The 72,089-nt window shown below is 38.2% G+C and overlaps 3 protein-coding genes and 1 long non-coding RNA gene across 6 annotated transcripts; all 4 read left to right on the forward strand.

The window, feature by feature from the left end:
• The first annotated feature begins 16,778 nt into the window (after positions 1-16,778).
• Positions 16,779-24,817, forward strand: LOC116209665 (synaptotagmin-4-like). 3 transcript variants are annotated; one of them, XM_031543394.1, is made up of 12 exons: positions 16,779-17,068; positions 17,344-17,551; positions 18,175-18,276; positions 19,055-19,105; positions 19,850-19,970; positions 20,810-20,931; positions 21,096-21,194; positions 21,479-21,559; positions 21,687-21,772; positions 22,213-22,438; positions 23,234-23,398; positions 23,960-24,817. In XM_031543394.1, exons 2-12 carry the CDS (start codon positions 17,447-17,449, stop codon positions 24,380-24,382), a joined length of 1,581 nt encoding a protein of 526 aa, XP_031399254.1. In that variant the 5' UTR covers positions 16,779-17,068; positions 17,344-17,446; the 3' UTR covers positions 24,383-24,817. The 3 variants fall into 3 exon arrangements, with proteins under 3 accessions (XP_031399254.1, XP_031399246.1, XP_031399262.1); XM_031543386.1 differs by having other exon boundaries at positions 16,780-17,068; positions 17,438-17,551; XM_031543402.1 differs by lacking the exons at positions 16,779-17,068; positions 17,344-17,551; positions 18,175-18,276 and adding an exon at positions 18,327-18,424.
• An 8,214-nt stretch (positions 24,818-33,031) lies between these two features.
• On the forward strand, positions 33,032-38,253 carry LOC116193095 (probable carboxylesterase 8). Its single transcript, XM_031521850.1, has 2 exons — positions 33,032-33,631; positions 37,494-38,253. Exons 1-2 carry the CDS (start codon positions 33,141-33,143, stop codon positions 38,002-38,004), a joined length of 1,002 nt encoding a protein of 333 aa, XP_031377710.1. The 5' UTR covers positions 33,032-33,140; the 3' UTR covers positions 38,005-38,253.
• Positions 38,254-52,280: 14,027 nt separating this feature from the next.
• Positions 52,281-56,132, forward strand: LOC116205589. Its single transcript, XR_004156541.1, has 2 exons — positions 52,281-53,525; positions 55,613-56,132. It is a non-coding gene; the product is annotated as an uncharacterized LOC116205589 (long non-coding RNA).
• A 7,021-nt stretch (positions 56,133-63,153) lies between these two features.
• LOC116212178 (UTP:RNA uridylyltransferase 1) lies at positions 63,154-68,882 on the forward strand. The gene is made up of 6 exons (XM_031546750.1): positions 63,154-64,319; positions 64,731-65,099; positions 66,128-66,351; positions 66,614-66,677; positions 67,356-67,552; positions 68,403-68,882. The coding sequence occupies exons 1-6, from the start codon at positions 63,225-63,227 to the stop codon at positions 68,611-68,613; spliced, it is 2,160 nt and encodes a 719-aa protein (XP_031402610.1). The 5' UTR covers positions 63,154-63,224; the 3' UTR covers positions 68,614-68,882.
• Positions 68,883-72,089: the final 3,207 nt, after the last annotated feature.

Below are 72,089 nucleotides of genomic sequence, written 5' to 3' on the forward strand. Positions count from 1 at the left end.
CAATTGTTAAGCTCCTCATTCTCCTGCGCGAGGTGAATGTAGACCCTAGAAAGAGTCTCCTCGGTGATGGTGTATATGGCTGGTAGAGCGACATGAGCGTCATCCAAATCCGAAGAGAGGCCATCAAAGGTGCCCCCAATGATGTGTGATGGGCCGGGAAAGAAGTGGGAGAGAGGGGGAACAGAAATGCCCATGTTGAGCCACCCATAGTATGCGGCCAGGCGGTGGAAGTGTCTGCCCATGGGGGCTTGGATAATCTCATGGCAAGAGGGGCGAAAATCGAGTCCCCTCCTGTTCTTGTACCCAATCTCGATGGGGCAGCTGATCTCCTATCCACGTGTCCCGAGCCCGGTATCGGGGATGTAGTTGTGCCGTAGCGAGACCTTCCCAACCAAGCGGTCAGCATGGGACGGATCGACTTCTCTGTAGTCTCGGATGACAGAGATGGTGTGAAATGAATGGGAGGGGAGGCTCTGATCGTCCCCGATGCTGATGTAGGGGACAACCGTCCCCTTGTAGATCGCGTAGTCCTCCTCACCTTTGACCATGATGAGCCGGTCTTCGAAGATGAACTTGAGCTTCTGGTGCAGGGAGGAGGGGAAGGCGTCGACCGAATGGATCCACGATCTCCCGAGCAACAAGCTGAAGACGTTCAGGATTTTGAGGACCTGGAACATGACGCTGAATGAACACGGGCCTACATCGATCAAAAGGTCGATCTCTCCATTCATTTCCCTCCATGAGCCGTCGAAGGCTCGAACCTCTGTCTTGCTCGTAAGGATGTGGTCAGGTCTACATTCATTTGCTTCAACGTGGAGACGGGGCACACATTGAGAGCTGAGCCATTGTTGATCATGACCCAGCCGACTATGAAGTTGTTGCACTTGCAAACGATGTGAAACGCCCGCGAATGCGCGTACCCCTCAGAGGGAAGCTCGTCATATAAAAACGAAATGTTATTGGAGAAGATCGAGCTGATGGTTTCTTCAATGCGGTCCGGGACTGTTTCCTTGGGGACCTGTGTCGCAATCAGGACCTTCAGAAGTGCTTCTCAATGTGGCTTCGAACTCAAGAGAAGGGCAAGTAGTAAAATGTGGGCAGGAGACTTGCCCATTTACTTGACTACCTTGTACTCATTTGCCTCGATTATCTTCATGAAAGCCTCGGCTTCTTTCTCGGTCACCTTCTACGGGATCGGTGTAGCTTCTAGGGTGGCTCCTAGTGCTGCAGCAGGGGGCCTATCGTTTATTCACGCCATATGGGTTCTCATATAAGCGGGTCACACCCATCACGCTCAGCTGCTGCTCGAGACTTTCGACGTTTCCCTTGTAGGTCCATGGGACCCTGCCATCTTGGCACGGCTCCCGAACGGGGACTTTGATCATGAACGGGGTAGGCGCAGCTCCGGACCCCATGAACCCGACTGTGGCTTCTACAGGGACGTACTAAATTCAGAATGGGACAGGGCCCTCTTGCTTGCTCTCGTCCTCCCCTATGGCGCAAATACTGATCATGTTAATGGTGGGTCCCCAACTCGACCCATGATCAGGGAGGGGGTTGGCCTACGTGTTCGGTGGTTTGATCGCGTTGAATGAGAGCTCCTTGTCGTCAATCATCTGCTGGACCTTTTCCCTTAGTCTCCAGCAGTAGTCGAGAGTGTGGCGGGGAGCACCATGGTGAAACTCGAAGCACAGGCTCTGATTTTGATTTGCCGGATTGAAGTTAGGGCCCGACGCCTTCGACCTAATTTTGCCGCCCCCAAGGAGCTACCGATATATGTGGGAGAGTGGGACAAGCAAAGGTGTGAATTGCTTGCGCTGTCGAGGTTGCGTCGCACTACCCTGCTGACTCTGTAAGGCAGGGGCCTGCTGTGCCAGTAGAGGAGCTCTTGAAGTCGGGGGTCTGTATTGCTGAGCTTAAGGAGGAGCAGGGGTGTAGTGATGGACGATTTGTTGCCGGGTCGGTAGTGGAGTGGAGTCGATGGGGTCGATGGGGTCGAGTAATAGACTGGCTATGCGAGGTGCTGAGGCTGGTAGTGCATGGGCAGCAAGGCGTATGCAGGTGCATCAGGTGGAGCAGATGTGAAATTCATCGAGTATTGTTGGGGCCCCAAGTGTCCCGGGTTGATGCCATTGACGGCAGTCTCCTTGCCCTTCTTACCGTCGATAGGGGCCGCCATAACAGTGGTCTCTCTCGAGGACTCCCCTTCTTTCTTCTTTACCGAACCCTCAACTCTCCCGAGCTTGATGCTTAGGTCCACTTGCTTCCCGGCCATGATCATTTCTGAGAAGGAGGACATGTAGCCCATAAGGTGCGAGTAGTAGGCCCCCTTGAGTGTCGCGTGGAACATCTAAATCTGCTACGTCTCACAAATAGGGGGAAATGTTTTGCTGCTTTTAAACACCAATTTGTGGCTTAGTCCTCGAACCTCTGTCCCTCTGTCATCTCCATTGTGCTTAGCTCAAGGAAGGGTAGAAGCGTCTCCATATTGTACTAGTATTGTTCAACGAACTTCTTGGACAACTCGATCCAGGAAGGAATGTCCTCCGCTCGAAGTAACATGAACCAGTTCAGGGCTGGTCCGAACAAACTCTCCTGAAACGTGGTGATAACGAACTACTCATAGTCCCAGTATTCGAGCATCTTCCCCTAACAGTGTCGGAAGATGGTGCCATGGGTCCTTTGTCCAGTTGAACTTCTGGAAATCGAGAACTTTGACCTCGGGGGTAGCCGTATCCCCGGGAAAAGATTCAGGTCTAGGTAGCATGAGTCATGGTGGGAGTTATCGGCCTGAAGGGCCTTGATTGTTTCTTCCATTTTATTAATCCTCTGCTCCTGCTCGGTCTCCGCTTCATGGAGAAAATTTGTGGGTGGAGCTATGGGGGTTGCATGAGTCGGCGTGCCCTGTTCAGAGAAATGAATATTTAGGGGCGGTTGAACTTGGTAGGGGTGGCTAATATGGGGTTGTAGAGTCGGGAAATGAAAAGGCTCTGTAGTTTGAACAGGAGTAGAGGCGCTCGACGCCGGGAAGACCATTAGTGGAGGGATTGTATAGATCATGGTTGGGACCGGCATAGACATGAGAGGCGATGCGAACATAGTTGGGTCCAATGATAGAATCATCATTGGTGAAAGCGGGATTGCTGTTAGAATGGTGGATGATGGTTAGAGGATATCGACTAGGTGGATCGTCGACACATGTGTCAAGGGAGGAATGGGCATCGGGATGGCCGTCGACGCGGGGGCGACTGCAAAGTCGCTCTGTGGCACATGGGTCAGCGGGACCCAAGGAGCAGGGTCAACCATTGACCCGTGTGCAAGAGGCGGGGTAGAGCTCGAAGACACGCAGTTCGGGCCCCCAAGCAAGGTCATGAGCTCAGCCATGTTGGCGACCATTTGGTTGATCGTGCTTTGGAGTGTTGTGATGTTGCCCTCGAGTGCAGCCACATGATTGGCGTCATGTGCAGGCGGTGGTGCTTGAGTTGTCAGTGCCAGTGATGCGTATACTGGAGGCGGCGGCGAAACCCTTGACTATGCGAGAAGTGCACCCGCTAAAGTCGGTGATGGGAGATAGGCCGAGGACGCCCTTGGATAAGCTGGCTGTATTCCTGTAAGGATCGGTGGTGGCAGCACTTGGGTTGTCGGCAGTTGAGAATGAATCGGCGCTAGTCGATTAATTTCCTCGGGAATTCCGGGCTAGTTTTCTTCAGCCATTCTTATGCGCGAACGAGTGGGGTAGCGGTGTGGAGTAGCTAGTTGTGAATACCTATATTCCATAAATATGTAAGTGCCGGAATGTTATAGGTCCGTTTAGAAATGAAAGTGCGAAGCAATAATTTGAAAGAATGGAATGCATGAGATGCATGAGATTTCAAAATGCTAATACCATTGCTTGATTCAATTCAATTCCTGAGTTTACAAAAGACAACATGCTCGATTTTAAAAGGAAGCTAGACATTGAATCGATAATCTTCCACGCTCGGTAGCCGAGTGAGCGTTATGTAGGCTTGAGTGGGGCGAAGGCCCTGCTGGCAAAATAGACCTAGGGATGGGAGACCTTCCGCGCCTTTGCCCGTGCTCGGTTCAGCGTGGTGCTCAAACGCGCTATCTCTCTGTCCAGGTTCTCCACGCATGCGCGTGCCTGAGCTAGCTCCTGCTGTAGCTCCCTCCGATCTTTGAGCTTTTTTTGAGCCTCGGCGAACTCTCGGGGGAGTCGGTCTCGCTCTTTTCTAATAGCCTGCAGCTTCCTACGCATGGCCGCCTGAGCGGTGCTCTCGGACTCCGGAGCGGTTGATTGTGAAGCCCGCGGGGCTAGGGCTGCTCGAGGCTGAGGAGTGGGCCCGAGGCCTTGCGGTTGGAATTGGGCCACATATGCTGAAATGGTGGAGAAGGCTCGCTCTTTGTCGATGGGGTGCTCTGGGAAGTAGAGGTCCTACATGAGGCGAGTAACCCACAGGCGTTGAACCTCTCTGACTCGCAGGAACCTCTCTGTGACTTAAGGTGCGAAGTCTGCCCATGTGAGCTGATAAGCGGTGCCGTCTCCCTCGGAGGGAATGTCTTGCAGGCCACCGAGTTGTCTGATCACTCGGGTAGAAAAGATAAACATGCTCTACAAGTGGTTGATGAGGGGAAGCCCTATGATTGTTGGACACCCAATGGCCATGAGGCCGTCGAGGCTCCAGCGAGCTTTAGAGAAACTGCTCCGGTGTCAAGTCCTCCATGATCTTCTTCCAGTCGAAAATGTTGCGCTCAGAGGGTCCGAACACGAGGAATAGGTGTCTGACAAGGGAGCGATTGTTGATGATGCAGGAGGCGTATATGCAGTTCGGCTGGATGTGTGGGAGAAGCCATATATGCAGGAGGCGCGAGGACCCCCTCATCCTGTCGCGTTGACTCGCCTTTACATAGTCGAGGGACCTCACGATCTCAGCCACGAGGGCTTCCACGTAACTACAGCCTCCTACCGCTTTGGAGGACGATGTGGCAAGTACCCCGTCTATGAGGGTCGAGGCGCTAGGGAACAGAAGGGTCTCAATGACGAGAAGGAGAAACTCGTGGTAGGCATCACGTCGGTGGGTGTCTTCTGTGGCGCGGAGTGTACGGATATAGGTCCAGTTGACGAGCCATGTAGTCCTGACGCTGTGCTCCCATCCGTTGCGGAGCTCTTGGTGGGCCTCCTCGACGCTGATGCCTAGGAGGATGGAAAGTCATCCTAGTATCGTGGCGAATTAGTTAGACACCACGATGTCTTAAGTAGCTGCCGGTCTCTGGATGAGGGTTGTGTACTCCTTGATAATGGGGGTCAGTTCTGTCCCTTAAAAGTTGAACACAGCGTGTTGGGGGTCCTAGACCTCGATGGTAGTCCTGAGAAAGGTCCAGTTGATGGGGCGATCGACGAGCAACGGTATGTCCCCTGTGATTTTGCGGATGTAAGCCTGGTTGATTAGGCGAAACGTATCCCAAATGCGGGTGATTTGCCGATCGGGTGATGTGATGCAGTCGATCCTTGGGCAGACAATCGGGCCGGCCATCCTTATCTAGATGGAAAAGACTATTGATTCAACGTCTAAAATCAAACCGAAACAATGTCTTAGTTTTCACAAACATGCATCCAGGTGCAGAAAATAAAACCATAATCAGGCTTTTACAATGTACAGCTCTCTCTCTTTAAAACAGAAAAGGCTCGCCTAAAAAAATGACTAAGGACCAACTCAAAGACTCGACTTTGGAGTCGGTTGACGGCATGGAGGTTAATTTGATCCAGCATAACGGCCCATGTTTACGTAGTGTTTTGGTGCTGTCGGGAAAAACTAACTAGGGATGGGGGCTCCCAATCAAGGGGTAACCACTTCCCCAAAACCGAGCAAGGATCTTTGGGGGCCGGTTCGGTAGCAGAGCCACTCGATCCATTCTCCTACTCGGAACCTTTTTTAACCTAACACCTATTGGTGCACATCGGATTTCGAGCGTGGTACCTAAATACCGCTAGGAATGATGCTAATGCATGCGCGTATGTAAATGCAGAAGTAAAGTGCATAAATTAAACGAAAGTGGTAAATAAAAGCAATAAGCAAGCAAACAAGCAAACGGATCGAGCTCAAACCCTCTAAATGTTCCCAGTGGAATCCCCAAGCTATGTGGACTCGAATTTCGATCTCATCGAGGCCCGCAAGCGCACGCTATGTCGTGGCTTGGGAGTGTCCACCTTCCTGGGGATGTGTGACGGACACACGTGAGAAAAAGTCGTCACTTGCCTATTTAAGACCTGAAGGTCGAGAGCCGGTAAATTGTCCAAGTCTAGGGTTATAGGATACACCTAATTTGCTAAGGCAATGGTCATGCAGAACCAAAGATTCCGGATTCGGGGGTTCAATTACGTGCCAGCCTATATCCCGCATGCCCTTTCGGTACTCTGTTTGCCTAGGGCTTGCCGTATTTTATTTATTTACCGCATGAATTAAGTTGCACTCTCCTCGTCCGTTTTAACACCGTATTCGATGAAACGATCGATTCGGGTCAAGAACCCGAGAGAAGAGTAAGCTCGCGCGTCGAGGAATTGGTTCGCTATCCTTACGCTATGGTTCACTGAACTATGGTGGTCGACTCCCCACGCGAACCAAAAGTCCTCGGGTATCTAAATTGATTCGATCGGCTCGGCACTCGGACCGTTCACTCACCGACCGGGGATCCTTACATTAAATGAATGAATATACAAATAAAATGTCCCTACAACGTGCTCTCGAATAATTACATAATACAAAAGAATATAGTACTTGGATCACGGTCGGTTCGCGTTAGGCCAAGTATTCCTCTCAAACTCATCGTGAGATTTTGAACGATGACAAATAAATTAAAGCAACGCGGGGCTCAAAGAGCCGGGGGTCGGGTCCAACCGGACCGACATATAGCAAAAGAGTCGATCGACTCTCAAGATAGCCGCGGGACCAGTAGCACTCCCAGGCGAATGTCTAATCGTGATTCACGCACCCATTCCAAGTCATCTTCCACAAAGACATTACTCAGAGCAAGGCAGTGACTCGGTGTCAGACCCCATTCCGCACTCGGGTTGCATGTGCTCGATGTGTATAGGGGCGTTGAACCCCTTGATTGATGTTTTGGAGTGTTGGACCCCATGCAAAGCGTAACCTATGGTCTCGGACTTGAATAGCAACAAATCAACAAGTAACAGAGGAAAACAAACAAAAACTGATAGAAACAGATAAAAATAAATAAAAACAGATGAATACAGACAAGTTGTATATTATGTATCTTGTTTACGTGATTAATCAATTATGAACCGGGGTAACTTGGCAAGCAATTTTCTAGCCTAAACAAGCAAGAGAACATGCTAGAGTGCGGTGCTAATTCAGTTACGCGTGTGTCGTTTTGTTTTAAATTTGTTATGTATAATGACAATGCAATCTTTATGGATTATGCTAAGAATACGTGTTTTGACCCGAGATTTGGAACCTAAAGTTCTGCCTAATCATTTTCTAATGTTTAATTAAGTCGAATGAATTGTTAGTAAGATTTTGCACATTTTATGACAGAGATACCATGTCTACCCGAATCTACGCTAGTATGACAAAAACACCTAAATCGGATGAATGGCTATGCAAATGAAACTTGCACCCAAACGGGCTGCCCATATTTGCTCGTGGCTTGAAGTGTTTCGATCATCCTGACGCCTAGGGTGTCGACAATTCACGAAACGAGTTATACCCTTGAACTCTAAAATGTGTAAAGTGCTCGTGTAAAATTGAAATCACATGACACGGACTATCGAAAGTCGATAGCCGGTGTCGACCGATCTCTTGGACCCATCGGGATCGTATCGACCCTAAAAAGACCAAGAAAATGGTCGTTTCGCCTAGGAGTGGTCTAAGGAAGGCTCATACACCCCGACTTGAGCCGCCTCAAATCGGGCCCTGGCTCGAGTCAAGATGCACGAGCGTTTCCTAGATGCCCATGCTACGTGTGTTATGTGTCTCGGTGCTTTTGAAATTGTGGGTTTTGAAAGGGCATTTCCGACAGTTCGTGATCCGTCGACGCGATTACAAATTAATAACCGGTTCACGCGATTTATTTAAACCGAGTGGTTTACTTAGCCGAATGACACGTCTCGTTTTCCCGTATGTGAAATTATTAATGATTATGACCTTGAGCCTTGAACATTACGAGTTAATAGAATCGATTCGTGACATGGGGACCAAAACGGCCCCTTGAAAGCCAAGAACACTTGGTTGATGATGATCGATGTGCTCACGGATCCTCAAGGGCTCGAAATAATCACCGATACCCAAATCCATGCATATTACTTAAACTAATGCATTTAACATGCTATTTATCGCGTAATTAACGACAAAATGAAAAATGCAATTACAATCAATCCAAGAACCGACTTTAAACCGGGAAAAGGAGGCCACCCTTGACTCGAGAGGGGCCAAGAGCTCTCAGCCACCTTATCAAGAGAGGGTCGTGAGCTAGCTTGACCTAGCTTAGGCCTTGAGCGGTCTCCTCACCCGATTCCAAACTGTTTCTTGCATGCATAAGACGCCAAACACGATGAATAACACATATTTTGCAAAGTCGGTGCCGTCATGCTCTCAGAAATGCAAATAAACGCACAAACATGATAATTTAACGGAATCGATAAAATGACACCGGTTCATGAAACAGGAAAATACAAAAGCACGGGAACCGACTTATTTCAAGGTGGAAGAGGCCTCCATGAACCCAAGTGATCCAAGGGAGCTCTCGGCCACCTCCCATGAGAAGTGGCCGTGAGCTCCCATGGCTCACATGGGCCAAGACGGCCTCTTCTACCTCGATCTTAGTCGTCTCTCGTCATGCTAGCATACACCACGACATTATACATGCATAATAATGAAGTTGAAACTCATTAAATGATTACATGCATATAACCGGTCATGGACCGCCTTATCGCCCCATAAGCCTAAGAATCTAAGGGACCTAGCTTCTCTAAGTTGTAAGAGAGTTATACCTAACCTCGAGGCTTGAAGGGGAGTCAGTGAAGAGGATAGAAGAGCTGCTGGAAGCTCGAGTGCTTGTCTGGACAAAGCTGACCCGAGAGGAGCAAGGAAGGCACCCAGGTAAAACTCAATTGGATTGCAAGGCTCGAGATGGCTTCTCCAAGTCGGCATGAGCCTTCTCGGCTCCTAAGAGGCTACTGGAGGTAGCTGTGGGTGGCTCACCGCATGTGTGCAGCTGTGCTACCCTGGAATCAAGGAAGAAAACCGGTGAGATGAAATGAAACTCGGGAAAAAAGAAATAAAGGAAAGAGCGGTTGTGCAAGGTCGAATGACTCTCAAACCGCGACCTCCTCGTCACAGGGAGAGTGAGGGTCATGGGTGGCCCGTCCAAGGGTGTTAGCACGACTCACCTTAGTCGTAGGAGGGAGGAATTTGTCTAGAAACCGAAAAATGCTTGAGAGGGCCCATTCTGGACAGTGATGGTTTAGACTGTTGGAGGCTTCAAACGGGAAAACTAAGGCTAGAAATGGACTTGGGAAGGTGGAAATATGGAGAGTGTGTAGTTTGTTTGGTGTTTGGTTGAGTCGGGTGGGCGGTCGTCGGAAAATAGTTGGTTTTCCAGCAAAAATGGCCTAGTTTATGGACAATGCTTGGGTTGCGCGAATACTGAATCTAAGGGGGAGTTCGAGAGAGAATGGCTTGAGAGAGAATGCAAGAGGTGAAGTGATTAAATGCTCTTGTGCTTAGGTTTATATATGGATGCTTAATGAGACAAATTAAGTGAAACTAAGCACGATTAAGAGGATGATGATGAAGAACCAATGTGGTTGAGAGGATTAGGGAGGGAGAATGTCAAGTTGAGTGTAGGGGAAGTTAGAAGAAAGGTGATGGGAGTTGATGGATGAGAATGTGTCTAAGAGATATCTTGAACTTATGGTGGGAAAGGGAGGAGCCGGCTAAAGGAGAGGCTTGCAGCTGGTTGCAGCTTCGCTTGGCTGGCCGTGGGTCCCACTTGGCTTTGGGGAGAGTCGGGGGAAGCTCGGGTTTCAATCGGTCGCGCGTTCGAGCTCCGTGGCTCGCATGAACAGCGAATTGTCAATGCGCGCACAAAGATGATTCCAATAAGCCCAATATTACTATGTTTTGCATAAGAAAATGAATGGATGGCCTAGAGGCTCAGAAGCCGGTTTTGCTCGACTTGGATGATCGGAGCGAAGTTAACTGTTTTTGTCGCCTATTCGTGTGTCTGCACGCTGTACTGCTTGCATTGGCATGCTTTGTGCTTTAGGCGAAACAGTTAACTCGTCGACCTCTGTTGGAGATCGGGAACCGGAGACATCCCAAGAATCTGCAATCGGAGTTCTCTCAGTATTTCCCGAGTATTCTGATGTGTCCGGAGACCACTGTATTCGTCATTTTTCAAAAACAAACCTCGAAGATTTGCCAGGGGACGTTTGAGACCACTTTAAAGCTACTTGGGCGACCTTGATAAGTTGTGCAGTTTGAGCCGAAATGATTTCTCGGGCCCTAGGGGTTGTTGGGAATGGGTGAACATTTCTCAGAACAAGCTCTGAGCACGAGATTCCGCTTGAAATCACCATAAATTATTTGGACAAGCATAACACAACAGAAGTAATTGTCATAAATTTAAAAAATTTATGCACGATTACTCGCATACAAAAGGTTATAATATCCACTTTGATTAAACTTACAAAATAAGTACTTACCTAATGTACTTAATATAAATAACGTAACAATTAGATGAGACAAATCTTCATAAAACACAATCCTAACAGGTACACTTTTTAAATCAGAGCAATTGTAATTCTTTCTTCTTCTTTTTTTAATTTTCGGTCAACAAAGAAAGTCCATAGATAAAGTATGAAAAAATAAGAAGTTAAATGAAAGAATTCATGTAGTCCCATTAGCAAAAAGAGAAATTAATACCTTTCAGTTCTTAGCGAAGAATTTGTGCCACTGCACGATATTTTTTTTTTCTCGGAAAGTAATGAGGATATATTCATTAAGGAAAAAGTACACAACAAAATACCCATGAAAATGAAAATTAGAAGATCGAAACAATCGAAGGAATCCTCCTGGCAACTACATAGGAAAGGTAGGTGAAAAAACACCAAGCAAATAACTACAAAACTATACAGTAGCAATCTGATTGCCCCATCAAAATCCCCTGCCATCCCACATGGATCCTGGTATAATCCAAGGAAGAGGGTCCTCAAGCCCTATCAGAGCCACTGCATGATACTTTCTTCTTGGCAATATAGGTGGCATTTGGGTCGTAGGAAAGTTCAAATTTTCCCAGGAATCCTAACTTTTCCACCCATTTTTAGATGTTTGGGCGAAAGGTTTTAATCCAGGAAAGTGTCGTATGGTTAAAACTTTCCAGCCATAAGTGGAAAGTTTTTCCTTCGGAGACACATCTATGTATTACTCAAATTCATTTGGGTGTATAAGATGGGTGCATAACAAATAGAATAAAAATGGGTGCACAATAAATGCTATAAAGAAACTGACTGCGATTAACATGAATGTTTACGAAATGTAGCACTCTTACTTTAACTTGGGTGTATAAAATAGGTGCATAATAAATGCAGTAAAATGGGTGCATGAGAAATGTACCTCTCTTACCAACTACAATTCGAATAACTTTGAAATAAAAGAAGCTTTAATTAACAAACAAATACCAATATGCCTTCTTTTGATGGATATAAATAAATGACTGCCTTATAGAAAATAAAGAAATGAAAAAATAAATGTTTGCCTTCCAAATTGAACAATTTTGAAAATAAAAGAAAAATAATATCTGATCTATTACAAATAGTAAAAAAATAATAATTTCATCATTAAATGTCAAAGTGTTGTTAATAAAGAAATAAAATCAACCAATTACAAACTGTCCATTTCATAAAATATAAGAAAGAAATTTTATAGAAAATAAAAGCATGTTTTACTCTTTCAAGGGAAACAATAATTGAATGTCTTATAAAAAACAAATGAAACGAAGAAAATAAATGCTCGTCTTCCAAATTGGATAAATTTGAAATTAAAAGGAAAATAATTTCCGATCGGATAGAAAAAAATAAATAGTAAGTAATTAATCATTAAATAAGAAAATACTATTATTTAAGAAAGACAAACTATGGACAATTTTTTTTTTGATGGATAGCAAAGAAACAAAGAATAAATTGCCGCCTTCAGATTTGAATAATTGGAAAATAGAAAAGGAAAAAGTTTTATAATCGATTAGAAAACACGAACAATAAAAGTACGAATAATAAATGCCCACCTTATAATAGAAAACTCAACTAAAAAAATAAAAGGAAATAGTAACTAATAAAGAAATGAAAAAAGTAGTAAGTCCGATCGAATAAAAGGAAATAATAAGTAATTAAAATAAGTCCTTATAAAAGGAAATAAAAGTCCTTTGAAATTCAATATATTTGAAAATAAAAGGAAAATAATTTCTAGTCAAATACAAAAGGTAAATAGTAAGTAATTAATCAATAAATAACAAAGTATTATTAACTAAGAAAAAAACTATGGACGGAAATTTTTTGGAGGAATAACAAAGAAACAAAATATAAATTGTCACCTTCCGATTTGAATAAATTGGAAAATAAATAAGGAAAAATTATGATCAATTAGAAAAACCGAACAATAAATGCACGAATAATAAATGCCCACCTTATAATTGGCAACCGTATATATAGAGGCTCATACTATTAACAAACCCGTATTATATCTAAAATTTTGACTCATATTTGGATTACATCTAAAATTCGGGTTAAATCTAATTTTATGATCAATGGCTTCCGCTATGAAGTACCTAAATAAGTGCATTCTTACTAATTTCAACAAATTTTCAAATTCGACCATTTAGTTTATGTAAGTGTAGTTAATCATTAATTAAAATAAATTTGTTTTGCTCTTTTTTATGATTCTACAGGAGAAAGGCATCAAGTGATAGCCAATATTCCTATCTTGACGAGCTATCTCTAGATAGAGAGGATTGTAAAATTAAATTACGTGTTTCTAGACTATTTGATACCTTAAATCTATATATTACTAAAATTCACTTAGGTGTATAAAATGGGTGCATAATAAATGAAGTAACATGGGTACATAAGAAATGTACCTCCCTTACTAACTACAATTTGAATAAATATGAAATAAAAGGAAAATAAATTACTACATTATAAAAAATAAAGAAACGAAAAAAATACTAAGTTCAGTCGAATAAAAGGAAATAGTAAGTATTTAAAATAAATTCATTATAAAAGGAAATAAAAGTCCTTCCAAATTGAATAAATTTGAAAATAAAAGGAAAATAATTTTCGTTCGAATACTAAAGGCAAATCATAAGTAATTAATCATTAATTAACAAACCAATTCCAATCTGCCTTCTTTCAAAAGAAATAATAAATGACTACCTTATAGAAAATAAAGAAACAAAAAAATAAATGTTCACCTTTTAAATTGAACAAATTTAAAAATAAAAGGAAAATAATTTCCGCTCAAATAAAAATAGTAAACAATAATTATTTAATCATTAAATGTCAAAGTGTTATTAGTTTAGAAAGAAAATCAACCAACTCTAATATGCCCATTTCATAAAATATGAAAAAGGATCTTTAAAGAAAATAAAAGCATGTTTTATTCTTTCAAGGGAAATAATAATTGACTGCCTTATAAAAAACTAAATAAACGAAAAAATAAATGCTCACCTTCCAAATTAAATAAATTTGAAAATAAAAGGAAAATAATTTCTGGTTAAATACAAAAAGTAAATAATAAGTGATTAGTCATTGAATGACAAAGTGTTAGTAATTAATAAAGAAAAACTATGGACGAAATTTTTTTGGACGAATGTAAAAAAAATATAAATTGGCACCTTTTGATTTGAATAAATTGGAAAATAAAAAAGGAAAAACATTTTATGATTGATTAGAAAAAACAAACAATAAATGCACGTATAATAAACGCCCACCTTATAATCGAAAACTCAACTATACATATAGAGACGCACACTATAACAACCTGTATTATATCTAAATTTCGGACTCAGATTCAGATTACATATAAAATTCGACTTATATCTAATTTTCTAATCAATGGCTTCTGCTATGAAATGCCTAAATAAGTGAGTTCTCACTAATTTCAACAAATTTTCAAATTTGATCATTTGGTTTATGTAAGTGTAGTTTAATCATTGATTAAATTAAATTTGATTTGTTCTTTTTGATGATTCTGTAGAGAAAGGCATCAAGTTATAACCAATATTCATTTCTTGAGGAGCTAGTTCTAGATAGAGAGGATTGTAAAATTAAAGTATATGTGTCTAGATTATAGGATACCTTAAATAAAAATAAAAATAAACAATTTATCAGCGTAAATGTGGTTTTAATTGATGAAAAGGTGCGCGAGTCTCTTCCTATAATTTTTACTATAATTTGTAAATAACTAAAATTTAATCGGGTGCATAATAAGTGAGATTGAGTGCATAATAAATGCTAAAAGAAAATTTTAAAACAAAGATAATAATTAAAAAACTTTTAATAAATGCAATTAATGTATCTAAATCTCCCACTCACTATATAATAATTTAAAGAAAAGAAAAAGAATATGGAAAAAAAAAACAAAGAATAATAATTAAAAATGTTTAATAAATGCAATTAAATGTACTCAAATTTCTTACTAAATACAAATAAGAGAAAATTTTTGATGTAATTACTTAATTATATATAAGTGATAAATGTATAGAAACAATTCAATTAACGCGACATTATAAAAATTGAGCCTAGTTTATAGAAATTGAAATAAAATTTTTGATATTCTTACGAAAATTAGTGAAGTATATATATAATTCATCATAAAAACTAAACATATAGACGTACAGGCATATTGAAAAGTACTAAAATTTAACGTGTTAAAAATAAGAATCATGAATTATAAAAATAATTACCTTTTAATAAATTCTAAAATAATAAGAAATATATATAAAAAAAAGTATGTATATAAACTAGAGTTAATATACATATATATAATATATATAAAGGGTTTTTACCTAAAATGGCCCATAGTTTGTCCGTTTTGTCAAATCTATCATATGCTTTTTTTTTGTCAAATCTATCCCATGGTTTACTTTTTGTATCAAATCTATCACAGCGTTATCTTTTCCGTTAACATCTAACGGCCGTGCTGACGTGGCACGTGGAGAGATAGTGGGCCACACTTGCCACGTAGGCGCCACGTCAGTACGGCCGTTAGATGTCGACGGAAAAATAACACCGGGATAGATTTGATGCAAAAAGTAAACCATGTGATAAATTTGACCAAAAAAAAGCATAGAATAGATTTGACAAAACGGACAAACCATGGGTCATTTTAGGTAAATACTCCTATATATAATGTCTCATTATATAGAATAATAACAAACCTTACCCACAAAAGAAGATTATATAAACTGAAAAAATAATAATATATAGAATAATAAAAATCTTTATCCATAAGGAAGATTCCTTAAATATGAAAAACTATAAAAGAATAAAAATATTTAAAATAATATAATTATATTTAACACAAACTAAAATTGTGAAAGAAAATAAATAAATTTACTAGACATAATACGAACGTTGATTATAAAATTATAATTGAATTATTCAAAAGCATTCATGCAACTCTATTGAAAATTATTTTTGAAAATTGATTGTTCAAAACTTTTATTTTCAATAATAAAAATAATAATACTAATAAGTAAATTCATATCTTAAACTGTGATAATTATTATTCGTACAACATATAACCCCTGCAATGTATGGGATTGAACACTAGTTGTATTCTTAGAATATTATTGTGGGTTTCACGTGTTGACTCACATAAATAAATTAAATATTATATTATTACTCACTTTTCCAATTATGCACGAGGGTTATCAAACACAACAGTCTCATATTTTCTTCCTATATTCCTAGATAATGATTCCATGGTTAAAATTTTGAGAGATTTTTTGGTAATCCTATCTCGTCATGTGGCGTAAGGAAGTACTAATTAAATTGTAATAAACTAAATAATAAGTGTTAATTATTTGATTAATTGCAATAATTTTTTTAATTGAAGCAATCTTATTAGTTTTTTCACATCACATCATTATGAGATAGGATTATTTAAAATTTTCTCTAAAATTTTCCTTACAATCTTAAATTCTCATAACCATGGGAGAAATGTTCATCTATTTTTTTTCCTTTTTCTTTTTTCTGACTTTTGATATAGAATGTGACGTGAAAAAAGAAGAACAAATAATTGCGAAATCCTGTTAATGAGAATTGAGCATAGCTGCTATAATATTTATTTCACTCTATCAAGTAGTTTGAAATTAGAAGAATATATAAGAACATATATAGATATATTATATTTTGCTGAAAGAAGCATTATAAGATCACTGAGCATCGAATGTAGCTGTAACAAAACTTATAATAGTTATTTCGCTCTATTAAGTTATGTGAAATTAGAAGCATACTATAATATATATATATATTGTACTTTGCTGAAAGAAGCATTATAAGAAGCTGAATAAAAAAAAAAGATGAGAATATATAAATGGGAAAAGGAAAGGATAATCCACATGTCGGCATTAATCATCGTGCCGGAGTGACGAAAACACCCTCGGTTAAGCGCGGGAGACGAGATATTTTGCGGTAGCTGCTAGTGTCAGTTTGGTAAAATTGCAGGCAGGAGAAGGAATGATCAAGCAAGAGTGAATACGGAAGAAATGTTCTGCTGCTGCGAGAGTGAAGGAAGAAACCGACCGCCATGGCCTACCCTTCTTCAACTTCAATGCTCGCTTTCCCATCCCATCCCCATGTTGGAGAGTGGAAATGAAATCATAGCCATATAACCCCATCGACCCTTCTTCCCTCTCTCTCTCCCTCTCTCTCGTTTCTCCATTCCCGTCCGTATGGTCTGAACGTTCCGTTTCTTCATCGCCATCGATCCAATCTCTCTCTGTGTGCTTGATCGAATCTCTGATTCCACTATAGCTTTTGTCCTTTGATTCTACTGTAAGTATCTCCCTCTCTCTCCCCTTTTCTCCGGTCACTTTCTGTACACAGTCGGGCGTGATGATTTGTGCGGGTCTGCGTCGATGCATTGCTTTCTCGTGATTGCCATTTCTTTCTTCTTTCTTCTTTCTTTGTTTTTTTTTTGATAAGTCGCGATTTTCATTTCGCGCTGGCCTATGCCTTCAGCTTAAGTGTGTTTTACGATGCTCTGTTTGTATGAAAATGCATGAAAATCCTTTTTACTGTAGCTTAATTCCTCGTGTATGTTGGCATAGCGGGCGTTTGTCGGGTTGACCTTAGTTCGGGGAAGTTTTCTGTGGCGTTTATTTGCTGATTCGTTTGAGATCTCGGGTGAATTCGCATTGGAAGGTAGGGAAGATGGGCCTGATTTCGGGTATTTTCATGGGGACGCTCTTCGGGGTGGCGCTGATGGCGGGGTGGCGCCACATGATGAGATACCGCAGCAACAAGCGCATCGCCAAGGTACTTAATTCTCAAATGTATTTTCTGCTTCTTTTTTTTGGCGATGTTCTGGACTGTGGTTCTGCCTTTGGGATTTGAAAAGATATCCATATGAATTTAACCATCTAATCCTTGCAATTTCGGGCTGAGGTTTTGGGCTTCTCTGTGGTTTATAATTGATAGATTAATTACCGTCGGAAGGAAGCCGATGAAATTCTGCAGTAGTAGCATAAATTACGGTGCATTCTGCTGTACTAGTGCTACTTATTGGTTAAGGTGTCCATTTTCAGCAAAGTTTGAATTCTGATATATCTTGGATTAAGCAGCAGGCGGTGCTGTAATTGGTAACGTGGCCAAGTGCCAGGACTAATATCATTTATGAGGGACGTCTTCTGGCTACATAGAGTATAATGGGGGTGGGCAATTGTCTGCAGGCAACTTGTTTCAATTAAGCTTAAAAAGTTTTTAGTTGAAATTTGTAAAGTGGAAAACTTTGTTTTAGCAGGGTGTACTTATTATAGGAGATAATACTGTGGAGTTGCTTGGTAATAATTGTAGTCAAGTTATTTTTCAGCATGTACGTTGAAATTCAATTGTCAATATTAGTTACGTTCATTGTGCTGGTTGGATTCACTGTCGTACAGGCAGCTGATGTCAAATTGCTTGGATCTCTGACGAGAGACGATCTAAAGAAGATTTGTGGTGATAACTATCCTGAATGGATATCTTTTCCTGTTTTTGAGCAGGTCAGGTTTATTTCCAACTATCATCACATGAGGAAAGTTTTTTACTGCTTTAATTTATTCCCTGCAGAATCTTTCCCTTCATGAAGAGCATGGGAATCCTTCCAGTTGAAAATTCTTTTCATTTAAAACTTAATTGGTGTTGTTAAAGGTATGAGCATGTGGTGATCAATGGAGCATGATGGTTCAGAACTGTTAATGTAGTTTACTCTACTTCAATGAGATTTTTCCCCAATAAACGTGTTTTTTTTCCCCTTTTTCTGTTAGACAGTCATGCTTGTGTCTTGAATGCATGCGTAGATAGGATCACTAGGCATTTTTAGAGCAAGGGTGATGATAAGGTGATAGAACATGGCAATAAATAAAATATCAATGTGATTATCCTCCATGTAATGAAAACTATGCCATTTTCTGTCCCATCTAAATTATCGTTTCTATTAGGGAAGGAAGAAGGTAGGTTGGGATATAATGTTTCGAACTATGTCTACAAATTTAACAACAAAATAAATATAGGCTTGATTAGTCTCTCACTTTATGAACCTTATTCTTGAAATAAAGAAGTTGCTTTGAAAGTTTTAAATAGTGAACCTTTTACCCCATCCTTTTTAGGTATCCACCTTATCTTGGTAACATTGCATATATGTTTCCCATTCTGCGCACTGAGTTACCACAATGGCTCTTATTTATTTATTTATTTTTCTATATAATCTTGTTTTTGACTTCATATAGATTATATTTTAGATATTATGACTTGACTTGGTTTATATTCCTGCTGTAACAGGTGAAATGGATGAACAAGCAACTCAGCAAGTTGTGGCCTTATGTTGCAGATGTAATCTACTTCCTTTGATAATCATATCTATCATCAAGTTAATTCACTATATTCTTTTGAAAAAAGGTTTGATGGTTATTCTGATCTAGAAAGACTAAGCTAGGGTGAGTATGAAGATCTAGAAAGACAAGGTTTTGCTGTATAGGGAAAAGGTCTTCATTTCTGATTCTGAAAGAGTAGTAGTCGAAGAACCACTCTTGCGGCATATGTTCATCAGTTAAGGCTGTTCTTTCCCTTGGTTTTCCATCCACTCAGAACTTTTACTTTTATCACACTACCAGAAAAACCTTCTCTAGATGTTCTTACTTTTAGGCTTGGTGTTGAAGATAATTTGTTTAACTCTCCTATGGGCATGATAGCAGGTTTCATGATTTGATAATTGTGAGCACTACATCGAAGAAAGGCTTATGTTAAAGCAACATTGGTACCTGCAGATGTTAATAAATCGAAGATGAGAAAGTGTGAAAAGAATTAACCGTTTTGTCAACAAAGATTTGACTTGGGTTCTTAAAAATTTCAATATTTTCATGTGTCATGTTTTATTAGTATTCCATGAGATGAGTACAATTGGAAATTGTGTAAATAACTCCCAAAGTGACAAATTTCACGAGGTCAGTGAAGTAAATAACTCCCAAAGTGACTAATTTCATGAGGTCAGTGAAATACAGTCCCGGCAGAGGAATTGATTTCAGATATGATTCTTACTTTTCCGTTTTTCTAAAATTTGCCTGTATTTGTTCTTAGGCAGCCACACTGGTTATCAGAGAATCTGTTGAACCCCTGCTAGAAGAGTATCGCCCTCCTGGAATTACTTCATTGAAGTTTAGCAAGTTGTCTCTTGGAACAGTGGCGCCAAAAATTGAAGGTATCGATATGAAGGGGCCTTTTCCATGCCCACTGTCCCCTTTTCACTCTTCATCTTGCTAATTCTTTTTTTGCGTAGTCAGCTTAGTGGCTGTTGCTTGGAGTTCCTTGTACTTGGATAACTCTTTTAGCCTGGTGGGTGCAATGTCCTTGGCTTCTGGCACAATAGCGCTTCATGGCCCATGATAATCTCTACCTTTGGTCTTTGTCAATGTTAACTAGATCTAAACTCTTAATAGGAGAAAATGGTATGATTGTTTGTAAATTTTTAAGGATTGACACATGTTTTATCTGGCAAAAAATTATCCACATTAGAATTTGGATTAAAAAATTGGTTTAAACTTCTAGTGATCAGTGCCCTGTGATGACTCTTACCAATCACACTACTCCAGATATTGAAGTAGTGTGATTCTGTGCGAGCTTTTCTGATGCTTTTCTCGTTTTAACATGTATGGTTATGGGGAATTCACTTCTTTAACGTTGAAGATCCCTATCATGCTACTCCCGCGTGTATATTATTTACTTATTTATTTTTTTGGGTTGAATTGGTGCCCTTAGAATCAGTTGCAGTTCGAGGAACTTTGACTTCACTTAATGTCTTTTTATTTTTCTTTCGGTGAAACAATTTAGTCGCTTAAGTGTGCATCTTCTTCTCTAAAACCTTCTCATGGTTCTAATGAGGATATTAAGTAAAACCTATTAATTCTGTTGCGGTGATCGATTCCATCACAACTTGGTGATGCTTCAGTCACTTAATTGTATTGCTATGTACACTGTTTTTCTTTTTGTATAGAGGTATTGCGTTTTCTATGAGCAACTCTGCTTCCTCTAATTACCCAGGCATTCGCGTTCAGAGTCTTAAGAAAGGTCAAATTACAATGGACATCGATTTTCGCTGGGGAGGTGATCCAAGCATTATTTTAGGAGTTGAAGCTGCCATGGTTGCTTCAATACCCATCCAGGTTGGTGTGAAGCAGCATTACTTGGTTATTGCATTTCAATGGTGTAATAGTTTATTTAAATTTCCTTCTTTTTTATTTTTCCCTATTTATCTGGTTTCACAGGAATTGCAAGTCTCTTTTGGAAACATTATTTTACTTCTGAAATGGTTTCCTCTTTCCAACAGTTGAAGGATCTCCAAGTTTTTACTGTCATCCGTGTTATTTTTCAACTTGCGGAAGAAATCCCTTGTATCTCAGCTGTTGTTGTTGCGCTGCTTGCTGAGGTAAGTCTGGTCAAATTTGATACAATCCTGCTTCTCATTATTATGCTAATCGAAGTGATATTACATTGTAATGACTACTGTAAGTCTTCGTCCATTCTTCTGTTTGATTTGTGTTAAATCTGTCAATTGTATCACCTGTGATTCAGAGAGTTGTTTTTTTATGCTGGGACATTGCAGTGCCTAGTTCTTTTCTTAGGGTTCACTGGTGGTAGTCCCTAGAGACAGAGTTGGCTACAACTATAGTGATTCTTTTACTGATTTGTTTTTGTAAATTTATTTCTCAGCCCAAGCCTAGAATTGATTACACTCTTAAAGCTGTTGGTGGAAGCCTTACTGCCATTCCAGGTCTTTCAGACATGATTGATGTAAGTTCATCATTATTTCGTTCTTTACTTCTCTTTATCTTTTGTTAAATAACATTTTTTTTTTTGCAGATCCATTCATTTTCTGACGTAATCTTAACTAATCATCTGCATTACTTGAATTTTGTAGGATACTGTCCATTCCATTGTTACAGACATGCTTCAGTGGCCTCACCGAATTGTTGTTCCAATTGGTGGTATACCTGTGGACACAAGGTTAGTATTTTACTCCAATTAGCATATGACTGTTATGGCTGTTGGACTTTTGGTTCCTGTAATAGTATTTACTAGCATGTTGATAATTTAAAAGTCAATCCTTTTGGCTAGTTTCAGGGTATTCATAATTAGTGAGGAAAATACTTTTTTTTCAAAAAAAATCTTTTCCATTGGTTCCTGTCATATCATCTACTAGCACGTTGACCATTTATCACATTGATCCATTTTGCTAGCTTCAAGTTATTCACCGTAGTGTGGAAGGTACTATGTTTTCGATCATATACGTTATTTGATTGATGGCACAACTGCACATGTAATATGCTTTTCCTTCTTCTTTTTTTTTTTGTTGAGTAAGTACAAGTGATCTCTGCTATATAATTTCTTTTTTGGTTTATAGATATTAATGGCATATCTGATGAGTTGTTTTGACTGTGATTCAGTGACTTAGAGCTTAAGCCTCAGGGGAAACTGACAGTGACGGTGGTAAAGGCAAATGACCTCAAAAACATGGAAATGATTGGAAAGTCTGATCCTTATGTGGTTGTGTACATCCGCCCTCTATTTAAAGTTAAGACAAAGGTTGTAGAAAACAACCTGAATCCTGTTTGGGATCAGACGTTTGAATTGATTGCAGAAGATAAAGAGACACAGTCACTTGTTGTTGAGGTTAGGGATACCACTTCATCTTTCATGCTAATTTAAAGATATTTGTTCTTTTTCTTGGTCGACCTAGTGAGCATCTTTAGTGTGATGTTTCCACAATTGTACCCTCCCACATATGCTTGCGACCGGTTGCTTCGTTGATATTCTTCATGGTTCTCCTTTGAAAGAGAAATATTTAGCAATAGGAATAGGGCATTCATTTTGTTGCACATCACACCATTAATACATCCTTGAGTTTCTACTAGTTTGATTAATAGTTATAGGGATAGTGAAATTTGCAGTATAAGTTTCAGAAAATAGAATTTTGCTGGAGAAGTTTCAAGGAATGTTGAGGAGGTCCGGATTTGCTTGGTTGGAATCACAGGATGTACATTGCGCAGTGATTGTCTAACTTCCACGGACAGGAATCCAATTGTACTCCATGTGTAGTCGCTTCCCCTGCTGGATGTTGACACGGTTAAATATGAATTGGTCTTGGTCTTCTTATGTTCTTTTTGACTGTTAAGTCAAATATTTAGGATAAAGTCCTTTTTTGATGTAACTCTGATCTCTCCCACCCTTGACTCTTTTAGAGCTGGCTGTTTGGGATGATCAGCGGCTTATCTCTTTCTTATGCTTGACATTGAGGTATTCCATGAATAGGTCTTTGACAAGGACATTGGGCAAGACCAGCGGTTGGGAATTTTCAAATGGCCTTTGATTAATCCTCCTTTGGGACGATTAGCGGCTTATGTCTTTCTTATGCTTATCTCTTTCATATTTAGAGCTGGCCCTGACATTGAGGTATTCCACGTATAGGTCTTTGACAAGGACATTGGGCAAGACAAGCGGCTGGGCATTGCCAAATGGCCTTTGATTGAGCTGGAAGCTGACGCTTTGCAAGAGAAGGAGCTGAGATTGCTTCCATCACTTGACATGCTGAAGATAAAAGACAAGAAGGACAGAGGCACTGTCACCATTAAGGTATTTGCCAATTGGTTAACTTTACAAATCTCATCAACTAATGATATTATACACCCTCTCTGTGATCAGTTTACTGATGGAAAACGTGCAGATAAAAAATTTGCCTACTTTTCTGTTTTGTTTTAAATGTTTGTCCCCCCCCCCTTGTATTTGTTTTTGTTCCAAAGTGTTAGATAATAGTTCTAAGCTCGCCTTTAGATAATATTTCTAAGCTCGCCTGACCATTTGGTTCTTGTGGCTAATATAGGAAATTCATCACGGGTGTAGAAAGTTCCTTGAGATTTAGGATTGAGAATCATACTTGTCAAGGAAATTTGTGTCGATATTGTTTTTTCAAATTTTTGATGCATCCTGGAGGTGTAGGTATTTACTGCACTTCGATACAATTGCATAAATTTCTATTGTTTCCTGCATTATCCATTGTACTTCTTCTCCTAAGCTTGAAATCCTAGTATGTATCGCTTTCTGGGCCGGTCTTAATGGAACTTAGTGGTTTGATATATAGAAGAAACAATATATAATTGCTGCCTATGATTATACTGGTGCTGTTGAACAATCCAGGTTGTCTATCACCCATTCAACAAAGAAGAGCAACTGGTGGCTCTGGAGGAAGAGAAGAGGATCTTGGAGGAGAGGAAGAAGCTGAAGGAAGCTGGAGTGATCGGAAGCACGATGGACGCTATCGATGGGGCTGCATCCCTGGTGGGTTCTGGGTTTGGCATGGTGGGCACAGGCATAGGAACTGGGGTCGGCCTTGTTGGGAGTGGGATTGGAGCCGGGGTTGGCCTCGTTGGGACCGGGATCGGGGCCGGAGCCGGCTTCGTGGGGAGTGGCCTTGGGGCTGTTGGGAGCGGGCTGAGCAAAGCTGGGAAGTTCATGGGACGGACCATCACTGGCCAGTCCAGCAACCACAAGAAGAGCAGCAGTGGAACAACTACCCCTGTGAACAGTGCGCAAGAGAATGGTGGTGCGAAGCCCCTCTAGTGTGCTGGTTTCTTATCCTTAACTAGTTCCGAACAAACCTTCGGTTGTTTGGAGCACAACTGAGTTCTGCGTATCTGACGTCTGTTCTGCAACAGGTCTACTAGAAATTTAGAGGGGATATGGGGCAAGACTTAGCCCGGTATGTATGTGAATATAAGCTTTGGTAAATGTTTCATTTAAGCAGGGGATAAGTCTCCTTTTCACTACTGTAATGGTCGGGGTTTTGCACGATTTGATTAGATGTATTTGCTTCTTTCTGTTTGCTTTTCCTTTTAGCTTATCATTCAATATGTTCAATCTGATAAGGGATGATAAGAATGCTGTTAATTCTCACTCTAGATGGCCGTGTCACTGTGTATCGTTCGGGTAATGTAGATTCCGCATGACTTTTGAGCATGGATTGTGCCTGGTAATACATTGACTCTCTTTACTTCATCTGTGCTTTCATGTAGAACAATATTTAGGAGACGTACAAAACCATGGGCGCTTTTTTTTTTTTTTTTTTTTCCAGTGTGAACCCTGATATCCGGTCTAATTGGGTTCCAATTAATCCGGTCGAACCGGATTGGCCTATTAAGAGGTAAAGTTCTCCCAATATGGATTTTTTGGGTTTACAAGGACTTGAATCCGAGACTTTAGTTAAGCGGAACGAGCGCTGAACTATTTAAATCAATCCATGTTGGTAGGAATCGAGCCTTTAACCTACACGGATCGGTTGTTTGTAATCTTGATAGTAATGCAAGCAGTCCTTGAGAAGTCCAGAGGATTGAACGTACAGTAGCTGTGAATTCTTATGCAACCATGCCTGCGGTTGAATTTTATTGATGGTTGCTCTCTTGATTGTTGTAATTTTTCATTTGCCAGGAAATACCGCTAAGCTGGAGGTATCGAGGACAACAAATACGGGCTGGTATTTTACTGCAAATACGTCGGATTATAGTTGAACTTGATGCAACATTATATAAACCCAGTTAAATTTCTAATTTGTAGGCAGTATATCGGTAATATATGAAACTAGAGCTGAGGTGGGTTGACATGATATAAGAATTACGAGATTAATGAATAGAGTTTTCTTGAATTTTTCAAGTTTTAGTTTGTAAGTATTGTTTAAAAAATCTAGAAATTTGGTTATATTTTTCTATTTTCCATAATATTATGCTATAAAATCCCAATTTTTTTAAAATAATTAATGTTAAATAAACATCTTTGGGTAAAATGTGATAAGTAATTTAATTTGATTGACACCAAATCAATTAGTCAAGAGAACGCCAAACCTTGACCATAAATTTGATGCTGGCATGTGCAGAAGTTCTTAGAAGTCTTCACCGCGTCTCATTTATGATGCAACAACCAAGGCGGCTCTTTTTCATGTTATCTACCTGTCTACCATCCGAGCAATTATGAAGCGAATATTATTCAGACATTTGGTTATGTAACATCCAATCAAAATGTTTAAAAGTCGAAAATCGGCCCTACAACAACCAATATTTTTTCCTATCATCAAGGATTGGCAACGAGAAGTTCAATGGGAGATCTCAAGTTTGAGTCTCATATGGTTCTTTAAATCCCCGGTTTTAGTAGAGCCTTTATAAAGCTGAGCCGAGCCCTTGCCTTGCCTCGCTACCTCCCAGAACCCTTAGCCCCCATTTTCGGTCGATGAACATGAGAAATATAGAGAGTTACAGGATATCGGAGCTTTTCCCGGGAATTAATTAGACATGCGACCTATCGAACCCCTTCTTTTCTCAAAAAAAAAATGTCTAGCTAAGTTAGCTTGTATTATTATGGGATATAGACAGCATGCTAACAACACTCATTAAAGACCACAAGGTCCGGACTAGCCTGATGAAGGAGCTTATCGGTTCAGGGGCGGAACCGGTCCAAATTTAATATTTGAATGCACATTTTTATTTTTTATTCATCTGGATATGAATAACGGACCAAAAAAAAAAAGCAAAGAAGATAAGCCATGCATATGAACGCTTGTGGACCTTTGTCTTTATGTATGATTTATCAATAATTTACATATATATTGATCGACTGTGGTATTTGTCTGGGAGACACTTCACTGGACGGATAATTGATGTTGCGTTTGGTTTTAAAATAGAATTTTAAAATCAAATTTTGATTTTGAAAAAGAATTGTATAAATGGGGTTCACCCTTTGACTTTGTATGAGTTATTTTGTTTTGTCGTAAAAAAAATGATATAAATGGGTCTATTCTTTGACTTTGTATGAGTTATTTTGTTTTGTTGTGGGTAAAATTAGGTTAAAGTTGTGATTTTAAAATTATATTTGCAAACCAAACAAGTCATGAATTATGCTGTCGAAATCAAGTGAGTTTTGGAGTATCTACTAAAAAAAGAGAGTCAGTTTTAGATTTGATGTCTTAATTTTTGCATTGGAAATAAAAATAAAATAATAAATAAAAATAATAAAGAATAATAACATGATATATTTCATTGTTTAGTACTTTTCTTAGATTTATCATATGATTTAAAAATTATTTAAAAGGAATCATAATTTGCATGTTATTTTAGATTTATCCGGTATTACTTTATTAGTTAATGTTTGACAGAATTGCTGACGTGGCTCATGGAAGTAATGTGGGCCCATCCTTGTTACGTCAACAACTCCGTCAAACATTAACGGAAAAAGTAACGTCACGATAAATCTGGAATAATATGCAAATCATGAAATATATGGTGTTAAAAAAAATCACATGTACTTGGTCTTATAAACATCATATGTAGACCATAAGAATTATCATTTTCAAGACTGTTTTATCTTGGAGAAACTCTTTCGCATTTGCATTAGTTGTGATGACTTCTCCTTGAAAGAGAACTAAACAGAGACTTGTACTTGTACTGCGCATAGAGTAAAAAAATATAAACAATTAAATTATAAATTAAAATAACAATATAGAAACATATTTAAGAAAATAAATTTTATTTCACATTGACGTCCAAAATCAACTTGCTGAGTTCAAAAATTTGTTGTGCAATAGCAAAATTTTAATTTAGTGAAATATAACTTAAAAGAAAACTTTCAAAATGAAAATAAAGAGATAAGATGGATGGGAGGGGAAAAAGGTTGGGAGGAAAGAGAGTGAGCGAGTGTGAGTGAAAGAGAGAAAATAGGGTTGAAATAAGTAGTTATTTATGTGAAATTATAATTACAAATACAATTTTAACGGTTATTATTAATTGAATGTATTTTATTAAGGGTATTTTTAATCGAAGTAAAAGTGCGACGAAATGTAAAAAAGATAATATATATATATCTATATATTATATTATATTATATTATATTATATTATATATATACATATATGAAGAGACTAGTACAACATAGTAGAAACGAAAAATAGAAGGTTAAATGATAATGCAAGGCGAAGGCAAATTTTATGGTGAAAGCTCGAACAAATATGAGTTTAATTGCTCCACAAATACATGATCATGCAAAGATAAAAGGATAAATTACATCATCGGTGAGCTGACAGGCACATTTGCGTTTGCGGAGTATGCTTTAACAACATTGTTACAAATTTCGGTCTACTTTCTCAGTTTGAAAAAATCTATATATATTATGTAATTCAATATACTCTCACGAGAGTCTCTCAGAGCTTTCCTTTGAATCGACGAGAGTCTTCCAATTGGATTGATGAGAACGTGCCATATCAGAGTCCTTAACTCCTCAGGAAAAGTTTCTTCATGGTCTTGCATTAAACATGCACATACATTTAACTAATGCAATATACGAAAAATTTGAAAAACCATATTCCACTGAAATTCTAAAATGTCTCACAAAAAATAAATAAAATACATAATTGAAATTGCTCGCGCAACGCACGGGAAAAAAGATAATTATATATGTAATCCATATATATAAATAAAATTGAATCCTATTGTAATAAATGCTCCATCATCAATGTAACAAACTTATTAAAATAATTTTTTGAAAAGATAAAACTATTAACCTCATTTTTATTATAAGATTAAATCATTATAATATAAACTTGTAATAGAATAAAATTTTGAAATTTGAAATAAATATGTCATAAAATTTTATATTTAAAAAATATGAAATCGAGTTTGTGTATATACATATATTTATGATAAATCTGGTTACTATACAAACAATTAAATAAATATAAATTAAATTATTCAAAATTAGTCTAATTTCATTAATTTATCATTGTATAAAATGTGAAATTCATTTTAGAATTTTTTATTGTGTTAACAAGGAATATATATTAAAAAAATCAGAATAATTTTTATAGAGGGTGTTAAATAAATGTGCTAAAACAAATATTTACAACACAATATATATATAAACACCACGAAAAAAATTCAATTGATCATATATATAGAATTTTAAAAACGATAGTGGACATAAAAGAAAAAAAATTATAATATATCACTATGTATTTTATCTCATAAATAAATAAAAATAAAATGTAAAAGACAACAAAACGCCATCTTAGAAAGAGGACAAAAAGAAATTCGATTATAATTATTAAACTTAATTAATGTAAGTGACAAATCTATATTAACAATTAACTTAAATATCATATACAACTTATTTTGATCATAGTATAATAATCAACTTACTCTAAATTTTAACAAAAAAATATTGAATAATACTATTTGAAAATTACAATTATTAATTGAAAATATTTTTGATAAGATATAATAATTATAATAAGAACTTATACAGCTAAATATAAAAGAGAACCCGTGCAAGGCATGGGAAAAGAAGACTAGTGCACCTTAAAACTCCAACAACCAACTCTCAATCAAGAAAAAGGAAAGGGTGAAAAAAAAACGAAAAAGGAAAAAAAAAAGAACGGTTTAATAGGCAATTTGGTCCTTCAGTTTGGTAAGTTGCATCAGTCGGGTTCTTGACTTTTTTTTACATCAATTTGGTCCCTTACTTTTCATTTTATATCAAATAGGTCTGTTTTATATCAACTACATCCTCCACTGAAGAAAATTATATCAATTACATCATCCACTGAAAAGAAATTATATAAATAAATCTATCGTTACATCAGTGTTGGGAAGTGGTGTATACCCTAGAGGCAATCTGTCATCAACTCTGTAATATGACATGCATTTCGTTATAATACGAGGTTTTCTGTTATTGTGTAGATTACGTTACATATTAATTTTACACAATAACTTCATTGGAATAGTATATTCAATAGGCATCAAGTGTGATTTGATTGTGAGATCCTATAATTACTGAACATTATTCCTAAACGTTTCTAGTCGAAGTATTATCGTTAATTAGGACAACGATAATGCGGTTAGACTAGTGTGGGTACTCATTGATGACCAAGTCTTTCAGATCATGGATGTGGAGATATCAAGTCACACCACAAGTATACATTAAGAGTATGTGTATTGGACTGACCCGCCATGAGATTGCTACATGGATTATTACGTGACTGTCATTAGCAGATCTCATAGTGACTATAGTGTAGTGGTCCTTTGACTTGAGGTCACCATGGATTCCTACATGTAATGTCGTATACTTTGGTATTGTCAAACTCCACTGGAACAAGCAGGTTATAAAGACAGTTATTGGGTATGCCACAGAGCATGAAAGGACTGTAAGTGATCAAGATAGGATTTGTCCCTCCTATATAATGGGAGTGATAGCTCACGACCGCTTGGTGGGTAGAGTCTAAAAGTGTATGCATACCCAAATGAGTTGATATAGGGATATCGAGCTCATTTGTTCTGATAGACTTACCCGGTAAACCAATAAAAAGAGATTGAGTCATACAACGATGATATCGACCATGCCTTGGGCTTAATAGAGATATAAAGGACAAAGGGATTATACTGCACGGTAACATAGGTCACAAGGTTCGTTGAAAAATTGACTTTTTGATTACTTGAGTAACAGTGATGCATTGCTAAATACTACTCATTGTTTGTAATATTGAAATAGGGATTTCAATATTACTGTTAACGTAATCGAAAACCTACAGGGTCACACACGATGACTAAATCGACGAGATATTTTGAAACAATAAAATCGTCAAATAGAGATTAGATGATTTAAGATGCGACCAATTAATCAAATATTTAATGAGATTAAATTTACTGATTAATTAGATCCAATTTATTAGATTTAATGGTGTGTTAAGTGGTTATTTTCTGTGGAGCCACTTGGAACTAATTTTGTGAACACACATGGGCTAAGAGTTTAATGACACTTAGCAATACACATTGCTCATGGAGAGGTTATTTTCTTCAATCCCACATCGGTAGGGACTTTAATTGTTCCCTCCCCCGTTGCTTATAAAAAGGGGGCAGAGGAGATACATATATTGTGTGTATGATTATATATATGTGTGTATATACATATACATATATGTATACGTGAATGAGTGTTGTGTATATTAGAAATTCAAGTTGAATTGTTCAACTTGAATTAATCTTACTAGTCTAATAATTTCGGGTGTTGTACCGGTATTTCTTTCGAGCATTGGCCGCTAGCGTCGCTTATCTCGAAGACCTGTCGAGAAAGTTGGTGTGGACACCGATAAAGGCTTCACGCTGAGGACGTTTGGTCGACGATTTTAAAATTCCATGTACGTTTTATCTACTCCTATTATTCTAATAGTTCTTGGGATTAGTTTCACAGGTAATAAACTTTGAATTTCTATGCATTCTACCTTTTCGTAGGCTCTGTGAAACTAACAATTGGTATCAGAGCCTAACTAGATAGAATTTGAGTAGATAAAAGTATGAAATATGATTATATGCTTGATATTTGTGTGATTATGATTGATATTTGCGGTCCATGACTGTTAGACATGAACTAGGTCTTAGTTGTGTTAGTATAATAATTATACGTGCGGACTATTATGTAATGGTTACATAAAAAAATTAAAAGAAAGACCAGTCGGGGAGCTCTGGTGGGGCTCCCTCGCCGGCGACCTCCCCTAGGGCGAGGTCACCGGAGGGTTCAGCCCCACCCGAGCTTCCCCTCATTTCAAGGGTGGAGCCCCCACCGGAGCACCCCCATCAATTTTATTAACAACGGAGTTTGAGTAATGGATTCGAAACAACGTCGTTTTATTGTTTCAAAAAAAATTTTAAATGATGTCATTTTGAGTCCATCACTCAAACGACGCGTTTTGTCATCTTAAAAGAAAATAAGGGGATCATTCGTTCTCCTTTTGAAAGAGAGAGAACAAATGGGGGAGCTCCGATGGGGGCTCCCCCACCAGTGACCTCCCCCAAGGCGAGATCGTCGGTGGGGGACCCCACCAGAGCTCCCTCTTTAGGTGGGGCTCCCCACTGGCGCTCCCTCACTGCTCTTGTTTTTTTATTTTCTTCTGTTAGAAAGGTAAAAAACAAAGAAGGGATTTGAGTGATGTAATATTTTCTCCTCAATTAACACCGTCCGACTAATTTTAATGGAGTGATCTAATTGTTGTACCACAAGGAACCTACTTAATGTATTTTGTGTCAAAAAGGACCCAACTGATGTAGTGAAAGACGTAATTGATGTAATTTCCTTCCGTAAAGAATGCAATTGATGTAGTTTCCTTTAGTGGAGGATGTAATTATGTAATAAGGACCTATTTGATGTAAATTAAAAAATTCAGGGATCAAATTGATGTAAAACAAAGTCAAGGATCAGATTGATTCAACCTGTCAAACTCAAGGACCAAATTGCCCATTAACTTGAAAAAGAACGTAAACACCAGCCACATGATAATCATATATATTTTACTTTCGGGTAAGGGAAAATCTTTTCCTATCGAAAAAAGATTGCTCCGAACTGTCGAAATACGAGGAGAAATATAATTGCCCCTGTTTTCCAAAATTTACAAACCCGGCCATCCTCTCTATTCGGCAGTGCCGATTTCGGCAGAAATAGCACATCTCTTTCGGGTAATTATGATATCGGAAATTCGTAGGCTCCCTTGCACTAACCACATTAAAGTACTCCTGTTATCCTCTCCCTGCCGATCAAGAGAAACCCATAACATCATTTAATGGCCCATTTGATTTAATATAATATAATTCGTTCTAGATTTAAAATTACGACATTTTGACTCTATTTTGTTAATAAAGTTAAAATTGTGAGAGACAATGACTCTTATAATTTCGTCAAATTAAATATTAAAAGTTATTATTCTCCTAGTAAGTTCACTATTCAAAACTCGAATTCATGTTCTCCTTCTTGCAAAAATTGAAATTGCTTATGACTCCACCAATACTTTGATGAGACGTCATACCGTATTTATTTTCTCTCTTTATCGTATGAGTCTTTATAGCAATCAAAAAAATAAAAATATCAGTGAAATATAACTTGACAAAGTTTAATGGGCAGTCTCCATCCACTTAGAGCCATATTATTTTTTTCATTTACAAGAAAGGCTTATCGGACTAGTATATATCAATCAAAAATTAAATAAAGGAGCACGAATAGTCTCGTCAACGAGAATCAAACTTGAAACGTCAAAATTATTAGGCGAGAGTTTGTGCAAGGCAATATGTCCCCTCCTAGAACCATTTTACTTCAATTTCTAATTTTTGTATCCATTTATTTCCTTTTTCTCGATCAGTATCAGATTCATGAGCCTGTCATAATTATTAGGGAAAAAAAAGAGAAGGAAAGAAAATTGCTATAATTACTTTGAAGCCTTCCCCTTCCCTTTTTCCTCTCCAAATAACCCCACTTCTCATTCAGAGCCTTTTCATTGTATTACCCCATTCTTCTCCTAATAATGTCCGATCAGATCCCTTCCTCCTCCTCTCCAATGGACCCCTATGAGTTCCTGAAGATCTCCCCAAACCCTGATGGCTCCCTCACCCGCCACTCCCCGCTTCCTTCTGTCCCCGCCTCGGAGTCCTCCTCCGGCGCTGCCCGTTCGAGGGACGTCCTGCTGGACCCCGCCAAGCAGACCTTCCTCCGCATGTTCCTCCCTGCCACCCATGCTGCCAATGATACCGGCAAGCTGCCCGTGGTGATCTACTTCCACGGTGGTGGCTTCATCCTCTTCAGCGTGACATCCCTGCCATTCCATGAGTCATGTGCCCGCTTGACCGCCCAGCTCGGTGCCATCGTCCTGTCGGTCGAGTACTGCCTCGCCCCTGAGCACCGACTCCCAGCCGCATACTATGACGCGGTGGACGCGCTCAACTGGCTCCGCGACCAAGCGAGGTCGGGCGCCTCGGGCTGCGATGCGTGGCTGTGGGAGCATGCAGATTTCTCCAGGTGTGCGTCTTCAGTGTTTAGTTAATTCCCTTAAAACTAACTCTAACAATCCTGACTACCAGGAGCTTCCAGCGAAAAAGAATACAATGAAATAACATTATTCCTCCAAACCCATTCGGTCTAAATATTTTTGTCCAAATAAAAGCGGTCAATACAAATAAATTGCCATTTATCGGCGACTAGTTTCCATCAGTAAAAACCCAAAAAACCATCAGTAAAACCCTTGTGGTGCTATACTGACGGTTGAAGGAGCTATACCTCTAGTTTTTATGACAATCAGAATAGGTCTCGTGGCTATAGATATATACCGACAGCGTCATCATCAGTAAATGCCAAGTTTTTACCTCCAGTAATTTCCGTCATTACAAACCTTAAAAGCATAAGTAAAACGACTGCTTTTCTGACTGACATTTCATCAATATAACATCATTTTAAGGCCAATCCTCTTATTTTCACAACTTTTACCGACGATTACTCGTCATAATAGATTTGACTTGACTAGAGAGTTCCACTGATGGAAATCTATAGTGATCATAAAAATTCAAAATAAGCAACTTTGTGCATATTTGTTTGTTTCAGTCACTGTCCCTATTTCTATTGAGTAATGGAGCAAATTAAAGCTCCCCCATTATCGAACCGGATGGAGAGAACCTGCTCTGCCTCTTGACAAGTTTGTCCCTCTCATAGAACCAACAAAGGCCTAAAATGCAAATGAAAAGGAAAAAAAGAAAAGGGAAAAAAGTTCATCAGCTCTAGCAAATTTATTTAAGCCCCATTTGAGACTATACAAGATTAGAAAATCATGCTTATATTGCTGAGAAACTAAATGCCATGAAACTAGACATGTAAGATGATGAAAATTTCTTTAAATTGGCTTAAATAAGAAAAGGAAGGAATGTCTAAATCAAGTCATAATGGAGATTCATAGATGGAATAAAGAACTTACATGTAAATAAACTACTTCCCAATTTTCAGATGAAAGGACTTGACCTTTGTGATCATGGACTTCCCGGCATCAGTAGAAGCACTCTTTCCCAACAATATCCTCTTTGCAAGATCTTTCTTATAGAATGCCTCAACTACATCTTTGCCCTGTAAATTCAGAAAACACAAATATCCAAGTTTTCAGTTCAGTAAAACCAGAAGCTCTCTGTTTCTCTCTCTTGGGCTCCTCTCTGAGTCTCCATATCTCATTACAAAGTCTAGTTTTAGCCTCAGAGAAACAAGATAACCCACCTGAATAAAACCTGAACAGAGCCAACACCCTGTCAAGTGTATTCTCCAATTCCTCTTCTGATGTTCCTTTGTTACCAGCACGAAGCTTTTCATCCAGAAAATTTGCGATAAACTCAGCAGGTTGGTTCTGTCAAGTAAAGCAGTGAGAGATAGATACAAACTACGACCCTGCAAAATCATAAGGATTTCGTTTGAAAGAATCCAGGGTGCTCAAAGATGAAACAATATTTCAGTCATAGAATGCAAAAAGTCCAAACTACTCCACCCAGTCTATCGTAGCTCACACTGGAATGCCTTGGAAATAGGTCTGAACTTAGTATTTCACACGCTATGTTCAAATTAGTAAATGATCAAAAAGGAAGAGCACAAATAATGAACAATTACTAACCTGACAAAGATTAATTTGATGTTCAAACGATCCCTTAATGGTATTTGAGAAAAGTTGACACGTTCTCTAAAGGTCTTCAATATGGTTCCCATCTATTAGCATTGTAAAGCCCTAACACATCAGACAAAGCAAAGCATTGTTTAGCATAATCCAATATTTAAACCATACATGACTCTGCAAGTTGCCTAGAAATGCAAATGTATGTGCAGGAATGATTGAAATATCAAGTATGTCTACTCATAAAAGCACATACACCATGGTTAACATTGTTCAAAACCAAATGGAAAGATATTGATATCAATACACAAAATCACGTGACTAACTGCCACATATTAGCTGTCAGCATCCAGCGGATATGATGAACCAAAGACAATTATGGATGCATATATTTGAGCCAAAATTTCATATGCACAATGAAACAGTTTCATATATCCGCACCTTATCAAGGATAGCTGGGATATGGCGCTTGGCGAGCTGTTTTTCTGTTGTTGCAATTAGAGGCTTCCTAGTACTCGTGTCTCGGTAAAGCAAGCACATCTCGTGTTCCTCATGCAATCACACCTGCAAGAATATTTCATCTGCAATTTCCCATCAATCCACTAAAGACAGCTACGTTAAATTACACAAAGCACTAGCATTCATCTAAATTATCATTGCTACAAACACCAATTGCTTTACTTTGTTTGATAATTGTTCGTTACTTACTCAAGACTACCATAACAATCAACCAGGGTTGTGCTAAATCTGAATAATGACAGTCCAAATGCAAGCACTATTGTCAGGCAGAAAGATCAATGCACCTCCACATGCTTCGGATAATCTGGAACATCCGGTGGTTGCATGTGTTTCATGCATTAAGCACCATAAAATTCAGACATGCACTCAAGGAAAGGCTTCTCAAAGCTTTCTGAGTAAATTCCAAGTGCGGTAAACGGAAGTTTGAGAACCCAATTCTATAAATGAGCCACGAAAGAAAAATATAATCTCCTGCCAAAATAACCTAGTAGTGAAACTGCTCAAAATTGAGTACATAATTGTGTAAAATTTATTCTAAGTAAATGGATATATTATGTTATAAAATTGATCTAAGCTAACGCCTTAGGCATCATTTATAACCCAAAAAAATTTATGTAACCTACATTATTTTTTTATGTATGATTTTTTTTAAGACCACAAGTTAAAATTAATCTCATTTGGGCATCGACTTGGCACCGTCTGTGAGGTAGATTTAATCGAAAATAAAAGGAAAGGTTTCAGTGAAGGGAACTCTCTTATTCACCTCTATAGTTTTTTACCCTTGGATATATTATAGAAGGCTTTCTATAGAGTTCCATTGCACATAAAAAGAGAATCAAATCGTAACCAAAATTAGTCAATATCAAATCATAACAATATCAACTCCTTATTTGACTGATAATCTTTCCTTATTTTTCTAGGATCAAATCTCATTGATTACATTCAATAGATTTAATTTTATATTTCAGTTAATCTTTATTTCATGCACAGTAGATCAGTGATAGTAGATTAAAAGAGCATGGCAACCTCAAATTAATCTGATTGTCTAACAGATGATGCTTTGGTCATTTTTAAGGGCGAGGCCATGATATCTCGTGTCGAAAAGCAAGATATCCATCAAGAGAGGAAGAAAAAGAAAATAACTGATGGAAATACTATAAAACTACTGACGACTGCTTGTGCCATCACAATATACACAAACGGATACTTTGTTCGTCAGCAATACAATCTATAGTAACAGTTGATTTTGTCAGTATAGGTAATCTATATTGACGAGAAAATTTATCGTTAGTAAGTACCTACCTACAATGCTGCTTTGGTGGACTGTAGGTAAATGAGCAACCTATAGCCTCAGATTTCTATTGCCGTCACTGAAGGGATGGCTTTTTGTAACAGTACCAGCCCCGAGTAAAAGATCCGTCACTGGAAGACAATTATTTTGTAATGGGTATATACTTTTTCCGAGGTAGTGTTACTCATCTCGTAATGTCCAATAAGATTTACTGGGAATACGTGGGAACGCTGTGGGCTTACTTGAGCTACGTGTCATTAAACTACATTATAAAAGATCGATTGCGTTAGTATTAGACTACCATTCCTTCTTTTCTGGACCCATTTTTTTCCTTTATTATTAGATGTGTTAAATCGAATTTGAAAGTACAAAATTGCTCCAGTATTAATTAGGAATTTTTAGCACATCATGTATCTCTCATCGTGTTGCAGGTGTTTCTTGATGGGAAGTAGTGCGGGCGGGAATATTGTCTACCATGCGGCCCTACGTGCACTCGATATCGACTTCTCCCCGGTACAGATTAGAGGGCTGATAATGAACCAGCCCTACTTTGGTGGTGTCGAGAGGACAGGGTCCGAGACGAGGCTGGTCAACGATCGCATCTTGCCACAGGCAGCAAACGACCTGATGTGGTCGCTCGCGTTACCGCAAGGCGCCGATCGAGATCATGAGTACTGCAACCCGATGACTACCATGGAACACGAGAAAATCAGCAGGCTACCAAAGTGCCTAGTCCGGGGATACGGTGGGGACCCTCTCGTGGACAAGCAGAAGGAGTTCGCCAAGGCACTGGAAGCACGAGGGGCGCATGTGGTGACCCGGTTCGACGAGGGAGGATTCCATGCAGTGGAGCTCTTCGATCCCACAGCAGCCAAGGCTTTGTTCGAGATTATACATGAATTTGTGCATGTTACCTGTGCTTCTGTGAAATCAACTATGTAATAGTAATATCATAGTGAAACAAATTAAACCAACCACCTAATAATGTGATACTGCTAGTTCCTTTGGTTTTGCCTTTTCTGGTCCCGGTTCTTTTGAGAGCCCAAGGAGAACCCAATTGGCATAAGCAAAGAACGCAACATCAAGAAAACATATATCTTTTCTAGTTTAAGGACCTGTGAGATGCATGTAACTTAACTTTTAATGATATACGTGCAATGATAGTTTTCAAGCAATAATTTGATTTTGTGATTTTTTTATGTTTGTATTTTCATTATCATATTAACTTTTGTAAGTATATAAATAGACAAAAGTAATTATAAGAATATCTGACACTTTAATACCAATAAAGAAGTTAGTCCTTCATGCAATTACTGCTTCATTACATTGTAGTAATTTCTCAAGGATGGTTTTTGAATTTTTATTAACTCATTTTATTCCTTGTAGTTTTTAATTTAATGTTGTGTGTTAATGAGCAAAAATTTAAACTAACCTGTTGTTTTTGAGTAAAAAATGAATGCACATGATAAATTTCGAGTATGAAATAAGACAGAAAATTTACACGATAAATATTGATTGAATTTTATGAGTTACAACCTGTAATTGTACTCTTGTAATTACAAGGAAAAAATTCTTTGATTCTTTTCGCTTATCCTAAACGCCGTTAGGAGGGTATTTGGGACTTGATCTCGAAACTTTGCGATTAGGCTTCGATTTAATGTTGCGTTACTGTATCTCCGGGCTTTGTGCTTGTTCTGAGACTTTCCCTTATACACGAACACCTTTAAAAATCATCAGCATGTGCGATTGATCCGATCGATTGTGAAGCTAGCAGGAGTTGCCGTGACTTTATCCGCGTTCTTCGTGTTCTTCGTGTCTTCCTTTGAATCCGAAGTGTTCTTGAAATCTTGAAGCCTTTTGATCTTCTCTCACTCCATTAATTTACAGAGCACATGTTCTTTTCCTCATAGCTCTCTGAAGTTTCTGCTCTCCAAAAGGTCCCTATTGTGAATGAGGACGGCTCGTATTTATTGGTGGAGAGGAGGGAGCCATCAATTTTTGCACATGCACATAATTGGTCGGTTCAAGATAATGATCTAATTTTTTCTCATTTAAAAAAATAATTTATTATCCATTTAAGAGATACTAGAGGTAACTCGTGTCAACAGTTTTTTTTTTATTGTTTAAATTCTACAAATATAAAATATAATAATTGATATCGTGGATGGACATATAGTTGAAAATTACATATTTACATGCTGACCTATATAAGAAACATTCTTACACATATTTATACTCGTAATTTATTATACGAAGGTGAGAATTTTCTTAAAGAATGAAATACAATAAAAATAGTGAGCTTCATATAAACTGCTAGCGAGTTAAGATAATAAAATGCATAGTTTTTTAGGTCAATACGTAACTGTAATTGTCAATCCCTATAATCCAGAAGCATGAACTGTATATGAACAGTTCTAATAAGATTTCTGGCCTTGTCCTCATAGTCATTGCTAGCAAGAGCAGAGAGATCAAAAGCAAGGGCTTTACCACCACATCAGTCTTTGCTATTGGAGCTGGCAGTGCAATTGAAGAAGATATGCTCTTACTATTTTAGTAAGGCCTTAGCCATATCCTACCGTGACATCTTCGCTTATTGACATCTCCTCTAGTTCGATTCTAAAACAGGAAATCATACAAAAATTATATGAAAATGGATTTAATACACTTACATAATTTTATAAAATGCCATTTCATATTTCATAACTAACAAATTATTTGAATGCGTCATTCTTAATAGTTAAGAATATGAGTGACGAAATAATTCGGTAAGAATATCTTTAAATTGTTCACGATCGTAGGAGACTTAACTGGACATTATTTCTCCAGATAGATCATCACATCTGTCTGTTTCCATGATTAATATACATATACTAATAAAGATGGAGTAGTGAGTATCATGCTATCTGATAACTGTTATCATGACATATACGTGGATATTTATATGATAAGTAGTCGAACGTGACGTGCAGATAATATTCATTCGGTAATTTATTTGTGTAGATAGTCCTTAGACCTGAGATGGAACGCTATCTCAAGTATAGGTGATTAGGATTTACTACTGCTAATATATTTGTAATTAGCATGAGTATTTGGCAGATAATGGTCCTAGTTAGTTATACTTGGAGTTAAGTGTCCGATCAAGACGGAATTCACTAACCGAGTAAACAGGGAAAAGGTCCTATGGATATGAGTTTTGTTATGGATCGAGAAATTCTCGACCGGGGTAGATAAACTCGAATAGAAAAGAGTTTTTGTTCAAGTACTACAGATCTAAGAATTAAATTAGAGAATTCATATAATCGGCTATAGAGTTTGACATTTACCGTAACTCTGGCTAGATCGGGATTTTATAGTGAAAGGATTCAATGTATAGCATATACGATCAGAGGTTCATCAGAATGTTTCAATTATACATTCGTCATCATTTGGATAGTCACGATATACTGCTAGATGTCACTCGTGAACTTTGGGAACCAAGGGCATTTTGGTAATTATACTTTTGGTTACAAAAAGAGTTTCTGATAGTGTCAAATGAGTTGATACCATAATCCCATTGCCATTTGATGATGAATTTAGTTAGTCACACACATTGAGCGTGTTTAAATCGAGAAAAGAATTAATTCTAATTAAGGAAGTTAATTAGGAATTAATTATCGAACGAGGCTTGCAATGTGGTTGCAAGGGTACTAGCATATCCTGAAGCCGAGTTCAATATCAATGATAAATCTAATTAAGGAAATACAATAGTTTCCTTATTTGGAGAGTTTCTATAAATAGATTGTCTATTGATAGAAACTCGTATCAAGGACTTGTTTGATCTTTCTTTCTTACAACAAGGGCAAGTCATTGAATGACTTAAGTGTGAGGACTCATTTGTGATTTATTAATTAATGTAGATTAATTAATAATTGCATTTTAGTCCCTAGGGTAAAGATATATATAGATATGTTCTTACAGATAACCATAGAACGTAATCGATCATCAACCGATATTAGAGAGAAAGAGAGAAGGTTTCGACTGAGGCAATAACAGCAACTCAGCCGCACAAATCCCAAGGCTAATAGGGTTTCTTTTCGGTTCCGGTTCGACGTTTCGGTGTTGTCATTGACGTCCTTGAAGAGTTCCTTTCATTCCGTGACGATTCTATTCGAGATCGATGACCTAGATGGGAGTGTACGGGTCAAGAGGAGTCTAATCATGGTGGAGACGTGCTCGTGTGGACGAACTAAAGACGGGACACTTGGACGGTTAGTTTGATCGACTCGAATCAACAAGGTTAGTATAAAAGTCTAAACTTTTCTTGTAGATTCGATATGTGATTTTATCTATTCGTTTAGAAGGCGATTCTTATGTCAAGATATGATCTTGAAGTTTTCGATTAAACGAACACACGATAAAAATTTGATTTTTACCGTAATTAATTTTTCCGCTGCGTACGTGCTCGGTTTTCTAACAATAACATGAAGAGCGATCAAGAGATTTTGAAAAACCTCAAGGAGTCCTTCAATCTCTCCCGAATTATTTTTCAGGGTTCATTGTGAACTTTTACATGAACAAGCTTTCATGTTTATTGCCTATGCTGCTGAATATGTTGGTCACTACCCAGAATGCTATGGCTAACAAGAGGAAGGATAAGGAAGTTGTTCTCGTGGATAATGCTTCTTCCAATAAGACTGATAAGAAGAAGAAGAAGAAGTCCAAGAAAGGTTTTGTCCCTCTGTCTTCAGATGGGGTCTCCATGAATAAGGGCAAAGCAAAAGTTGCTGCGGATAAGGGAACTTGTTTCTGCTGCAGCAAGGATGGATATTGGAAGAGGAATCGTCCTCAGTACCTCGCCTTGCTGAAGGCGAACACGGGAAAGAAATATTCGGAAGGTATGTCTATCTTTTATACTCCAATGTTTCTTCTCTTGTGATAATGAAATTTTTACAACCCTTAAGATCGCGTCCAGATGAACGATGCTCCATGCAAAATTGGATTCTTGCCCCAGTGTAACGCTTCACGATCTTCAACAAGAGTTAACTTTTTAAATTCCCAAGTCCAAGATCGACATTCTCTTTAGCTGCTCTATTATGTTAGTCCCCACTTATATTTTTTTGGTATAAATCCTGGTATTTGGAAAGTACAATAGGTTCCCACTTATATTTGGAGCACTGACTTTGCTTTTCTTTTTCCTTCTTTTGCTGCAACCGGAATCTGATTGTGGGCCTTGGCAAGAAGTAATTGAAGCAGGTTCCTTTGCCACCGCTTCGACTTTTGGTTTAATCAGCCCCTTTTTTTTTTCTTTTTCTATGCCTCTGTCCATGTATATATATTCCACTGTTTGGTCAAACCTTGTACCAAGAAGTTTTTGCTTGCAATTTCTTCCTTTCTTTAATTATAAAATAGTTATATAATCTGCACGTTTCGCGGGCATTTGTTGATATTATATTTTTATAATACAAAATATTAGGAATAAAAAAAATATTCGAAGTAGTTATATTAATTAGTATCCCGAAAAAATTATAAAAATATCATTAGGAACATATAATAAACTTGTAAATATATTATGAAAACTTAGAAAATAATTGCAAAAAGTCTAAATTTATATTAACTATCTTATATCCGTGCGCTGCGTGGTATTTTTTTTTTATCAATTTTTGTATCACAAAATTAGCTAATTAACACATGGCAATATACGAACTATTATAAATAAAACAATGACATTAAAACTACGTAGTTTATCGAACAAACATAATAAACGCATATCATGAATTAGCATCAAAGAATTAAAAATTGTGACTTTGACCAATAAATACGTATAATAGCATTATTAAAATGAAATAACCTATATAGTAAGAAATGATAAATCTATAATATATATAGGTATATACATACGAAGAGCAAATGATGTCACGAGAAGTTATAATATAAGAAAAATTACAGTGATCAATAGAAAAATGACGTATAAAACGAACTTTTGTGTCTCCTTTTTATAGGATATTTAGCGTATTGAATTTAAATATGTCAAATCTTTTCAATTATCAAGAGAAGATTTATAATTTTTCAAAATATTCTTTTATTATATAATTACATGCAAACGATATAGACATATATTTGAAATACGTTGAATATGATGCAAATAAAATATATTAAGAGTTCTTTTAATTGGAATTGAAAAGTCAATTGATGTGGAGTTGAGGGTTTGTGATTTGGCTTACGTAGTGAACCCACGTCTTTGTTTGTCGGCTTTTATATGTTATAATTGATGGGGCGACCGGAAGAGATGGCTGCTCACGAGCTAGGCAACACGAATGAAAGAATTTCGTGAGTCCAATATGCTTACGTAGAAAATCCTTGTTGGCCGAATTGAAAATTTTCATGAAAATAGGCTAAATTAATATATATATATATATATATATATATAGTCATCCATACATGCAAAATTGCGATTTTGTCCCTTTTAAAAGCAAATCACTGAACCCACGTCCTTCAAAGGCGTCTCTTACTCGCAAGATCCTATTTCGTGACGCGGGTAAGCATCCTTTCTGCCCCCTTTGTTTTCTTTTTTTTAATAATACATGAGTACATCTTCTGGTCTTTATGTCCTTTTGTTTTAAATTCATGCCCACGTGTTCTCGGTTAGGCAAAATTGTTCGCATCGAGCTATTATGATTCGACGGAATAATTTGACTTTGGTTCAACCGCACAAAGTTAACAGAGCGAATGGAACCGGAAGCTGTGATTTATCTTGACGGAGAATTCTCGAAGTCAACTACTGGTTCAAGGAGCATTCTTGGAATTGTCGGCTAGTTAACGGAACTAGACAACCCTGACCGGGATTGCCATGTCTCCTAGTGGCACTAATGTGGAGGTAGTGAATTTGACTTCATCTCCATGTGAAATCAAACTCCGGATCCCGTGAAGAGTACCTCCAAGGCTATCGCCGATATCCATACATCTCGCCCCAACTTCCGGTGTGGCATCTGGACTAAGATCAGTAAGCAACCGATGACCACCTGCAAAAGTGAGAACACTCAATCAGTTTCTACATATTCTAAGAAAGATATATAAATCCACCTAAGGGTAATTACGATAATTATCAGAGTTGAGATTACCCTACCTGAGGCAATGTGATGATAGCACAAGGCCCAGGGAGAAGTCGTAAACTGCGGTGCTTCATTAGGCAGAGTGAGTCAGATTTCACGATGAAACCCCATCCACTTGCGACCAAGAAATACTGTGTAAAGAACCACATAAGTAACGTGGACCTTTTTGTCTGATTCAAACAGCTTTTGTGAAAGGGAGGAGGATTTCTCATAATGTACTTCTTGCTCATAACTTAGTCAAAGGTTGCCATAATGGCTCCATTTCCCCGAGATGCTCTGTCAAAGTGGACCTTATGAAAGCTTTCGACTCTCTTCATTGGGATTTCATCTTCTTGACATATGAGGCTATGGGTTTTCCTTCCAAGTTTGTGAAATGGATAAAAAGGTTGTGTTTCTTCTCCTTATTATTCTGTTTCAATCAATGGATCTCTGACTGGTTTTTCTCCTGGAACTAAAGGTGTGAGGCTGGGGGATTCATTGTCCCCTTACCTCTTTTTTATTGCAATGGAAGTGTTTTCTCAAATTTTAAACAAGGGTACTGAGGAGTGATGTTTGGGTTATCACTCAAGATGTAAAGCCATCAAGCTCATGCACGCACCTTTGTTTTGCTGATGATATCTTTATTTTCACTAATGGGAGTAAGGATTCATTGCATGCTGTTATGAGAGCTTTAAAGAAGTTTTATGGCTGGTCCGGAATTAAGGTTAACCATGATAAAACCGAGATATTTTGTGGTGGAACGGCTGAAGCTGACACTGAAGATCTGTTGCAGTTATCTGGTTTTAAAAAGGGCTCGCTACCAGTTAAGTATCTCTGTCTTCCACTCACTCCAAAGAAGGTGTTCTTTAAGGATTGTGAGGTTTTTGACTAAGAAGATTATTAAGAGAATCAGAAGTTGGACTTCTAAGCATCTTTCTTATACAGGAAGGGTGCAACTCATTAGTTCTGTAATTTTTAGCATGTCTAACTATTGGCGTTCTCACTTTGTTCTTTCAAAGAGGGTCATAGAGTTAGTGCATTAAAAGTGTAGGGCCTTATTGTAGAAAGGATCAGACCAGCTTCATGGAGGGGCAAAAGTTAAATGGGATGACATCTGTCGCCCAAGGAAGAGAGGGAAGGGGGGTTGCTGGGAATAAGGAATTTGGAGTTGTGGAACAAAGTTTGCATAGTAAGACATATGTGGGGTTGTGTCTTCTAGGTGCTGGATCTCTATGGGTTGGAAAATTTCTCATTCAAGACATATGTTTTTGGATACTAAAAGTTCCAAATGGTTATTCATGGAGTTGGAGGAAGTTGTTACATGCGAGACCTCTAACTAGGCCTTTTTTCCTTTACTAGTTTGGGACTAGGCAGCATACCTCATTTTGGCATGATAATTGGTTGGCTAAATGCCCTTTATTTGCATGCTGGGACAGGTGACTTAAATGTTTCCCTACTGTTAAAGAGAATGATACTATAAGCACCATCCTGAAGAGCGGCATTTGGAATTGGCCTCGAAGTAATGACCTGCAGGCTGCACATATACAAAGCATTGCTCAAACCCTCCAATTTGAACGCAGAGATTGTGTAATTTTGATTCCCCGCAAATCTGGTATTTTTTGACATCTAGTGCGTGGACTTGTCTTCGACCTGTTGGGAATGTTGTACATTGGTACAAATAAGCATGGTTCTCTGGTAATATACCTAGAGCCTCATTTATGGCTTGGTTGTGAATACGCAACAGGTTGAATACTAAGTCCCGAATCAAAACCGGGGGGATTCAGGTAGGAGCTAATGAATGTGAATTATGTGACCAATTTGAAGAGAATAGGGAGCACTTGTTCTTCTCATGTCAAGTCACTGGTTCAATATGGAAGAGCATTTTGGGGGGAGTGGGATTAGATAGGCAGATTGTCGATTGGTATTCTGAGGCGAATTGGGCTTACTCTCTGGAGTGGAAGAGTCTTGATTCTACTATATCAAAATTGTTATGGACTTCCTATATTTACTGTGTTTGGAGGGAAAGGAACAATCGGGCTTTTCAAAAGTCAAGAAAGGAGATTGCTGCATCAGTTTAAGACATAATTAGAATGGTCAGGATGAAAGTTGTATCTTTGCCTAGATTTTCCTTTAAGATCACTGGTTCGTCAGTTGGTCAAGCATTAGGGGTCTAAGTATTTTTATTTTGATTTAGTGCATCAGTGAGTCAGTGAAATTAGTTTACTTTGAATATGTGGACTCTCTTGTAAATATTTTTTTTGAATTGAATGAAGAACTCCATTTAGCCAAAAAAAAAAAAAAACAAAACAAAACTGACTTGGACGACCGCCAACCTAGTGCTCGCAATGATAAGCTATGCCTAATGGGTCTTCTTTGCCAAATCTGAGAGTGATGTACGTGATTCTTCCCACTCAACAACATCCATTATATCTACATCCATGAAGTCAAAGACGAAGCTGAGGATCAAAGAAAGGAAGTTGGTAGCTGCAAGGCAATATCTCTAGGAGTCATGAACCTTGTTGATGATCACACATAGGTTCATGAAGTTAGCTACAACCAATCCGAACAGCAAGATTGCATTGAAAACACGTCCTACTCATTTCTCAGTATCTGCCATTTGTGTGTGCTGGAATCGTTTGATAGCCTGCAACATTAAACGTAAACACTAAAAAGAATATAGAAAAGCATTTGTGCTTTACTTGGTCATGAGTTTGTTGCTCGTGCAATGCTTAATCACTATACCTATTTTACTTTAATTTTAATTAAATTTATAATTTTAAGAGATTTTTAGATTTTTTTAAATTACAATCAAGATGCTTTTATTTGAAATAATTCATATGCTATTATTAAACTAATTGCAAGTAGCAGTAGTTCAATACCACAACACTAACACATACATAAAAATGTATGTATATATACACATATATGTCCATACATATACACAAATATGTAGAGCAAAGAGAAAAAAAAGATCCATAATATTCTCGATGTTAGATATTTCAATGAAACAAATATTTCACATATTTTGTATGAAAGTTATTATAAAAGATAGATGAGAGAACACTAAATACGTATCTCTAAAAATACTAAGCTACGTGTCAATAATATTTCAATTAACTATAAAAAGGTTAATTGGTTAACTAAACAATGAGAACCAGTTCTATTTGGTTTGATTCTTTTATCCTAAAATAATAAGTTGCAATTTGGACTTATACCCTCAAATCAAACCGAGCAACTATGTGATTCGGTTCGGTTGAGAACGGTTTCCTAAACGAAATAACGGGACCACGCCGGCCCCTACCTCATATTATTTCCTACCGTTTCAATCCACTTAAGTCACTAACTAATATAATAAATTCTTTTTCTCGAAAAAGTTTGGGGTTGTCCGACCAAGAATCACTGTGGCAACACCTTAAAAGTGCACTTCCAATGACGTGGATGAGCGACCCAACAAAGAGTAGCTTCCACAAGCTAAATCCTCTGAAAATCAGTGTGCCAAGAATGGTGCAAGCTATCCCAATATTTGTTGATATTTGCACAATCACCGTAAAACCCTTCAATCCGCTCGCCAGTACTTGCAAAAGTTCGTCTGAGGAGCCAATTTCTTGTTTGTGAAGATGTCCAAGGGAAACCACTCTAAAAGTTCATAGAGGAAACCACCGTACCAAAAACATGAGACAATCCAAATTTAGAATTAAATTTACGATTTTGTTTACCGTTGTAATTTTATTCATTATGCTAAAAAATCAGAAAAGAAAAATATATAAATAAATTGCCCGTGACGCTCAATTGACAGCAAACAAAAGCCCTAATATTTTAGTTAACTAGAAAAGGTTAATCGGTTAACTAAACAATGAGAACCGGTTCTATACGGTTTGATTCTTTTATCCTAAAGTGCTCGGTTGCAATTTGGACTTATAACCCTCAAATCAAACAGAGCAACAATGTGATTCAGTTCGGTTGAGAATGGTATCCTAGACCAAATAATCGGACCACGCCAGCCCTTACCTCATATTATTTCCGACCGTTTCAATCCATTTAATTCACTAACTAATATAATAAATTCTTTTGCTCGAAAAAAGCTAGGGGTCATGCCCGTAATAGAGCTCCAATTCCAAGGGCCTAGAGTGCCCAATTGAGAATTACTGCGGCAACACCTTGAAAGTGCACTCCCGATGACGTGGATGAGCAACCCAACAAAGAGTAGCCTCAGCAAACTAAATCTTCTGAAAATCAGCGTGCCAAGAATGGTGCAAGCTATCCTAATGCTTGTTGATATTTGCACGATCACCATAAAACCCCTCAAATCCGCTTCCCAGTACTTGCAAAAGTTTTTCTGAGGAGCCAATTTCTTGCTCGTGAAGATGTCCAAGGAGAACCACTCAAAGCTCACAAGGAAACCACTGTACCTGACACATGAGAAAACCCAATTTAGGATGAAATTTACAATTTTGTTTACCCTCATAATTTTATTCATTAAGCTGAAACAGAAAAGAAAAATAAATAAATAAATAAATTACCCGTGACGCTCAGTTGACACCAAATAGAAGCCCTACTCACCACGATGGAGAGCACTAGCAAAGTGTGCGCAAGGTCGCATGGGTTCTTGTCCGGCAAGCCACTTAATAAAGAGAGTTGGATAGGGATCCAATTATACATATAATTTGCATATATACATATAATTTTTTAAAAAATATTGATACATATTAAAGTTTGCCTTCATAACATTATATCACTTAAAGTTTTTGTTGCTCTTGTCTTCTTGTTCTTCTGATCTCTCTCTATCTCCTCAGTTTTTCACTTCTCCAGTCTTTCTATGTGAATTATTTTATTCTCAGTTTTTTACTTCTCCAGTCTTTCTATGTGAACTATTTTATTGCGTTCATCCTAATTTGATTATTAAAAGAAAAATGCACTTAACTATAGTTTCAATATGAGATTTTGATACTTTAGTTTAAACTGCCATTAGTTAGGTCATATTTATGTTATATCTGAGATATATTTAATTTGCATTTGGTTTGAAAGTCACAGTATACTAGGCGAACTGTCCTGCGCATATACTCGAGTTAGAGGTATATTATGACCAATCAAATTTTCTTCTTCCTCCTATTATTATTAATATTATAGTTTAAGAAAATTTCAAAGTGTATCTGACCTAAGCGAGACATTTTTTTTCTCTTCAATTAAAAAGTTCATTTTTTCCGAGGACATCCAACCCTAACTTGCATAGATTGAATTATGCTTTCCACTTTCATATGAGGTAATTCCCGACCAGCATGATCAATGTACTCATGGAAAATTGTGAAACCACTTGATATTCATCTCTTCGAAAAAAATACAATAGTTTTTTTAATCGTATGATCAATAAAGCAAAATATTATGTATAGCTCTATAATTGAAAGTAGTAATAAGACATCAATCGATGGATGAAATTCTGTCTTTAACAGCAAAATACAATAGTGACTCCCACTCTCAAGTTATTTTATAGTGCAATTTCACTGCCTTGCCCGTATCAGAGCAACTATACTCAACATCACAATATTATTCATTTCTCTTGGAAAAGATAATGAATTGTAACATAATATTATTCTATTTAGCCAATTTATTATATTTTAGTCTATTGTCTTTCTATGAGTATATGTCTTTTCAGTTTCAGAAGCGACGTGACAACACTACAATCCGTCACTTATCACATTTTTATTGGTGACACAGGAAAGGTCACGCAACGAAAAACTTCCTTCATCCTATGTGGCGCTCCTTATGTCTCGTTCCAGCTTTTATTATTTTATATAGACTCTCATCAAGAGATCACCAATTAACGAAGAATTTTCGAAGTTGGAGTCCTTCAGCCTTCCCCAAAGTGTTTGGCATACGACCCTTTCCTCTTTTAATGAAGCATTCACTAAATTAACGAAGTGATGGCATCTTGATGGTGTCAGACATTTTCTTTTTTTAACGGGCTATCCAACGAATCAACGAAGAGATCAATAAAGATCCTTTGCGAATTAACGGGACAATGGGCCATTAGGCACATCACATGTTGCTATTTAAAGAAGAGATCGCGACATGCAATCATTCTCAATTTCATCGAGGGGCTCATTTCTTTCTCTTGACTTATGACCATAATCCATAGCATGTCACGTTATACAGTCCTGCATATGTTTTTTTTTTTTTTGCGAGTTATTGAACCTCAGTCATATTAGCTAAAGTTGATTTCATAACCTTGCAAGGGATCAAGTCATAACATATTTCAGGTTAAAACTTTTTTTTTTTTGGTGCGTCTGAACCTTAGCCATTTTAGCTAAGACTACTTACTTACCTTAGTAAGGGATCAACTCATTACGTAGTTCATTTAGAAAAACAAAAAAAAAACAAAATTCAGGTGTGATTCTCCTTCATTTGCAAGATCTCAACTGAGGGCTTTGTATCTTATTCTCAGACAAGGGATGTTTGTGCCTTTGCGCTTGATCCGGTGCAGGGTTTCAAGTGAGGGCTTGAGCAGCTTGCTCTCAATTGAGGGAGGTTTGTGGATCACTTGGGCCTTTAGGCTTGAAGCTAATGTAGGGCCTCGAGCGATGGCTTGCATTCTCTTTGAAGAGTGCCTATTGATCATCGGGGCCTTTGACACTTGAGTCCGATGAATCCTTGGTAAAGTCCTCCAGGTCTTTGAGGAAACTAGGAATCTCAACTTCTATAGAAGTTCTCCAGGTCTAGTAACTCATTTGATATTGTAATTGAATCGGCATTTACCATAAGAACTTGCTCACTATTAGTTTCAGTGGGAGATTTGCCCCTTTCGAAACTCAGCTCCATGACGTGGGCACGTGTCGCCAATTCCCTAAAGGTGCATGGTTTAAGTCCTTGTAGGATGTATCATAGGCCCCAATGTATTCCTTGAATGCATATGTCGATTGTCGAAGCCTCCGACAAATGATCCTTATAGTTGGTTTTGAAACTTAGCTCCATGTTATGGGCACGTGTCGCCAATTCCTCAAAGGTGCATGGTTTATGTCCTTGCAGATGTAACATAAGCCCCAATGTATTCATTGAATGCACAGATTGCCGAAGCCTCCAACAAATGATCCTTACAGTCGAGGCTTAAGTTTCTCCACAGTTGGATATAATCTCATGAGTTCAATCATACACACTATTTGCCTAGTACTGTAAAATCTATTAGGGAATTAATGCTCCTACTGTTGCCAGCTGTCAATTGATCCAGGTTAGAGATCAGTGTACCAGTCAAAATCATTCTCTTTTAATGAATGAACAAACTACTTCACTAGTAGATTTCCTTCGGTTCCAGCAATATTAGAGGTTTCCATGCGTCAACACCCCATTTTGATCTACCAGCTCTAGAAGGGTAAAATCGTTATTTATATCATTCCATCGGAATGAAGTATTTTCAATTGATTGCTCGAGCATTCACGATTTTTGCAAATGGGGCATTTTCCTAATTCTAAGCCAATTTTTCATTTTTTCGAAAAAAAAATATTATACGGGACATCTTTGGATTTCACATGTATCAACTTAAATTTTCAAATCCGGAACAAAACTCGAGGCCGAAAAAAATATTTTTCTGCGCAACATTGATCCCTAAATTTTTCTAAACGCAATGGTGGTTTCGGATCATTTTTCTGATACCCAATTCAAAAGGCAAGAATTTCGGGTCTTACACTCATTAATTTCAATTTTACAAAATTCGGGATAATATTTAGGACTGAGAAAATATTTTTCCGCATAATACCGATTCTTGAATTTGTTCAAGAGTATTTTCAGATCAATTTTCAAATCATTTTCCGAATATCTAATTTTAAAGATAGAATTTCGAAATTAATATGACAATTACGATTGACGCATGTCGGAGGTTCGATGTCGACTTTTATCTAGACTCGATTTCCGTCGACGCAAATTGGAATTCCCATGAAGCCGGTTATATTTCGAATTTCGAAATTTCGAAATTTTCATTTCGAAAATATCCACTGATTCCGAGAAATCAATTTATCGATCGTTGGATGCCCGTACGAATAGTGTATATATATATATATGTAAAAAAATAACGAGAAGAAGAAGAAGAAGAAGAAGAAGAAGTAAAGGTCAATGAACAGATGGCAGTCAACCCCCATGATCTGTCGGCCAAGTTTCTTCATTTCCTTTTCTTTTTCTTTTTTTTCTTTCATTTCTTTCGTCTTCTTGCTTTGCAGGTACCTGCAACTTGGGCGAACCCATGTCCTGCCCCTCCTCTGCATATCATGACAGCAGCTCCATCGATCATTAGAATTCGCATCATCTTCTACTTCACGGCAAACCCATACGGACGGAACCAACCATTTCTTCTTTTCCATTTTCCTTTCCTTTCGTTTTTTTTTCCTCTTCCTGTCTTTTGGTGCTTCTACAGTCGGCTATCCAGGTTGAAGCCCATGCCCTGCATCCTCTGCAACATGCGACCATCAACCTCATCTTTTCTCTCCATTTCGAAGCCATCAACAAACCAGCTAATCCCCCTCTCTCTCTTTTCTCTCAGAACTCTCTCTCTCTCTCTTTCTCTCTCTCTCTCTCTTTCTCTTTCTCTTTGGCTCGGGCAAATAGCGGGAAGGGAAAAAAAAAAGAAATCAGAACAGAGAGCAGACGGGAAAAAAAAAAAGGGAAAGAGAACAGAACAGAAAGAGGGGAGCTCACCATCTAGTTTTTCCCTCAACTCACATTCACCTGGCTTCTCCTCTCACAGCTCACAGAACCCTTTCCCCGAGCTCACACAATTTCACCGTGGTTATCAGAATCGTGATTCGAATTGTAAAATCGTACAATTCTACGATTCGAGGGAGGGTAACCGATTTCGAATCTATGGGCTGAGTCTAGGACGTAGAATCGAGGGTGAATCGGGCCCAGAATAGCGGACTCGATTTTACGATTCTGGATTTAGCCCAGACGCGAGAGAAGCTCAGCTCAAAGTTGGGCCCTCGGGCGAAGGCCATACCAAAGTCGGGCCGAAGCCCAACCCATAGCCCAACGGCCTTATTTCCACCCCTTTCCCTTTCTTCTTCACCAAATCACCAACATTTGCCCTTTTCTTCTAATCTTCCAGACTCCATTGCTCATTTCTTCTTCATTGATCGACGAATTTACCCTAATCCTCCCTCCGACCAGGTACTTTCTCCGTCCGAGTTTCGACCAGACCAGGTAGAGCCTTGTCTCGTTGTGCCCGAGCTTCGACCATCGAGCTTCGACCAGACCAGGTAAGAGTATTGTTGTGCCTTGAGCTTCGACCGTCCGACTTCGACCAGACCAGGTAGAGTCTTGCTCTGCCCGAGTTTCGACCATCCGAGCTTTCGACTAACCCTGCCTAAGCTTTGACAGACCCTGCCCAAGCTTCGACCGTGGGAGCTTTGATTAGACCAGGTAATGCGAATCATCGTGAGTCGTTCTTGGGTAGTGCGCATCTTCTAAATGTTTTGCTGCTAGTGCTGCTTGTAGAAGATTATCTCAGTTTCAAGTGGATAAATTCTATTTGCATTCAGAATTGAGTGTCAAATGGAGCAAAGAAATAAAATGTTTGTGTACGATGAAGCTGTCCAAATGCTTTAATCAGTGATTGGGATATGTTTCTCTAGATTGGTACTCATACTCTCATCTATTATCTCAATTGAAAAGCGGCTCACGGAAAAAGTGTTTTGATTCGATTCGATTCTTTTAGAAAAAGAACCTTCATTCTATTGTTGGTTTGTTAGTTTGTAGTGAACAAATATTGATTTTTTTTCTAAGAAAAGTATGCTACATATATATATATGGGTAAATTGCACCGGTGGTCCAAAATGTTTTACAAATATTTCATGATGGTCCAAAAAGTTTTTTTCGCTACATGATGGTACAAAATGTTTCAAAGTTGTTTCATGATGGTACAAACCGTCAACTCAAGCTTGACGTCGTCAAGCCGACGTTGACGTGGCTACTACGTGTCACCTCCTTGCTAAAGTGGCCGAAAAATTTTAAATAATTCTAAAATTTTAAACTTTTAATTTAAAATTTTAAATAATTTTAATATTAAATTTTAAATAATTTTAATATTAAATTTAAATTTTTATAAAATTATTTAAAATTATTTTTAAAAATAAAAAAAATTATTTAAAATTTTTTAAAAAAAATTAATTTTTTTAAAAAAATTGAATTTTAAAAAAAATTAAATTTGTTAAAAATAATTTTAAGATTTTCAAAATTTTAAAATAATTTTTTTATTTTTTTTTCTAAATTTTTACTCTTTTTTGTATTTTTATATTTTTAAAAAAAATTTAAAAATTTTAAATTTTTTAAAAATGATTTTCAAATTTTCAAAATTTTAAAATATTTTTTATTTTTTTCAAAATTTTTACTCTTTTTTTTGTATTTTTTTAATTATTTTTTGTATTTTTTTGGACTTTTTAAAATTTTATTTTGTCTTAAATGACGTGGCGCACTATGATTGGTTCCACATAATAAAAGTGACACATAGGACGCATCACGTCAGCAAAATGTTAATGGCGTCAGCTCGAGTTGACGGTTTGTACCATCATGAAACAACTTTGAAACATTTTGTACCATCATGTAGCGAAAAAAACTTTTTGGACCATCATGAAACATTTGTAAAATATTTTGAACTACCGATGCAATTTACCCTATATATATATATATACTTTTTTTAATTAAAGGTAGAATCTTACGATTCACGATTTGAATTACGATTCACGATTCGACAACCCTCGATCGATTCTAAGTAGAATCGCGATTCTAACAATCTTGATTTCACCCTCAGCTCCCTCTCAACATTCCCCTTCAGCTGTTGTCCTCGCCCTCAGCTCACTTCCGATCATCTCATCTCACCAGTCCCTCAGCTAACTCCCCGACAACCTCTCAGCTCAACTCTCTCACCAAAATCTGCCTCAACTCGACCTTTCCCCTCAGCTCGTTCTCTTAGACACCGAGGTCCCCCCAGCTCGCTCTCTCTCTCACAGTTCCCAGCTCACCCTCTTGGACCCGAGCTTAACTTATGACCATATCACCCGTCTCTCTCTCCTACTACTAAGCACCATGGCCTCACACCCTCTCCTTGACCAGCAAACATCCTAGATCATCACCTTGAGCACTGTCACCACTTGTGCATCCATCACCACCATCAGTTATTGTCTCTGTAGCTCTCTAAGCTCTCTTCTCCTTTCTAAAGAATGACACCAGCATGGACAAACAAAGAGCAGCCAGCCTCTCCCTCTGATGATGCACACACAATTCAAAATAGACGACCAGTCAGGCCCAGACTACTCCCTGAGCCTCCTGCTTGTCTCCCCTCTTCGTAGTCACTGCTATTGGTGTCGATCTCCTACCCTCCTCTGAGCCCTCTGTGCAGCCATTACTTCCCTCGAGTTGTTTCATTGCTGCTGCCCCTCCTTTTCTACTTGAAATGGTCACTTCTATTTTGCAGCATTTCTGTTGTCTGTCGATGCTTTGTTTTCTTGTAGATCATTGTCCCAACTCCCGAAGCTATGTTGTTGTTGTTCGGTCTCCATTTAGACTCCGATATCACGCTGTTGTTGGGGCTTATTCCAAGGTCGCTACGGAGCTGCCATTCCTTCCTGGGCCCCTTGCCGTTGCCGGATCGATGTTGTTGTTACTGTGCTGCCCTCATGACGCTCTGAAGCCACTGTCCAGATCGCCTCCATGTAGTTATAGCTGCTTTGTTGCATTTTTGGGCTCTCCGTTTTGCAGGTTGGAATGCACCTAAATAGCATTTGCATGTGTCGGTTCAAGGAAAGCTCAAAGGCTTGTGTGATTCCTTCAGGCACAAGCACGGAAGAGGTGATTGACTCAAGCTCAGTGGCCTGACTAGGGCTCTTCCATTGCATAATTTTGTCGATGACGTGATGAAATGTGTGCTTTAATTGAATTAAGATAGCACGAAGCGGATTATTAATTAAATCCGACTTTTGAAATTCGGCATGTTATGATCAAGACCAGCTCAAGCATGAATTTAATGTTTTATGTATCGGCCTTAAAAGCAGTTGTTTGAAACGAGAACGAACCCACACGAATTAATTTCATGCTCACTCAGCTCTACATAAATAAAATCGATTAAGAACAACAAAACCAGCTTAATTAATCACTTGGACTTAAAACCGACAAATTAAATTTTACTATAAATCATTTTTGCCTATATTCATGTGCTTTGGAATGTTTGAATGTGTTTTTGATTAAAACCCCCACACGAATCGGATCAATCATGAAAACTCAGGTTAAAATCGGATTTAATTTCGAGACGGTCGGGAATTAAGGTTTTTATTGAACGGTCCATCAATAGCCGGCTCGACGGCCTGAAACTCGCAAACTTAAAGCATTCGGCAAGATTTTAATTAAACTCAATAATTCCACATATGGGGTAATCGGGACATTTCACTTGACTAAGCAAATCACTCGGCTTTAAATAAATTACATAAACCAGCTATTAATTTATAATCACGTCGACGGTCCATGAACTGTCGAATATGCCCTTTTAAAACTTACAATTTCAAAAGCACTGAGATACATGACACACGTAGCATGGATATATGGGGAGTACTCATGTGTTTTGACTTGAATCCAGGCCTGATTTGAGGGCGGCTCAAGTCAGGGTGCACGAGTCCTTCTTTAGACCACTTCCGAGATGAACGACTGGTTTCTTGGCTCTTTCGGGATCTCCACGACCCCGGTGGATCCAAGGGATAGGTCGACACCGGCTACCGACTTTCGATAGTCCGTATCACGTGGCCTCGATTTTTCCTACGCACTTACACATTTTTCTAGTCCAAGGGCATGACCACCGGTTCTTGACCCGTCGACACACTAGGCATCAGGATGACTGAAACATACTGAATAAGGAAAGGGACAAGCGCCTTTCAAGGTGCAATTATCATTCATACACCCTCCATTTTCTGGCTGTGTGTTTCTATCACCCTGGTGTAAATTCGGGTGCTTAGGAAATTGGGTTAGAGGCACGAGCGGGGACGGCCCGTGAAATGTTGTCCAGTCCCTCATGGGATATGTGTAGAGATCTTGGCACCCTAGTGGTGTTTCGTGCCATATTTTCCCTAAGTTTGTGCTTAGAATTGGTCAAAATACGAAGAACGGATTAATCTCAAACTCGGTTTAATCAAATACGGGCAAATAGTCAAGCAAAGATTTAGGTTTCGGGTTATAGGTGGAAACACACCTTTTGTCATAATATGTAAAAGTTGCATTGTCACAACACAGAACAATTTAAAAAAACTCACACATTTGAGACTTGACTATAGACATCATGTTTGTTGGGTCCTTTCAATATCGCCGAATGCTACATACCCTCTCAGGGTGGTCCATGACCAATTCACATCAAATGCATCACCATGTTTCTCTATTTAGGGTTGAATTTGTCTGCCAAGCAACCTTGGTTCATAACTTGTTAATCACGTACATTCGGGGATAACACACAATTTGTTTATTTTTGTTCTATCTTGATCTGCTTTTTATCTGTTTTGTCTGTTTTCACGCAGTTCGAGCCCATGCCCATAGGATACGATGCACATGGGGTCAAATGCCCCTTTACTATCGATCATGGGGTCCAATGCCCCCACATATCGAGCGCACGCGACCTGAGTGTGATATGGGGTCTCACCTTGAGTCACTGTCTTAATTCGTTTATTATCCATGAGGAAGATGACTCTGGTCAGGACACGTGAAACGAGGTTAAACAATCACTCGAGAGCTCGATCGGTTTCACGGCTATCTCGAGGACCATTTTGTCTTCTTGAAATCCATCGGTTCAATCGGACCCAATTTCCGGCTCTCACGAGCCCGCGTCCCTTTAATTTCGATTTCGGTCTTTCCAAAACTCACGGTGAGTGCAAGCTGAATATTGGCCGAACGTGAGCCTACCGGGATTCATTTGTTATAATTTGTATTTATTATTTGAGAGTACATTGTGAGTTATTTATTTGTACATTCATTTATGTAACGATCCGGGGCGGCAAGCATAGAGTCTGAGAGTCGGAAATGATCGGGTTGGTTTATGGGTCCCCGAGACGAGTGGGACCACATGAGTCATGGGTCAGGTCCACATGGCGAACCGGCCGTCACGGTCCGTTAGTCGAAATGTGAGGACGATGGACAGATCCCCTGACCCGAGGATCGACTCCTCTTTCGATCCCTCAATTCAAATCGATTGTTTTCTCGAATTTACGATGTCAAAATGAGCGAGATGAGCGTAACCTATTTCACACAGTAAATGAATAAATACGGTGAACCATAGACAGACTAGAATACCGATAGGGTGTGCGGGATATATGCCCGCATCTAACAGAACCCCCGAATTCGGAATCTCGGGTTCCGCAAGACCATATGCCTTAACAAACTAGGTGTATCCCAGATCCCTAGACCCGGACAACTCATCGGCTCTCGATTTTCAGGTCGTAAACAAGTAGTAGCGACTCCTTCTCACGCTTGTTTGTCACGCGTCCTAACGGAAAAGTGGACACTCCCAAGTCGTGCGATCGGTCTCACGCATGCAGGTCCCGACGAAACAAAATTCGGATCCGCACACCATGGAATGTGCAATATATTGTCTAGGATTCCCTTTCCAATGAAACTGTAGGAACTTTGCTGGTTGGTAATTTGTAGGCATCCTCAGTAGATCGTTTGTGTGCAGGGCTTCTCATACGTCACCAAAGATAAGCTACTTGCTTTCACTTGACCTCTCATGGTTTGCTTAATGATTTCTTGCAACTGGTCTACAGGGATGGACTTAAGGGTACTGATTTGGATGTCCTAGTTTGAGTTGGCACTCTTGGAGCATCCAAAACAATCCCCGATTCCTTTCCTTGGGCAGCAACCACTTGTTTTGCTGGTGCTGTGTCAATCACAACATCCTCAGGAGCCCTCACTTCTCTGGGCGTGTCATTGACCTGACTTGATTCTTCCATATCCTTGAGCTTGTTTATTATGTAGGCTATCATGGCATCCCAATCTTGTACGTGCTTCATGAGTCCTTCGAGAGTATTGGCCATACTTGAGACTTGTTCCTCTAGTAATAATGTGTTCGTCACCGTCAAAGTTATAGCTCCAAGGTTAAATGCCTCATCTTTGCCAGCAATGTGAACTGTCTCCTTAGTGGATACGTTGGCTTGCTCAGCTTCAGTCTTTGCTTCGCTCCATGTCATTGCCCCCTTTGATTGGACACTTAGAGTTGCATTAATAGTTTCTTGCTTTCTTGGCATCGTAATTTTTTTTTTTGCAAAGAGGTATGAGACATAGAGATTATCCTACCGTCGAGTCTGAAATAAGACGGAAAATTTTCACGATAAATTTTCAATTGATTAAATTTTATGAGTTAAAATCACTAATTGCATTCTATAATTACAAGAAAAAAAATCCTTTGATTCTCTTCGCTTAACCTAAAAGTTGTTAAGAAGGTCTTTGGGACTTATTCTCGAAACTCTGCGATCAGGCTTCGGTTTAATGTCGTGTTAATGGATCTCCAGACTCTGTGTTTGTTTCGAGTCTTTCCCTTAAACACGAACACATTTAAAAATCATCGAGGCGAGTGCGCTTCATTCGATCAATTGTGAAGCTCGCCGGGGTCGCATTGACTTCATCCACCATTCTTTGTGCTCTTCGCATTCTCGTGTTCTTCCTTTCAATGCGAAGTGTTCTTGAGATCTTGAAGCATTTTGGTCTTCTCGCACTCCATTAATTTGCAGAGCACTTTTTCCTCAGAACTCTCTTAAGCTTTTTCTCCCTAAAAAGAGCCTACTGGGAAGAATGAGGGCTCCTATTTATAGGTGTGGAGGAGAAAGCCATCAATCCTTGTATTTGCACTTAATTGGTCAGTTCAAGATAGTAATCTAATTTTTCTTCTTTAAAAAACAGATTATTATCCATTTAAAAAATATTATGTAAACTCCTTGATCTTGTTGGTTCCAAATTATCTGAAATTAATGATTATTTAATTAATTTCTAGATAATAATATTTGAATCTATTAACACCAGATATTTGTATGATGAAATACCACATTTGCCCTTGGATAACATGTTTAGTATTTAATGTATCGAGATGTTCGGGCACGTGATATATTATTTGTGCACCATTAAATTCCAAAATTAACACCGAACTTAGCTGGGCACTAAAAATAATGGGGGTAATTTGTAAAATTTTTCGTGTTCTACAATGACATTTCATATATTTGTAAAAATAATCTTTAAAAATTATATTAATTACTTTTTAAATTACCAAACTTTTATATTTATACAATAATGACTACGGGTCCCTGTCTGCAATCTTAGGCGAGTGGGGTGAAATTTCCCATCGGTGAGACCCCATCCTCATTTGTTTGAATAATTTTAGATTTTTTTTTTAATTTAACATTCTTTAGTTTAATTGAACACTATATGTTTTTTATACGGTAACGGTTAAGGGTCACTATCAGCAATCTTAGGGCGAGTGGGGTGAAATTTCCCATCGGCGAGAGCCCCACCCTCATTTGTTTGAATAATTTAGAATATTTTAATTTAACATTCTTTAGTTTAATTGAACAATATATGTTTTTCACGGGTTTCTTCACCAGGTATTCGAATTCTACCAAGTCCCGACTAATTCACAATCGAGCCCGGTTATCTCACAACGAAGTTAACTCTTCCTTTAAAAGAAATTAGTATTTTTAATTTAACGTTTTTTAATTTAATCAACATATATAATTTCCCGATTTGCTCAACCCGGTATTCGGAGTTTACCAAGAGTCTCGACTAATCCATACTCGAACCGGTGCCCGGGATGACTCACAACGAGGTTAAACTCTCTCAAGTATCAATCATAATTTTTCTTCATTTATAATATTTGAATTTGCTTACTTCAGGAAAATAGGTGCCAAACCAATTGAACTAACCACGCACTGTAGGGAACTATCCCGCTTATTTTTAATTAATATTTTTAATTATATGAAGATTATTTTTTCAACTGGCACCCATACGGTACCTAAAGTCCAACAAGTCCGGACAAATCTAGGTTCAAGCGGAAAGAGGTAAAGCTTTGCTAATTGTAGACTGATGAAGCCAAGATCTTACTTAAAGGACAAAGGCATTGAAACACCTGATCCAACCTATGTCGGTAATAATTTTTATTTAAGTATAAAAATATATTTCAATTTATCACCAATTTAACGGCTAAATGAACGTAGAAATCCTAAAATTATGCAAAAAGTTCAACTTAAGTCGTAAATGCATTAGTTTGGCTCAATTATTCCTAAACGTTTAATCCACTATATATTTTCGGTTCGAAACCATAACTGAAAGTTAAAGCTATTAAATTGTCAAGCCAAACCACCGGCCCAAAATGCTTAAGTCCAAATTTCTGCTAATCCCATAGGTTGGTCTTTATAAACCACTCCACTAACTCCTTCTCCCACATTGTAATGACCCGACCTAATCTATGGGACTGACAGAGTAACTTGTCAAGCCCAATCACCGGCCCAAAATGCTTAAGTCCAAATTGTTGCTAATCCCATAGGTTGGTCTTTATAAACCACTTTGCTAACTCCTTCTCCTATCAATGTGGGATTTTAAGGTGTTACAGTTCATCGAAAGTGTTTTTTTTGGTATAAGTATCTATATAAGGAAGTTATTATAATTCTTTTTTAATTGGTGACCATTTAATTGGCAAAGATTTATTTCTCATCAATTCTATTTTGATTAAAGTTCTTTTGGTTCTCAGATAGCTTCATGATATAAATAATTAGCTAATATTTTGTGCTTCCAAAAAAGTTAATACTTGTGGTTTGGGCATAAAAATTTGTGCTTTGTTTAAATGAAGATGTCAACTTGTATAAAAAAATAACTATATATATATAATACTATAATAGATGATTTTTCATCTTCTATAATTGAAAAAGTTTTATATTGCGTTTGGTTTGTAAGTAACATTTTAAAATCAGATTTTGATTTTGAAAAAAAAGTTATATAAATGGTTATGTATGTAGTCCACCTTTTAACTTTGTATGAATTATTTTGTTTTATTGTGGAAAAAAAGTTGTATAAATGGGGTCCATCCTTTGACTTTGTATGAGTTATTTTGTTTTATTGTGGATAGAATTAAATTAAAGTGTGATTTTAAAATCACGTTGTGAAACCAAACAAAGCATTAGAGTTTCATAAATGATGTGGCTCAATGATATTACGTCATTTTTTTAATTATAATTGGTGGGAACTTCGAGAGTCATTCAATCATGAGTTATCTGCGTTCTACGTGGTAATATTCGGCGTTTCGTTCCATTTATATATAGATATATAGATTGTTGTTCGTTAAGTAGTTTAATTTTAAGAATTGTTTTCGATTCTATTATAGGCGATATAAATTCCTGACCCCTCGTTATATCAAACAAAAAAGAATGCTATATGGTTAGAATTTTTCCCCGGAAAGTATGGACAACAAATTATTAGGTTGGGTATAAGTAAAATATATATCAGAATCCAACTTTGATATATCAGTTTACCTTATTTGATTTTAGAGTAATTTTTTTCTCTCCTTCACTTTAACTTAATTTATTTTCAATTTAACAATATAATTATTACTTTTTCTATTTTATTTATTTTTTTATCTTAACTATCATTTAATTCAATTTTTAATATTAAATTCTCTCAACTATTCATTACTTTTTTTACAATTCAATGAAATAATTATTACTTTCTCTCAACTATTTATTACTTTTTTCTATTTTTTTTAATAATTCAACGATACAATTATTACTTTTTTATTTTCTCCCTCTACTTTATTATTACAATCCAATTAGTTATATCTATATATACATAGTTGTAATGGAATTGAGTTTAACTTAACTCTATTTCCAAACAAAGACCATTTCATTATTTATTACTCTATTGGGGCCATAAAAGGCAAAGGAAAAAAAACAAGCAGTGCATAAAAAAGAAAAATTAAACGGGAATTAATATTGATATTTAAATAAAAATTTGTTATTTCGTTAATTTGTTGCTCTTTTCTCTCTCCTCCTCGCTCCTCATACTAGTCTTTCTCGTCACTTCAGTGTAAAACTTCAGTGTGGAACCCCGCCGGTCACCATGTCCGGCGGTGGAAGTGACGCCCCGCGGCCGCAGCCGCCGGGACCTTCCGACGGCGGTGAGTTCCTGTTGTCCCTACTTCAGAGGCCTCACCAACTTCAGCACGTGAAACCATCTCAACCCCCTCCGACGCAGCCACAACCCCTCACCCTTGATCCGGCCGTCGCCGCTGTCGGTCCCACCCTCCCGTTCCCTCTGCACGGAGCGCCCTCCGGTGGCCACGATCCCTCTTCTTCCAGGCCTCACGGTTTCTCCCCTCCCCGGCCTCCCTTGCCCTACCCCCACAGTTACGTCACTCTCACGGATGATTTCGCCAGATTAGGGCTAAGGTTCGGGCCCGATTCGACTGGGACCCCATCCTCTGGTCCTCAAAATCTGCGCTTTGGTGCTTTTTCACTCGAAGTGGAGCCCTCTGATCGCCTGCCAAACGGTAATTCAGTTGAAAGTCCAAACCTTGACTCTGTGGGAGAGCCTGAAATAGGTTACGTGAGTAGGGGCTATGACAGGTCCGGTAGGAATCTGAAATTTAATGGCCCGGAGAGTTCGAATTACTTGAATTCAAGCTCCAATCCTGCTGCATTCCGGCACCGGAATTTTGACTCTCACAGCTTTGAGCAATCCAGGCCAGGATGGGGCAAGCACCAAGTCGGTTCTAATGTTGATGGTCGCAGGCCTGCGCCTCCAGGGTTTCACAGAGAGGTGGGGGATAGGGGCTTTGTTGATCGGAGAAGGGGTGACTTTGAGCGCAATGCAGGTGAAGTGAACAGCAATCATAGGGATTTGAATAACAGGAATAATTTGAGCTTAGGAGACGGAAGTATGAGACTGAGGGGATTTAGTTCTGATGTTCAGAGACAAGTTCGCAGTGAGAGGGTGTTGGTCGGGCAGTTTGATCCTGAGGTTCACTCTGTCCTTGCAAATCATGTGTATAAATCTATGAGGGACATGAACGGCGAGTCTCCTGTGGAGGGGAATAGAGGAGAGGATGCTGGTGAAATAGATGATTTGGGTGAACAGCTAGTTGACTCTTTATTGCTTGAGGATCCACTCGACGAGAATAAGAGTCAGACTTTACACCGTGTGAGTCGTGATAAGGTAATAATGCCCCTTTGCACTTCTGTTTTTGCAGTCTTTATGTATATGCAGTTGTTTGGGGGAGGTTAGGCAATTGTAATGCATGGATGTCACGGTGAGCTCCAGAGTTTGAGTCTTTGTTTAATCGAGCTTGTGATTATAGAATCCAGACTTTTTAAGGCTAGATCGATGTACAGTAATGTTAGGTGTATTTATTGGTCATGGTTACCTTAGAAAAGGAAAAGCTTCATTCTCATTAAATAACAATTAAGCGGGGTTCGAGTATACATCACTTACCCTTGGGATGATTTCAAATTACTCAGAATACAAATCCAGAAGAAAAGTTTATCTTTCTGGAGAATGTTGTTGATATCATTAATCAGAGGTTTTATGAGGTAGAATGTTAAAAATCAACTTTACTTGTTATTCCAGGAATACAGGTCAGACTCAAGGGGGCAACAGGTACTTAGCCAGAGGATGAGGAACCTTAGAAAAATGATGGAGTGTCGAAGTGACATAAACAGGCTAAATAATCATTTTCTTCTGATTTATGAGTCCCTAACACCACCTGGTGAAGAGAAGACTAGGCAGAAGCAATTGTTGACATTGCTGGAGAGGCTAGTCAATAAGGAGTGGCCTGAAGCTCGGCTTTACCTATACGGATCCTGTGCGAACTCCTTTGGGGTGTGCAAGAGTGATATAGATGTTTGCCTTGCAATTCAGGATGCAGAGATTGACAAATCTAAGCTTCTGGTGAAGTTGGCGGACATTCTGAAATCAGATAATCTACAAAACGTGCAGGTTAGTCATATTGGTTTGTATTCAGCAAATAGTTAATAGTGGTTGCAAGTTATCTATTGTCAGTGTTACTATGTATAGCTGTTATATTGAGCTGCACCATTGTTGTGGATAAGATTCATATACTCTGCATTGCTAGCAGCGGAAATGGGACCATACGAACTAAGAATTGAATTCTTAAGTAATTGTGGTGATTCTTTGCTAATGTGGTATTGCATCATTTACTTTGTCATTTCTAGTTATCAGTACTATAATTATCATTTATTCGGGCCAAAAGAAGGCATGTACCTGTTTTGTCTCTTTTGTCAGAATGAAAATTTCAAGTTTCTCATCTGTATTGTAAATGTTATCTTAGATTACTTCATCTTGATTTACCTTTGTTCAAGCATTGATATGTAGATGGAGTCTTTTTGATAGGCATAGCTTTTCCATGCCATTGCAGGTTTATTTAAATATCTTTCTATGATGAAATTTAAGGTTGAGCTGTGTTTGCCCTTTTCCTGTCACAAGATTTTTATTCTTTTTCTCAATCACACTGGAGACATTATAGAACTCAGTGTAGTTTCCTTGGCTTGTATAAGATCAGGTCAGGGGTTAAATTAGGGAAGTTTTTACTTTGAGTGGGCTTCCAAAAATTATTCATGGTGGTTTATTAGATATCTTGAATCCTTTTCTTGGTGGTGGAGAGAGTTGGACTAATATGGTGACTAAAGTTGTTGAAATCATACTCAAGTGTGGTAAATAATGGGGTCATTTGAGGTACTCTTCTGAGTCTGCTATGACGTTAGAGTTATTGAGACCTTCAACATAGAGGTCTGCCACCATGTCAATGCTCTTATTATTTATCTGAATACACATAATGACATAAACGATATGCTATTAACTAATTCCATCTTTACTACATGCATGCCTCCGCATTTACTTTTCAATTTACTAGTTTTACTGCTCTCTAGTGCAATAATGATAATTTTTTTATTAGTTGTTCCATAAATTTATATTGGAACCTTGAGTTTTGATTTCTATTTTTACAGCCGTTGGTACATGCTAGGGTCCCAATAGTGAAGTTTATGGATCCAGTGACTGGAGTCTCATGCGATATATGCATAAACAATGTGTTAGCAGTGATAAATACAAAGCTTCTTCGGGATTATGCTCAAATAGATGTCAGGTTGCGGCAGTTGGCATATATTGTTAAACACTGGGCTAAGTCAAGACGAGTGAACGAGACTTATCAAGGAACTCTATCCAGCTATGCGTGAGTTCTCAATTCATAATCATTTTATTTCCGCCTCATAATTTTAGAACCCATCTCAAAGATGGCCATCTACATATTTGTAGATTAGATACAATTTCTTCTCATTTGGGCCAGATATCGTCCTTGATATATCTAAGTTTAATTAGTTGGAAATATTCCTTTTGCCTCTGTTAAGGGGCACAATGGTGCAGAGGTTATATAGTTAGTTCTGTTTTCAATATAATGTGCTTTTTGCAGATTATTCACGTCCCTTTTCTTTCAGGTATGTGTTGATGTGCATTCATTTCCTACAGCAACGTCGTCCGGCTATCCTTCCGTGCTTGCAGGTATGGATTTCTTCTAGCTTCTAATATTTGCTGAATTGATAATTAATTGCCTTTTGGTTATGCTATTTATGTTTCAAATGGTGGCATTTTTCGTCTTTTGTACATTTTGATTTGTGTGATATACTAATAAATCCAAAAATGTGGAAATCTAATTTCTTTCCACTTTTACTTAATTTGTTTGAGATAGTGAGGTCTGTTGTGCTTTATTCTTGTTCTTTATTCAGAATGCTATTTACGGTGTTACTACTCTGCTATCTCTACTTTGTGGACTGAGATATGTATATTTGTAGTTTTTCATGGCAACTGGTGACGAGACGCGATAGAGTATGACTAGCATTACATGTCATTGTTGTCATACATAGTTTCTCCATAAGTTGATGGCACTGATTGAGATGAATACATATTCTTTAGTTTCAATTTGTATTTGGAAAAAGAGAGGGTCAACCTTTTTTTTAGGTTGGGTTGGGGGGGGGGGGGGGGGGGGGGGGGGGGTTTGGGAATTATCCAACTTTCCTCCTAAACATTTGGCACTTTGACTTTGATTTCCATTAATTGACACATGGGCCATTATTATATCATAAAAATTAATAGATAACAATTTGTGCTTGTTCCTATCCCATTGGTATTTATCTGGGAGATTTTCAAATATCTTGCTTTTAACCAAATATTTTGTTCCAGGAAATAGAGCCAACTTACTCTGTCACTGTTGATGGCATAGAATGCGCTTACTTTGATCAAGTAGAAAAGCTCCAGGATTATGGGTCTCGCAACAAGGAAACAATTGCCCAGTTGGTGTGGGCATTTTTCAATTACTGGGCCTACCGCCATGATTATACAAATTCTGTTATATCCGTCCGCACAGGATGCTTGCTCAGGTAAGATTTCTGTGCGCACACTACTTAACATGTATAGTTGGTGGAATGATCTATTTTTGTTTAATCTCTTGAAATAGATGGATTAGAGCCACGACTTTTGTAATACCTTGATAATGTGCTCGCTATTTTCATGTGTGTGTTGATATGTTAAACCCTGTGTTATACCCTTAAATGTTTTAGGATCTACGCCAAGACCACTTAAAACTAATTGCATAGTGACAACTTCCTCCTTCAACCTTATCTTGTTATAACTTGCACCCATATACTTAGACCTTGGCCATGAAGCCCTGATAAACAAATTTTCTGCCAGTATAAACAGGCCTCTGATAAATTGTATCCTTCCTATGTTTGAAAAGTACCTTTAGCCTTAATCATTCACCTCGTGTAAGCCAAAAATGGCCTTGCACTGCTTGGATTAAGTGGAAGGAGCTGATGACACTGGAGCTCGGCACTGTGGACTTGTAGAAATCGTGGTGGGTGGTTGATGGTGATGGTGTCATTGAAACTGCATAAGGAGATTAAGGACATTGTGCTCTCAAAATGATATTATTTTATATGATGGACAAATTTCACTGTTGTGGGTCGACTGATCATGTAGGGTTAAAATTGTTTCAAAATAAGAATGGTGCTTTTTTTTTTTGTTTCTTGTATTGCATATATGTGTTGAGCTGAAAGCTAATTTTCTTCTTCCTTGCCGGTTGTATATAGCTGGTGGTCTCTTTGAGACTTTGAGTTGTGTCTTTGACTCTTGTTGAAGTGTTATTTTTTGTCATTACTACCTTCTACCGGACTTCGCTATCAACAAAATCTGTGCCGAGCTCAGGCTATATTCTTCTTATAAAACGTGCAGCAAACAGGCGAAAGACTGGACTAGGAGGATTGGGAACGACCGGCACCTGATTTGCATAGAGGACCCGTTTGATACCAAGCACGACCTGGGCCGGGTGGTGGACAAGTCCAGCATAAAGGTCCTCAGAGAAGAGTTTGAGCGGGCCGCTGCAATAATGCAGCACGACCCAAGTCCATGGATAACACTCTTCGAACCTTATGTTCCATCCTGACCATCCGCCTGCTTCTTGTTGTTCCGACTCTTTTTATCAAACTCATATTAAGGCTTATCAAAAGGCATCTGCTTGGCATTTAATTTAGGTTTCTGTAAAGAAAGATTAGTCTTAATATCCGTTGTGGTTTGGTTATAGCTTGTGCTTAATCTATGGAGTGCTCAATTTCTAAAAGGATGGGTTGATTTCGATGTAAAAACTGTGTACATGGCCTTCTAAGACGGGCAGTAATTTAATCATCAAGATTAATGTATAGCTGTGAATCTCGATGCGAATTGCCATTAGTTATTTGTTTTCACGTTTAGGAACCTAGCTGAACGTTATGCTCTGTGTTAACCGGTGATCTTTATCTTGATATTTTTAGTTTATTGATTGAGTACTTGATTTATTCAGTCCTCAGATCTGCTGATCTCTTAATTGTATGAGGCCAAACGAGCTCTCTATCATGTAAAAGCTTCTCGACAAAATGAAAAGTAATTTGAAAAAATCACTCTCTGCAATTTTCGCAACTGACAGGAATTTAACCTAGTTATTCGGCGATGGCTACTTTTATTTATATCCAAAATTTACCTGCAATAAAAGCGTAGTAATTCATGGAGATATAGAACAGCATATAAGTTATCATGCTCGCATATCCACCATTTGCACCCGTTTTCACGGTTTAGGCTGCTCCCATTTTGCTCGTAGCTTCGACATTTAAGATTGAACTAAGGCCTATTTAATCCTTCCTCATTTTTATAAGATGTTTGGCCGCATTTCAGACCGGATAGAGGGGTGGCTAAAACTTCTTAAATCCTTATTCGGTGTTTGGTGATTATTAGGATATGTTATAAGAGAGAATTTGACAAGACCATACATATGAACCCATAGATCAAGCTTTGGCTAAGATGACAGAAGCACCCCGACTCTGGGATCGATTTACACATTTCCATTTGCAACGAGAGAGCATTGGAGTGGCAATGGTATCGCTCGGCCCATTATGCAGTCCACCGAAAGACCGGCTGTCGACGGTCGAGGGTTTTTCCTCGATGTGCAAAAGCGCAAAGATTTTGTATTCGAACAGTGCATGAAAAGAATAGATGAATTAATTCCTTCCAGAAAAACAAAACTTACGAATTGACGATGCTACCAATAATATATCGATACAAGAAATAAAATTTATTTAATAATATATTTGATTTTTTTTTATTGAAACGGTCATGAAATCCTTCATATATCCACTGCAAAAACGGATACAACGGAAAATGCCCAACCATATTACAAGAGTGGGATATAAGTGTTTATTCGATGAACAATTTACGAAGGAAAATATTATGAAAAATCACATCAAAATAAACACAAGTTCAATTGAGATTGCCACCTTGAAATTGTTTAATCCCGATCCTGATTTGTCTGTAGCATTTCACCACGGAACCCATTGTACACTGGGAGGGGGATCCTCAGCCTTGTCCATAATCCATGGCACAATTCCACTTTCATGAAAAGAGTGGAACAAATGGGGTGTCTTGGACTAGTATCCGAGCGCAAGATCTCACCACAGATCAAAATTCCTTGAAAGTCAAACCTAAGGAGCTAGAGCAGTTGAGCAGCTAGAGCACCTAGGTCGGTTCAAACCGACGATAATCAATCGATCTTAATCAACATAACCCTAAACGACACAATCCCAAGATAGTCAAACCTAAGGAACTAGAGCAGCTAAGCAACTAGAGTTCCCTCGATCGGTTCAAATGAGCAACCATCAACAGGGAAACTAGACTTATTCATAATCAACAACAGAAAGGCAAGCCACATAAATTGATTTGAATAGGCGGGAGGAAGATTAGACCAATAGGAATTGCGATCCTATTTGTGATTGGCAGAGATGTCGTCACTGAGGAGGGTCGGAGTTGCTATAGACGAGAAGGCGCTACCGGGGTGAGGAGGAGGGCTAAACAACAAGGTCGGAGAGGTGGAGGAGGGCAGTCGAGTCGGGAATGTCAGTTGAGTCGGGTTCGTCAGTTGGGTAAGGGCCTCAATTCGGATTGGGACTATTAGTCGGGTTGGAATCCAATCAAGTCTACCACTAGTCGAAAGAACCGCTTTCCTTTGTTCCCAGGCTCCGCCGCCACATGGAGCAAGCCAACTGCCACTGCTCCCCACCACAAGGCTAGCTGGAGAGGGAGAGGGCGCGGGTCATAGGAGGAGAGGGGTGTTAACTCTCAATCTCTCGTGTATAAGTTCCTTAAACATTCGAGTGCACACTTTAATGCACACATAAATCTATCGTCTCTTGTGAATACGAGAATTCTATTCTGCAGTATTAGTGCGGTAATTCTGATTCAACACGCAGAAGAAGAAAGGAGAGAAAAGGAAGAGATGATGAATTGTTTCTTCATTCATCAAAAGGCAACATAACCAATTGTCTAAACAAACATTACATCCATAGGCTGAGTAACTACCAAGTTAACTATATACTATAACTTACATTTGAATTTCAAAACAACACACACATACTAACAGACACAAACGGATAACTACTGCACTTGAACACATAAATGACACAGATCAATGACTGATCCACCCTTCTGACACTTCTCCTTGGATCAGAAGCTAATACTGACACCAATCTTCTGTCTGAGATTATTGAACCTTCCAAAGCTAAAAGCTTTAGTGAACATGTCTGCTAACTGATCTTCTGAGCTGCAAAATTCCAACTTTATTGAACATGTCTGCTAACTCTGATTCAACACGCAGAAGAAGAAAGGAGAGAAAAGGAAGAGATGATGAATTGTTTCTTCATTCATCAAAAGGCAACATAACCGATTGTCTAAACAAACTTTACATACATAGGCTAAGTAACTACCAAGTTAACTATCTATTGTAACTTACATATGAATTTCAAAACAACACACACATACTAACAAACACAAACGGATAACTACTGCACTTGAACATATAAATGACATCGATCACTGACTGATCCACCCTTCTATCACTCCTCCTTGGATCAGGAGCTGATACTGACACCAATCTTTTATCTGAGATTATTGAACCTTCCAAAGCTAAAATCTTTTGTGACCATTTCTCCTTCCTGCTGCACTTCCCTCAGATAAAAATACTTGACTTGGAAGTGTTTTGTTTTCACATGAAATACTAGATTCTGCGAGATTGCTATGGCAGCTTGATTATCCACATACAATGTAGTAGGCTCCTTTTCCTCAAAGCCTGAGTTATTTGTTAACTTTCTCAGCCAGATTGCTTGATTTACAACAGTTGTTGCAATGAATTCTGCTTCTGCAGTAGAGTGGGCAACCACTTCTCGTTTTTTCGAGCTCCATGAGAAACATGTTGATCCTAGAGAGAAGCAATAGTATGTTGTGCTTTTCATGTCATCCATTGAACCAACCTAGTCACTATCTATATAGCCGTACAACCTGAACTGATCACACTTGTAAAACTTCACTCTAAGTGATGAAGTTCCCTTTAAATATCTAACC

Source organism: Punica granatum, chromosome 1, assembly GCF_007655135.1.
Source record: "Punica granatum isolate Tunisia-2019 chromosome 1, ASM765513v2, whole genome shotgun sequence".
Classification (NCBI taxonomy): domain Eukaryota; kingdom Viridiplantae; phylum Streptophyta; class Magnoliopsida; order Myrtales; family Lythraceae; genus Punica; species Punica granatum.

Bases quoted from the DNA above. Each gene is read 5' to 3' on its own strand.
- LOC116209665 (XM_031543394.1), top strand. From the start codon at position 17,447: ATGGGCCTGATTTCGGGTATTTTCATGGGGACGCTCTTCGGGGTGGCG. The intron at 20,932-21,095 runs GTTGGTGTGAAG...TCTTTCCAACAG, and splicing joins TTGCTTCAATACCCATCCAG to TTGAAGGATCTCCAAGTTTT. The intron at 21,773-22,212 runs GTTAGTATTTTA...ACTGTGATTCAG, and splicing joins GGTATACCTGTGGACACAAG to TGACTTAGAGCTTAAGCCTC.
- LOC116212178 (XM_031546750.1), top strand. From the start codon at position 63,225: ATGTCCGGCGGTGGAAGTGACGCCCCGCGGCCGCAGCCGCCGGGACCT. The intron at 64,320-64,730 runs GTAATAATGCCC...TTGTTATTCCAG, and splicing joins ACCGTGTGAGTCGTGATAAG to GAATACAGGTCAGACTCAAG. The intron at 66,678-67,355 runs GTATGGATTTCT...ATTTTGTTCCAG, and splicing joins CTATCCTTCCGTGCTTGCAG to GAAATAGAGCCAACTTACTC.
- LOC116193095 (XM_031521850.1), top strand. From the start codon at position 33,141: ATGTCCGATCAGATCCCTTCCTCCTCCTCTCCAATGGACCCCTATGAG. The intron at 33,632-37,493 runs GTGTGCGTCTTC...ATCGTGTTGCAG, and splicing joins GAGCATGCAGATTTCTCCAG to GTGTTTCTTGATGGGAAGTA.